The sequence below is a fragment of the Capsicum annuum genome, chromosome 7 (genome assembly GCF_002878395.1).
Source record: "Capsicum annuum cultivar UCD-10X-F1 chromosome 7, UCD10Xv1.1, whole genome shotgun sequence".
Classification (NCBI taxonomy): Eukaryota; Viridiplantae; Streptophyta; class Magnoliopsida; order Solanales; family Solanaceae; genus Capsicum; species Capsicum annuum.
This window is the reverse complement of record NC_061117.1, coordinates 134,855,020-134,927,108: the sequence shown is the minus strand read 5'-3', so window position 1 is coordinate 134,927,108 and position 72,089 is coordinate 134,855,020.

Below are 72,089 nucleotides of genomic sequence, written 5' to 3'. Positions count from 1 at the left end.
TGCTCATCCTTCTCCTACTAGCAATATATGCAATAAGCTATAAAATATGCCATACCTCTCTTCATACCACTCCCCCAATAATTTTGTCTAAAATGTCTATATATCTTGGTTGTGTTGGAATGAATGGAATATCTAGAGCTATGAGCCTCATGCAAAATAAATTCAATCAAGTCCTCAATCCTTAAAACACAGATGCAACAATTTAATCTCAAACAAAATTCAGAATCTATCATGTTCCTCTCTGACTCACCACTCAATACCTGGTCATGAAGGAAGCAAAACATACTATCCTCACACTGAAGACCTTGAATTTGCTCACATAGTAAGGATATCGCCTCTACACTAGCCAAACTATTTGTAGGATCTGAAGTTTGAAGGCAAACAATCAAGTTGGATAAGGACTAAATATCTCGTGCCAACGGCCTCTAAAAGACTAAAATACAAGCCAAGCTACCCATACTCACTACCTTTGGACTCAAGGCATCTTCTACCAAATTTTCCTTGCCAGATGATAAAATATTGAAATATCATAATCTTTAAGAAACTCCACCCATCTACGATGTCTAGAATTAAGCTCTCTCATGGTCATAAGATGCTGAAGACTGTGATGATCAGTGAAAATATCAAAATGTATGACATAAAGATGATGGCTCCAAATCTTATGTCCAAAAACTACTGCTGACAAATCCAAATCATAAGTGGGATAGTTTCACTCATGCACTGTATGGTGTCTAGAGCATAAGAAATAACAAGACCCTTTTACATCAATATAAAACCCAAAACAATACCAAAAGCAAAGTATGGTTAATCCATCACCCCCAATAGGAAGAGCTAAAATAGGAGCTAAAGTAAGGAAATCCTTGAGATTTCCAATGCTCAACTCACACTCCTTCAACTATCAGAAAGAAACCTACTTCCAAGTCAATCTATTCATAGGGGCTAAAATAGTTGCAAAACCCTCAATGAAGTATCTATAATAATAAGTCAAACAAATGTAGCTATGAACCTCGGAGACATAGGTCTAGCCCAATTACGAATTACGTAAATATTTTCTAGAATTACCATAATACCATCCTTAGACACCATATGTCAAAGGAATTTCACTAACTCAAAAGAAAAATCACACTTAGAGAGATTTCCATAAAGCACATGATCTTTAAATGTTTGGAGAATAATTCTTAAATGTTGTGCATGCTCCTCTCTACTCCTCGAAAACATAATGGTGTCATCGATGAACACAATTACACCAGAATACAAATAAGGCCTCAATACTCAGGTTATCAAATCCATGAATGCAACTGGGCATTAGTCAACTCAAATAACATCACTAAGAACCCATAATGACCGTAACGGGTCCTGAAAGCTTTATTTGGGATATCCCATCCCGAATACTGAACTAATGGTAACCATATCTCAAATAAATATTAGAAAAAAATACCACACCCTAAAGTTGGTCAAACAAATCATTAATGCGAGGCACAATATAATGGTTTTTCACAGTCACCTTATTAAGTTGCCTATAATCAATACACATACATATGGAGCCATCTTTATTCTTCACAAACAATACAAGAGCTCCCCATAAAGACACACTCGGTCTAATAAAACCCTAACCAAAAAGATCCTAATGCTAAGAAGTCATTTCCTTAATCTCGGCAAGAGCTATACAATACGGTACCATAGGAAATAGGTCAGGTGCCAGGCCCAAGGTTAATAGAAAACTCAATCTCACATACAAGGGGAATACTAAGTAGGTCATTAGAGAACATATTAGGGAACTCATAAACTATAGGAACAAAGACAAGCGACAGAATCTCCACACTAGTATCATAGGTATAAGCGAGATAAGACTTGCATCCCCTCGAAATAAGCCTCCTACACGAACATAAGTAATAATCCTCATTTTTTCGTGGTTAACCGCTCTCTTCCATAATAATTAGCATATATCAGGCATAGCTAAGGTAATGATCTTGGAAAAATGATCCACGACCGCATGATAGTGGGATAACTAGTCCATGCCTATAATCACATCAAAATCAACCATATAAAAAACAATAAGATCATCATAAGTATCAAGATCACTAAAAGTCACAACACAGGATTTACAAACTCTATCCACTACTAAAGAATCACCCACGAGTATTGATATACTTGAAGGCATAAACAATAAACTATAAGATAACTCTAACTGCGGTGCATAGTAAGAAGATATATAAGAATAAATGGATCCCAAATCAAACAAAGTAAGGGACGACTTGCATCACACAAATATTATATCTACAACTATAGTATCAAAAGTCTCAACCTCAACTCTATTAGGTACTGCATACAACCGACCACACCCGCCACCTGGTAGGGCAATTGACCGACCTCCTGTCTTGCTTTCCTTTAAACCTCCTCAAGTACCCTAGAAATCACCCATATGACCATGAGAACCACCTCTAGCTGAGGGATAAACTATACTAATGGGGGATGCACCCTGAGCTGAAATAACATTCACCCCATAACTAGGGCACTCTTGAGAATAATGACTAACAGATCCAAAATAATAATAGGATCCTTGAGCTAAACCAAAATCAACAAATTCGACTGACCCATAATAACCACCACGACTATAATAGGCATAAGATGAACACATCAAAGATCGACCAGCACCCTGACTAGGGCAATATTTAGCACTCGACTTACCTACATTAGTAATCTAAAGTGGTGCCTGAATAGGTCAACTAGGCTGACTCTAAGGCTTATAGGATGGACATAGAGAATATCCACCATGATTACTACTACCTTTAAATTTGGAATCACTATGGCTCGCACTGAAATTGCCCTAAAATCTAGGCCTCGTATCATTGCATCCTTAGGCCTCGTGATACATATCCTTTATCACTCGAGCGTGATCTGCAACCTCAGCAAAAGACCTACCCTCAGTAATAAAACTCTAAGTAGACATACAAATGAGGAATCCTAACCCTTTGACAAAGTAGTGAACTCTCTCTTACTAAGTATCTAGAATAGAACTCACATGCCTAGCCAACTCCTGAAAATAGGCCTTATACTCTACAACTGTCATAGAGCCCTATTCAAATCTAGAGAACTGATCCCTTAAACAATTTTTAAGGCTACGAGGTATGTACTTCTCAAAGAATAACTCAGAGAATTGAGTACATGACAAGGGAGAAGATCTAACTAGTCTAGAATTCATATAACCTCTCCACCAATGTCGATCAGTGAAGTCCATCTAAAATATGGTGGAATCCACAACAGGAGTCTCAACAAGGCAAAAATTACAAAGCTTATCATTACAAACAATTAGGAACTCATATGAATCCTCGCCCAAAGCATTAGATAACCTTGCCAAAGTTAATCTCAAGAATATAACCAATATCTTTTGCTTCTCAAAAAACATAGAAGGTTGACTAACCACTAGCTAAGCAACTATCGGCTAATAAATTACTAGTGCAGGAAGAAACTCAACTCTGGCCCGAAGTGACAAGTTATACCCCCGCCTCAATACCGCTTTAATCAATAGACTATACACCATATGAGGGCACACAACTAACTATATTAAAAAGCTAAACCAATACAACTCTGAGCACTGACGAAGAACTAAACCTTGGTAGGGCTAGTCCCTTGCCCACCACTTGTTAGTTTAGAAGAATCTCTTGATTAAGAGTGGGAATAGGACTCGAGGAAGGTGGCCTATCTTGGCCCCTATCTAAGGACACATCACGCGGTAATATATGACCTCTAGTTTATCAAAAAATAAAAGTAGGATCCTTAGGCTCAGTCTTAGGCCTTCATGTCATATAGCGATAGCACGTATCCTGGACTTCTACAAAATAGTGAAGTCAAAGGAATACTCTACAAACCAACTCAGACTCTTAGCGTGATATGAGTGAAAGAAGTGATGAATTCTTATGAATGTCCCATAGTGTCCCAAATATAGGAAACAAATATCATCATTTTGATCCACATGACTCTATTAGACACTTGCTCTAGTACAAATAATATAGGTGTAGTCTAGGATCTAATACAAATTTGTCATGGCTTGATTTATATAACATGATAACACCTTCTAAATCCTGCTTGTAAGCAAGACAAACCATAACATGGAGTTAACACAATGAGTTAATTTTGTAGGAAATGCCCAACATAAGTGAATTTTAAGAACACAATATATTAATAGGCCAAGTGTTCTAAATACATAAAAGCAGTCAATACAAGATACTATCCTATAACCTAGTAAAGCCCGTACTAGAGCATCTAATAAAAATATAACTCAAGGACTTAGAATCAGCTACAACATTTGTATCAATAACAAGAGACTGGATATCTAATAATAGAAGGAACCGGTGACTTCAACTTAAAGATCTTACCAAATCTTTGAAAAATCAACACAGTTGAATCAACAATCAACAGTGATAGCAATTACTCTAATCTACACCAAAAAGGTACAAAAGTGTAGTATGACTACCAAAATAATGGGTACTCAATAGGCATCATAGGACAACTTATATAAATCATGAGATAAGTATGATGAAATCCAAGATAACATAACTAAGTCATGGTATAGACAAACCTAAAGTAGCTCCAACATCATTGTGCATAGAAAGTAAATAAATTGGAATAATTATGGATCACAAGGAATCACAAAAGAAACCATAAACTACATAATTGGCTCCCATATGCCAATTGGAGTAGAAAATAAATAACTCATCACATACTTCCATACGTTTGGAGTGTACACAAAAAGCTCGAATAAAGCAACCATTTATTGCTTACACATATTCAAGTCGTTATTTAACCATCATTAGAAAATTTACCAACATATGACAAGGTAGACATATTCCAGCACTACCAACATATAGCAACCTTATCATAATTTGTACACTAGTCTGTTAATCAACTCTCCATCTCTTATCACGAATGCAATTATCGATTAGTCATCATATATCCACTAGTCATCATTTGTCAACAACTAATCATTTGCCAAATAGTCGTTTTACCACTATAGTCTATATATATCATTCCACATTATAACCATTTCCTCTTTTTCCCTACGTAGCCAAATAGCTACTTTCAATCTCACACCCTGATATCATTAATCATAAAAAGTATATGATCATAGAAGAATATGCATATCTGCACTCAAATTGATAAATATAATCAATAGCCAGAATTGAGCCAATAATAATCAATATTGGATGCAAATAAATAATTATAATTAATAGTCAGACTTGTACCAACACAAAATCATTAGCCATAATCATCCTCCGGAATCAAACCAGGTATATATATATAATAAATGACATTATTATCTTCTAAAATTAAACTATATATATATCCTCAACATCAAAAGGAGTATCATCTATAGCATAAATTATAATATAATAAATAGGTAAAAACCCTCACATTAACCAACATAACCATAACGTATCAAGATTTCTCAATATAGCCTCAATACACATTTTCAATAGTCTAATAAGCATAAAAGTTTCACAAAAACTAATCATATGTCATAGCCTATGGTGAGTTAAGAGTCTACTTCAAATCCTTGAGTTCCATTGTAGGAAATTTCTACCAAAAATAGGCTTAAGGTATCAATATTAACTTTTAGATATGTAGAAAGCCATAACTAGCCCTAAGGTATAGAACCTTCCTAAACACATTAACTCAGTCCAATGGGAACTAAGGAAACCTTTATTAGAGCAAGCAATTAAGACCAATCTTACCCTAACCATGAGTTACTAAATCATTTTTACCTAAATTAAGTCATTTAAGGTATTCTAATGCTAAATATGAGGAATGAATTTCAATTCACCTAAGGCACAAGAAAACAAGCTTAGTGTCTTAACGCTATGATTTCAAAATTGCCTAAATGATCCTTCTAACCCAACTCTTGCATTTCATCAATCCGAACCTAATATCCATCCAAAATATAACATAACATCATAGGAATACTATGAAATAACTCAATCTAACAAGGGATAAACATAACCTATCTCATTGCCAAGAAAGCTTGATAAACCACTAAACCACTAAACCACCATCTTTTTCTTCTTTGAAGCCCCTCAAGGTTCAAAGCTTTAAAAAACACATTCTACTCATAAATACGAGAATAAAAGTACCCATATTGCACCATTGTTCTTTGGGTCCCAAATTCACATCAAAACCTCTATATGGGTTTCACTTATTGAAATTGCATGTTCGAAATCAACCCAATATTCTCACATGCTCAAGGAATCATTATCCTTGAAAATGGGTGAAAACAAAGATAAATTAGGGATAAAATTAAGACCTTAAGGTTTTGGGGTTTTGAGCAAAAAATTAATGAATTTCACCAAGAAAAGAGTGAATTCTTAACTAAAACTAAAAGATAATAGCAGAAATAAATCTTAATCTAGCTTCACAATCACCAACAAGATTCAATTTCAAGCTCCCATACTATTTAGGCTTTTTATCTCTCATGAAAGTGATAAAGAATGGAAAAAATTATGGAAAAAGGTGCTTTTATAATCCAGGAACTCGAGTCCCACTATCGCAACCTAGACCTGCGATAGCGATATCTTGAGCCTGTCGGTGCTAGTTTTGATTGCATCACTATTATGCAATAGTAATATAGTTGACTGGCAAGGGTCATCAATGGTATCACGATCACGACCCTTGGCTCATGATAGCAATGCCCAGCTAATAGCGATGAACTTAGAACTTTTTAATTCCCCGCCAAGATTTCAAGATTCATCCAGAATCTTCTATACGCAAATGAACTATGTAACCGTAAAAAATTCAATGTTCAAGACTTAATAATGCACTTGGATTTTCTATTCAAGATCGTTTCATCAAAATATGGTTCCTATACCTACATTTTATTTCCTTAACTTTCCAACCAATAGGTTAAGATGAGCTCGGGTGTCTGGAGACTTGAACCAAAGTCCACTAGCCTAAAATCAATATCTTTGAGCTGCTGGCATTGTCAAAATAGTATACAAAATCATTTTACTAAATTTTTTGCCCGGTGGCCATTAGGAACAAGTGATGACTTCAAAATAGAAAAATGGCTCTTAAAATCAAATGAACTACCCGATAATAGAACTATCAGTCAAAGTAAGTCATAAATGACTTGGGGAAGCTATAGAGAATCTCTCATAGCAAAAATAAGAAGAAATATTGAAAATAACCTGAAGGGTCATTACAATCCTCTAGCTTCAAATTCTATAAAATTTCAGATAAAATCACTAATTTCTCATTTTTTGTCTTGCTCCATGTTTTTTAGCTTTACAATGTACAAAAATGGGGTTTTTGAGCTGAAAACCCCATATTAAGTCATAAACTTCACACTCCATAAAAATTATGAAACTTTCACTAGAATGGTGACCTACTAGAACTGGTGACTGGCATGTGCATACAAGTCACTAATACAGGTGTCACTATTTCTTTAATTTAGCCACCTACGTGTGCAGTTCCATCATGAGTGTGCACAGGTGTCTCCCACAAGCCCAAGTGAACTTTTAAGCACCTTTTTTTCTATCGTAGGCCTCCAATTGATTCATAGACTTTCTCAACTTCATTTTCAACCTATTCTCATCCAAAAATACATATGAAAAATGACCAAGTAATTCTTTGAGCTCCAATATTAGTGGTTGTTCTATTGATGGCTTTGTTGGATGAGTTGGCCAATTCTTTAAATCAATCATACTTGTATAATGAGAACAATCATACTTATACAATAAACTAGCCTTTATTATAGCCTCATTATATGTGATTAACACTTAGTATGTCATTTTACAATTACATTCCTTAAGTGTTCATTGCAAAAATAGAAAACCACCCAAACATATTCATTGTCAACTCATGTTTATCAGTTCATGTAAACAACAATCATACTTTAACATACTAAATTTCAAGTATATATGAATCATTATTTTCATCAACTATAGCATGTCTGAAAAGCAATCCGCAACTTATTCAAGTAAGCATTATTAAGCGATATTCATTAAATTCAAGTAGTCATTATAGGAGCTCACATTTAACCAAATAAAGCCTAATATCTAGTAATTCATTCATGAATCCAGTCACTCTTTATTTATAATGAAACATAAAATTCCTCTATTATCTAGAAACCCTTACATTCAAGTCATTGATCGGTTCAAGACCTACTACATTAACCAATCATTTAATTGTATTCAACTTACAATCTAGTTTTAATCAAACATTTTTATAGCATTTACTTCCTAACCCTTAGCTTAACTTGACTTTGGGTTCTTAAGTTACGTAACCACATCCTCATGCCACAATCAGTTCTCATCAGCCAAATAATATCAAATTCACCCTTCTTATAGTATATAGGCTGAATTCCTAGATTATAAACTTATACAATCTCCTTATCATAATCATGTATATGCACATAATTTACATTACAATACATGATGGAGTTATACTAACACACAACTCCAAACATGGATTTGTACACAACATAATAGTACACAATATAATTAAGCCTTTATTACATTGATTCCATGTATTATATCTCAAAACTCTATGTCCGCAGGCCTAAGAATGATTTCTCCTGTCAAATCTACATTATGAATATGATTACTAGCCATAACTGACTACACATAAACCATAACCTTCCTGGACACTAAGTTGCAGCAATAAGTAATTTATATCGTGGATAATCCTCATTGTTCTTCACATTTTCAAATGCTAACTATCTAAAAAATAGTTATACGAGAAATTGATAAACTACTCTTGAAACAAATACTTTTAGAATTCAAACCTGTTAGTTCTACTCTTATTTATGGTCTATAAATTTATCCAAGGATAAATTAACCATCAAATAGTTATTTAAAGCTCAACCAAACTCCATTCATGGATTTTTTTCAGCTAAAGGTTCTACCTTTATTAAGTTCAATATCCCCAACTATTAACCTTCATATTTTTGAACCTTAATTCCATACTAGAAGGAGTTAATTCATATTTTCCCATAAAGAGGAATGATAAATGTTAGTTGCATTGGAAAAAATACTCGAAAATCTTTAATTTGGAGGGTATCTAGACCCCTAAATCCTTATAATGTAGGAGAAGTGTTGGTTTGAAGTTATCTTAGTTTAAACTTACCCTAAAACTAAATCAGTAAGGTTACATTAAACTTAAGACCTTAGTACATATCAAATGTAGGCCCATACTAAATAAGTACACCTCACTTATAATAAATGTGAAGAACATGCCTTTACCACAAATATTTTCAGTAATAATAGAACCAGTCATTATAACAGATATCAATTTACCATGCATGTATTCGTGAATAGGAATTGGTGAAGAGAAACATGAGGAGGGAAATTAGAAAGACACTATTTATAGAGTTGCCTATACAGTGACCCTCTTATCCACTCGCTATCTCTTATTAACTAAACCATCCCAATTCATACTTGCCCTTCCCAAAATGGTTTTTTAATTAATAAAATATTATGGAAAATTTTTTGATAAAATAGTGATTTACCCCGCTATAGATACCTATGTCTCTATAATGACATTGATCCCGCTATAGTGGGACTTTTTCCGCTTAGGAGCACGTCCTTATAGAAACATGATATTCGACCTTGCTCGTGTCTCTATAGTGACATGCATATCACTATAGCAACATGAGCAAGGTTGAATGTCCTATCTTCTTTTAAACACCCACATTTCACAACACACCTTAAATCAAAGACATCCTAAACTATACCCTTTACGTCAAGATATCTATTGGGAAATTTACTCTCCTAAATACTATTATGAAAAGTCCTACAAGTTCCTTAACATCTTATTAACGTAAAATCAATATAAATTTTATCATATCTATGCAATCCATTCTTTGATTTCCCTAGACCATACCTCACTAAAATTTCATCGAAGACTATCCTAGCCTAAAAATTTTAATTACCAACCTCAGAAAAATCTTAATCAAATTTTTGTACGCGAGACTTATCTGTTATCACACAAGGACAACCATACTCTTTTGGCCCCACAATTAGCTTAAGATTAATCAAATTTCCAACTCGACATACATCAATTACATGGGAAGAAACAATAATCAAGTATTATCATGATCAACAAAAGGAACATGAATATTCAAGAATACAACAAACAACCCCAGTCCCTCAACCGACCTTACAACTAAGGATTATCGATTATAATCATGTCATCTCATTGCAATGATCCTAGAAATTCAATGATGTCATTCTTAAGGATTACTATTAAACAATAATTAATGTAACATATGAAGAATATGAGCAATGTCAAAACAAAACCAACCAATGACAAGTCATTTTATTAATAAATGCATGGGTCACTATTTTTAACAATAGAAAATTATATTACTATTTCACAATTATATAGGAGATTGATCCCACCATAATATCATTATTTTCATATAAACCACAGCTTTTCTTCAAAATGCAACTTGTTAATCAATAGTTAAAATCACCAAGTCAAAGAAAGTGTGATTTTTTAATATATATGTTACATCAATCATACAACATTACTTACATCAAACATTTAACATTCATGCCAAGGACTACCATATCGACCCTTTATTACTTAAAATAAAATAAAACCATCAATTAAAACTTCAAGTTATCTCAAGATTAGATGTGGCTGTCAACAAACCAATTCGCAAGACTTTACTTGATATTTGATCTTCTACACAGACCAGGACCTAGATCTGATACCAAATTATCATGATTCAAATCACTAGATCATGAGGCCACCTATTTTAATTCACATAGATTGGAGAAAACCTTACCACCCTTAAAGAATATATGCAAAAGTCTTAATTAAATAACGATAAACAAACTTTATTACAACTATTTTTACAAATATTAAATTGAAAAATAAAAACTACCCAATGACCAAGTCTAAACAAGAACAAGATCTTTTAGTGTAATAAAGGAATAAACAAGACACTGTTTCCACCATGAATTAGAGTAGAAGATGTTGGAGTTCAATATCCATGTCATTTGTGAAATACCAACTATTTTTGCAACCATACAATAACCCAAAAAGAGTGTAATAATAGTAGTATCAGTACATACGACACGTATTAGTAGGTATGTTAGTCGACCAGGGTTAGATCACATAAACATAATATAAAAATCCCAAAAAAATATGACAACTTATATAATATTTAATTCATGAAACTTTCATCAACATATGCAATATGTATCAATTATTTTAACTAAGATTATTTCCATTCTTATTCCCATTGACCATTCATACCACAACCCAATTTCTCAAGTCGGGATGGCACCTACTCTTACCAACTAGTAGGTAGGTCAAACCGTTGCCTAAAATACAGAGTAATGGGCTAGTTGGCAGAAAGTATAATATATATCAAAATATAAGCATTGCAAATAGGTTGTTGGCAATAAAACATATGTATTGCATACATATATATATAAAAGAGAAGAAGATAAAATATAAGTACGACATACATATATAGATAAAAGAGAAGAATATCCTACGACCAAGAAAGGTCGCTACAAGAGCCTTTAATAAAAAAAGCAAGAGTACTAATAGTATAAATATACAAATAGTATCAAATGTAAGGACTTTCCAAAACTAATGGAAGGAGAGAGAATTAGCTCCAACTCTACAAGCTTACCTTATCTTTGAGCTCTAGTAATCCTCTAGATAAAACATCAATGGCAACAACCAGTACTTAGATCTTCATCAGTAAAAGATAAAAAATCCTAGTATGAGTACCAAAAAAATAGATACTTAGTATGCATCATCTAAGCTAAATCATAATAAAAGCATAATAAGATGCAAGAATATAAGTTGATGTTAGGGAAAAGGGGAAAACCCAAAGTAATGCTCCAGTTGATAGATAATCAATGATAAAGTAGATAAAATGAAAATAATTCAAGCTAACAATCACCTTACTGGACCCCCATAACCACAAAATGCGCAAACAAGAGAAAATAACACAACTAATCCACCCATAGTTGATGTGCTATAGAAATATACCACTTTCGATGCTTAAAGCTATGAAAATATGTATGTTTTTTGGTTGTTGTTATGTTTTATAGGAAACTATGTTTTGGATGCTAAGTTCAAGAAAAATACAAAAATGGAGTTTTTTGCTACTTATTTAGGCATTTATGGCTTTTACCAATTATGTGTGACCAAAGCATGTACCATAAGTTGAAGTCCAAAAGATTGGTTTAAAGAATTTGAAAACCTTGAACTTAACTATGTCTACATTTTGACCACATGTAGCACTTCTGGTCCATATGTTTAAAAGATAAGTACCAGAATTGAAGATCCAGAGAGTGGAAGAGCTGAAGGAAAATTTTTGGCACTTACCTACGTATACATGTGACCACATATAGTACTTGCAGAACACATATGGGTAAGGTAAATACCAAAAGTCCAAAGTCCAAAGAGCATACAGTGTGAGAAATTTTTTTGGCATTCATTGGGGTCTACATACGGACCACATATGGTACTTGCGGACTACATGTGGCCCAAGTAAGTGTCCACCAACATATTTTCTTCTTTTTCATTGGATCTTTGATTTTTAGTGCTTTTTCATGTACTATAAATACCCGTTATGTGTTTTTAGTAGAAGTTACACATTTTTTATACACACAAGCATATATTTTCCTTTGAGATCCATCTTTGGTCGTGGAATTATTTTGTACTGATTTTGGTTGTTAATTAATTTAAAGTTCTAGATATTTTAGTTGTTAATTATTTTGTGATTGTTTAATGTATTAAAAAATGAATTATTTTAATCGTTACAAGAGAATGAGCGGCTAATTTCCCTTAGCTAGGGTTGTGGGAACCCTGGCTACATAACAAAGTATGGAAGTGTGCATACCTTCTAAAGTGTTGTTATATGTATTGGGGTTTCCTTAACTTTTATTGATTCCTTAATAGGTGCTCACGTTAGGATCCAACCTGTATTCACTATGAACTCGAGAGAGAGGTGGTGATTAGGAAAAGGAAATCATAACGGTGATTTGGGGTTAATTGTTGAAATAATCTTACTTGTATTATCTTCTTAATTTAGCGAAATACCATATAATCAACTTGAGACTGAGAGGAGATAGTTTTAACTGGGGTCCAAGGAAAGGTTAGAAATGTGAAACTCTAATAACGAGAGAAAATGAGTTAAATTTACCAAATAGTGCTCAGAGGTTGTTGGTGATACCCATTTTACCAGACTCTACATGTGCATCAGTTGTATAGTTGGATTGAGTATATGAAGATTACTAAGTTCGAAGCCATGGGAACACAGCCTTAGTGTTTGTCTATGACAAAATTACAACGAGAGTTAATATTAGTTACTGGCTCAATAATATCACTACCAAACCCCCATTTACTCCAGTTATGCCTATTAATTACAATCGTTAAGACCTTCTATTAAGCGTATTCCCATGGAATTCCATCCAAACCTTTGTTGGGTTACTATATTTAATAGTGACCACATAATCTTTAGATTGAAGGTATAGCTTGGGCATGATCAAATTTTGGCATCATTGTCGGTATACATGGTTATGTTTTGAATCAAAGTTGTTATAGCTTATGGGTCCTTTTTTTGTTCTTAGTTGGGTGTATGATAGTATATGCCTAGCTATCATAACTAGAACCAATGCCTGGCTATGACGAGTATCTCAAATCCACTATGGATCGGAGACCACCCCCACAATCTTAACCAAATACCACACTCAGCCCAACAATGACTAGATTTTGTAAATATAATAAAATAGTATAAGATGATTTCAAAAAATAAAAGATATGCCTATAACCAATAACAGTCAATCTACCCAAAAAAACAATCAATGCCACCCAAGTCCACAATAATCAAACAAAGCCTCTATGCAAAGAAAATTGAAACCAGTGTTGGTCCAGACAAGCCCCTGACTCTTGATAAATGACAATGACAATGACAATGATAATGTAAACACTAAATTTTAATCTATGAAAGGAACAAATGAAATATCTAATTCTTTTAAAGAACGAAAGCTCAGTAGTTCACCATAATGAACTGACGAACCTAGCTAATCGACCTAACCCAGCTGATCGACCTAACTCTATACAAGAAAAGTAGTAGTATCTCTGTTGTCTGCATCGCATGGGGATAGTAGGGATAAGAGACAGTTAGTGGGGTGAACACTAGCATATAACTCAGGGATAGGGTAAAAATTAATGCCAACTAAAACTATTTCTAATACCATATCAACCATATCATAATACATATATAAATAGTATATAGGGATAGGGAACAAGGTTTTGCATAAAGTAAAATGTTATTCCGGACTATGTAGCTCGACCGTCATAATATGCACCCATGGGCTATATGGGTTCAGCTCCGCCTGCTAAAAGGACCCCAATGCGTATTATCCAAACGAACCAGAGAAAATCCAAGGGAAATCCAAAGACATAAAAAAACTAGCCATCCAAAAAATATATAGATCAAGTTTGACGTATGCACCCAAGTCATCAAGACGAAACCGCATGTCAGCAAACACAAATTTCTAGTACATGTCATCCAAGACCTACACCTTCACGGCTTTGCTACATAATACCCATTTGGCCTAATTTAAAGAAAGTTTCATATAACCCATTTATTAATCAATAATCCAACCATGAAGGAACGCCATGGGTTTGATCATACCCAAATATTTGCAAGGTTATCTCTCTACTATAACAATTATATTAAAACTTGAGGGAACACCTCTCCCCCTTTGTTCAGTAATATGATAACCAACAAGGATTTTAAACCCAAGTTCATCAATTTACCAATTATTCAATGCTATTACATAGGTGAGTGAGTAAAACCAAGTGACAATTTCATAATTTAAAGCTATTTACACAAGTATATTGAGGGAACACCATTATTCAAAACAAATTCCAATTTCAAAACTTCAATTGGTGAAAACTATGACCCCTTTTTAATTCACCATACCCATGCACCCCAATTGTTCAAAATCATTAATAAAGCATCAACAAAGCATAATAAATCATGAGAAAATAATTCAAAGAGCAACCATGTCCAAAACCCTCAACCATTTTAAAAATCGACATTCAAAACCATTCAATTGAACCATGTAAATTCATTAATTTCTAAATATAATAATTGGGGAAGAGCAAATTCCTGAATTATACAAGTTTATTGAGACAAATCAACCCTTGAACCCTTAGATTACCTACTTTTTGGAAACCCTAAGTATTATGCTTGAGAGAATTTGCGAGTTTTTAATTATGTTATGAATGAGAAATGACCCTCTTGATTTCTTTATGAATGTGAGGTTTTAATTGGGAAGAAGGGAACTATCCAAAGTGCCCTTAAATTAACACCTAAAATTTAGTCGTCTATGACTACGGGTCACTATACGACTCATAGGGATTCATTATATCTCATCACCATGGGTCATAGGTAAGAATTTTTATAGGAAACAAACACATTTCTAACCCTACATCTCTACTAATACCACTCGTACTGGGACACTACAACTTGTAGGGTCTAATCGTAGTCAACAAAAAAATCATTTGGGTATATATCAAATATTTTACAATTTTCCCTCAATGAATCATAATGAGCCCTTATGACTCATATCGAGCCACTCATACTCAAAGAATAAGACTTATCCATACATACTACTAAGGATAAGATTTGGTTCTAATGACTCTTCAAGACTCCTTACAACTCGTAAGGTAAGTTGTAGTCATGACATTAACAGTAAAATTTTAGAAATTTCAAGGACCAAGAATCTGATGTGTTACACTAGAGCACGGAGTATAGGAAATCCCTTACTCCTACTAAATCTGAATCCAGAAAGGATCCTACAAACCCCTAGAAGGATGACAGAGCCAAAAAAAGATAAATATTCTTGAAGGGGTCTGGGATGATGTACACCAGGTGCCTCCCAATCCTTCTGAAGGAGTTTAGGACATCGTTGACTAGCAGATGGAGGTGCTGTTAGCAAAAAATTCTAATCAAGAGAGGGAAAAAATGCTCATTGCATAGCTCAAGAGGTAGATTTAGTTGTACAGATGCAGGAAGCAGACCGTCAAGTACCACTCGGTGGTAATCTAAAAATATTTATAGGTGGTTGTGCTTAAATGATCCCAGCGTACCAATATTTTCCACCCAATAAGGATGATAAAGAGGATCTGGGATTTATAGAATTGACTGAAATTAGCGCTATTATACCTCCATTTTTCCCCTAGGGATTAAGTTTAAAATCTCTAGTGCTATGATCAAGCTCTTAAACTTTGAGGGTATGCTTGTGAGGTTTCCTACAGATGATGTAAACAAACATTTGGCCAGTTTCATTTGTATCTATACTTTATACTCAAATCCAAGGGTGAAACAAAAGGTGGTTATATTGAGGTTGTTCCCTTTCTCTCTTATAGGAGAAGCATCTTTATGATTGAGGGAACAACCAAGAAAATCTATAACTACAGGAAATGAGTTACGCAGGCAATTCTTAAATTGGTTATTTCTTTCATCCAGGATGTTTCAGCTTATGGATAGTATCAATAATTTCATACAGCTGTAGTCAGAATCTATGTACGAGGCTTAGTTTAGGCTCAAGAAAAATTTTAGTATCGCTCCCAATCATCAAATCATAGGGACAAGCTTACTAGAGATATTTTATAGATCCTTGACAATTAGTTTTAGAGCCATGGCAGACAAAACTCTAGAGGAGATTTTATGAGATTGTGTTGGGTGTTAGCTTCTAGTAACATAAATCAGATTTCTCTAACTAACTAAGGGTGGCAAAGATGGGAGGTTGAGAGAGGTTCTGGCACTTATGCCATTGGAGTTGTAAATGACCAAAGAGTGGATAAGGATTTCGTAGCTTAAGAGATTTTTCTATTGAGGCCTAATATTTGGGCATTGACAAAGAATTTTGTAATAATAAATTATGAAAAGGTTAAGGCATTCAGAGCATAGGGTGAAGCCTCAAACGCTTCTGAGTCATAGTTAGAGGAGGAAGCAAAATATTTTGATTCTACGTTGGCATGTTTTTAATCCCAAGGGAAAGGAAATTGAGGTTGAAACAATTATGATAACAAATATAGAGACCATAGTACGAACAAAGACAGTGACTAAAGATGAAAAGAGGATTGCAAGGAGAAGGGAGATAGGTACATTATGCCTGGCAGATAAGATACAGAATAAAAAATGGAATAAATGTTGTCCACACTGCTGAAGAGTAAAGCAAGTCATAAAACATTCCTTAAAGAACTTAGGGATGGCATTTTATGGTTGACCCGAAAAGCAAAGTCACATCCAAATGCTATCAAGCAGTTGGAGCAACAGTTTGGGCAAATTTATGCCACTGTAAATCAAGGATAGCCAAGCACCTTTCCTAGTGACACAGTGCAAAATCCTCCAACCCTTGTTCATTTTCTTGCTATTAATACTAGGAGTGATAGCTTTTTTGATGATCACTTTGTACCTACTAATGATAAAACAAAGAATTATAACATTGTTTCCAATGAACCATCGAAGCAGAGTTTGAGAAGCTGAATTATAGTGATGATGAATATGAGAGCCATAATGGTGAGGAATGGGTCAGAGATGAGCCCAACGATAAGGTGCAACATTTATAGCATGGTTTCTCCTACACCAGTAGTAGAAAAAAGGGACACATGGGTAGTCACTATCCCATGTTTGATTAGGCTTCTTGATATCAAACTGGCTCTATATGATTTGGGAGAGAGTATTATTGTAATAAGACTGGTGATATACATGATGTTGGGGTTAGGATAACTCAAGCCTACATCTACAAAGCTGCCATTGGATGATTCATTTATAAAAGAGCCAGTGGGTATTTAACATGACATAGAAGTAAGTGTGGCATCCTTCACATACCCAGCAAATTTCATTATTTTTTACCGTGAAGTAGATTTCTAAGCTCCGATTATATTGGGCAGACCCATCTTATCTACTGTTCGGGTGTTGATTAATGTGGACTTAGAAGAGATCACCTTCAAACTACATAATGAGCAAATAGTTTTTTATGTGTGCATGACAATACAATAGTCAGATAATATACGAGTGTGGTAGTGATAGATTTTATGGATGATGATGTGGTTGTAGAAGATATGCATATTGAGGAAAGTTTGGTGTTGAATCATTAGTAGCTGTAATTATTTGAGAGTGATGGGAAAGAAAGATATGACAAGATATTTATTGCACTACAAGGCAAAGGTTTTTTCATATATGCCTCTAAATAGTTGGATCATGATCGAAAAAATAGAACCACAGTTCCTGTTAAAACATCTATTGAGGAGCCACTAATATTGGAATTAAAGTTCTCCAATCTCATATACAGAATGTATTCTTTGGGGCAAACAATACTTAATCACTCATTATGGTAATAGATTTGGTAGGATCAAAGGTGAAAGTGTTGATATTTCTTTTATAGAAATACAAGAAAGCTATTGGTTGGACTATTATAAACATTTTAGGGATTCCACCATGTGTAAACATAACATATAGCTTGAGCCAAACAACATTCCTATCATTGAGCATTAAAGGTGACTAAAACCTCATATGTAGGAGGTTGTGAAGCAATAAATAATCAAGTGGTTAGTTATTAGCATAGTCTTCCCTAGTGCATATAACAAATAGGTTAACCCGGTTCAATGCATGCCAAATAAGGGTGGAATCATAGCAATTCCCACTAAAAAATGAGATAGTTCCCATGAGACCAGTGACCGATTAGAGAGTGTGTATGGATTATAGAAAGCTAAACATATGGACATAAGTGATGCACTTCCCTATGCCTTTAATGGATACGTAATCGGCTAATAATCAAATCACTATTTCTTATAAGGACCAAGAAAAGACAACTTTCACCTGCCCCTATGGGACTGTTATATTCAAGAAAATACAATTTGGGTGATAAAACTCTCCTACCACCTTCTAAAGTGCATGATGTCTATATTGTCTATCATAGTATAGGATTTGATCAAGCTATTCATGGATGAATTTTCAGTGATTGGGGATTCATTTGATGACTGTTTGGCTGTATTGTAGCATTGCAAAGAATGCAACTTGGTGTTGAACTGGGAAAGATGCCACTTTATAGTGAAAAAAGAAATTGTTCTCAATTACAAGATCTCCAAACATGTTATTGAATTGGACAAAGATAAAATTGAGATAATTGAAAAATTACCATGACCAGTTTCATTTAGAGAAATATAGATCTTTCTTGTCCATGTAGTCTTTGATAGGCGATTCAGCATGGATTTCTCTAAAATTGCGAATCCTATATGCAAGTTTTTAGATAAAGAGGTGAAATTTGTGTTTGATAATGCGTGTCTCAAGGACTTCAAATGCCTTTAGAGGTAGTTTATTTCTGCGCCTATCATTGTGTATCCTGACAAGTTTGCACCTTTTAAGGTCATATGTGATACAAGTAGAGAAGCCTTGGGAGCTATCCTTGGACAAATAAGAGATAAGATCCATCATTCTATCTCTTATGGTAGAAATTCTTTAAACCCTATACAAGAAAAATATATAGTTATAGAGTAGGAGTTACTTGTGGTGGTCTTTGCCTTTGAAAAATTTTGATCTTATTTTATTAGGACAAAGTTCATAGTTCACACTGACCATGCAATATTGAGGTACTTGATGTCAAAAAAGATATAAAAATCGATATTGATTCATTAGGTTCTCTATCTCTAAGAGTTTGATTTTGAAGTGAAAGACAGAAAAGGCATAGTAAACCAAGTTACAGATCACTTTTCCAGGCTTTTGGATGAGACAATGTAGAAATTAGGGGATGATCTTAACATAGATGAAACTTTTCTTGAGGTGAGGGCCTTGGCAGCATCTCAAGACCTAATACCCTGGTTTGCTGATTTTGCAAAATATTTGGCAAGTGATCTTTTCCCAGAAGACCTATCCTTCCAGCAATGACAAAGATTTATACATAAAGTAAGGATATTCTTTTGGGATAGGACGTATCTATTTCGGGTTTGTGCCATTGTTATGATTCAATGATGTATCTCTGATATAGAGATGATAAGCATTCTGAAAGCTTGCCATTCCTCACCCGTTAGTGTAACGCCCAAAAAATGGGTCCCGAAGCGTCACATGGTGCTTGAGGCTACAAGTAGCCCCACGCTAACCCTTTGAGACATTTTCATTCAGTTCAACACAAATCAACGAGGTTTCCATAAATAACCCTCAATTATCAACAGAGTAATCATCATCCAAGAATAAAAGAATTTCAGAAAGCTAACAAAATACGACTTACTAGTCAACTCCCAACATCTATACTAGTCTGACAAGCCTCTAAGAAAATCAATAAAACCAGCGAACCATTGAGACATGCCCCAACTGACTCATACTCAGTTATAAAATGTAAACAATTCCGCAAAACCAACATCAAGAATCACATCCTCGGAACATGAGGAATCACCTACATAGAGAATGTAGAATACTGTGCCCGAAAAATCACTGTCGAACCTGGAACTGAGCACCTGAACCTACATTCTGAGAAAATGCAGCCCACACCCAAAGATGTGGGTCAGTACCATGGAAAGGAACCAAGTATATGGGGGTGTATGCAGTTGTATAAACATCATCATCATAAATATTTATAAGAAATATGCAGGATGTATGAAAGACTCACATAACCCGAAGAAAATCATCATAATCATGAGATGATGAAATAAGTATAATAACACATGTGAGTCATCATATAATTTGTCAATCACTTTCAGTTCATCAAGAATATCAATTCTCATAATGTAAATATCATTTAAATCTTTCGAAAGAATAACTTTCACAATTCCACTTTTAAATCACTTCACCGTTCACCATAGACATAAGGAAACACACACACACTGGGAGATCCTATAACCGACATAAACCATGTGAGCTGCGTGGAGTCCAACGTACAACCCACTTTGGGAAGAGCAATCATATCCTTCCCATCGGAGTAGGAATATCGATATCAAATCCACACAAACTAGTGATCACTATATAAATCAACCTCAGGCTTACTCCTATAGGGGCACATAGTTCTAGGGAAGTAAGGTCGCTTTATACCTCCCACTCGGTGCTAAATATTTCTCCCGGGCTTAGCTCAGATCATTTCAAAGCCAATCCACAACAAAATAATTTTAGTAATATATAAATATACATCGGTAGCCATCATGCTTCCCATCTATCAAAATCAACCACGTTGTCGATTTCTTTCACACTCGAGTTCAAAACAACTTTATGAAGACCAAAAGGTCAAATCATTCAAAATATCTCAAATATTCAACATTCAAAAACACAATTTCCAATGGGGATTCACAACCCAAATATCAAAATCATGATAAATTCGCTCACAATTCATGCTTTATATCACCACACATGTAAATTCATCTTTCAAAATCATAAACATCAAGATTTCATAATAATCATCATAAGATATGGGTTCACGCTTCAAATTCATAAAAATCAAATAAAAATCATGCCTTTGTAAAGAAAATTACTTTTGGGCACAAGAACGAAAGAGAGTTCTTGTTGATAAACCCCACATACCTAGAATGATGAACTTTAGATCGATACTCGTTTTTGAGATGTTAATCGTTCCTTTAAATAATGGTTATCGGATTACTTGAACTAGGAACTTGGAATCTTGAATAAATTTGCAAAAATAAATGGTGAACTTTGGAGGTTCTTAAAGTTGGATGTAGAAGCTTAGGGTTTTCTTTTTGAGGGAATTTGATGAAATATAACATATAATGCTTCTAATAGGCTTTAATATAGGATTTGAATGGATTTTTGGGGGGGAGATGACCAAAACGCCCCGAAAAATCAAATAATTCTCGAGTCTGTCCTTTGGTGGACTATTTTGATAGTCTGAAGTAGATTAACCATAACGTTTTACTCTAATAACCAAATTGGATGAAACCAATTTGATTAGAAAGAGGATTCTCATATATTTCTGTTGATATATAATATCTCACCCAGATCATTGTGTACGAGGTGTTATGATCGTTTGAAATTTACCCAAAAATTCACTTTTGATAGGCTGAAGTAGATGGACCATAACTTTTTGCTCTGATAGACAAATTGGATGAAACCAATTTCATCGGAAAGAGGAGTCACAGAGCTTTTCGTTGATGTATATTAGATCACCCAGACCATTATGTACAAGGAGTTATGATCATTTAAAGTTGGAGAAAAAATACGCCAGGCCTCAGTACTTTTTCCTGCACGTTTTATTGTTCACTACTATTCACGATTCGATTGAAATGTTCATAACTCGTCGCTCGTGTGTACGTTTTGGATGATCCACATATCGTTGGAAAGCTTATTCGATACTCTACGCAATGGTGGGTCAAAATTGAAGACATTCCTCACAGGAAATTTATAGTTCATTCTAGAAGATAGGACCCAACACGTTTACGCATAAAATTTTCAACAAAAAATTTCCCGAGGTATTACATCATCCCCCCTTGGAAACATTCATCCTAGAATGATGCTAGACATGCCAATATTATATAGGAAATAGAGAATATAGCTGAAACCATTTGTTAGACTCATCACCACATCGTTTCTCACTCCGAACGCAACATAGAATGCATAAATTCAAGAAACTACAGCTGAACACATAATAAATGACAGCTGAACTGCTGCAACTTTTATCAAAAGTGCATTATTTAGGAAAGAACGGTACCTTCGGCTTGATCGGAGTTCGCAGAAAATAGCTGCGGGTGCTTGGATCACATATCCTCCTCAGCTTCCCAAGTTGCACCCTCAACAGATTGGTTTCACCACAACACCTTGACCAAGGGAACTTCTTTCTTCCTTAGTCTTCGGACACTGAAATCAAGAATCTCAACAGGAATCTCATCAAAAGAAAGATTTTAGTGAATGTCAGAACTCACAGAGGAATCCACTACCATAGCATCGCTAATATGCTTTCTAAGCATAGAGACATGGAATATTGGATGAACAGAGGACAACTCAAAAGGCAACTCGACCTCATAAGCTACCTTACCAACAAGGCTAAGAATTTTGTAAGAACCAACATAACGGGGACTAAGCTTTCCCTTCTTTCTGAATCTCTTCACCCCCCTCATGGGTGAAACTTTCAGATACACTTGGTCACTAACTTCAAACTTAAGGTCTCTCCTTCTAACATCCGCATATGACTGCTGACGACTATACGTAGTTTTCAACCTTTCCCTAATCAACTTAACTTTTTCCATAGCCTCAAATACCAAATCAGGGTCATACGCATCCGCTTCACCTACCTCGAACCAACCTATGGGTGATCTACACTTCTTACCATATAAGGCTTCAAACGGAGCCATGCCAATACTAGAGTGGAAACTATTATTGTAAGCAAACTCTATCAACGGTAAGTGATCATCCCAACTTCCCTTAAAGTTAAGTGCACAAGCTCTCAACATATCCTTTAAGGTCTGGATGGTCCGCTCAGCTTAACCATCGGTCTGCGAATGTAAAGCAGAACTCAAAAGCACTTGGGTACCAAGACCCTTCTGAAAAGCTTTCCAAAATTGCGAAGTAAACTGAGTACCCCAATCCGAAATGATAGACAAGGGAACTCCATGCAGTCTGACTAGCTCTAGGATATACAGTCTAGCGTAATCCTCAGCACTATATGAAGTATGAACAGGCAAGAAATGAGAATACTTAGTCAATCTATCAACCAAAACCCAAATGGAATCATAATGGCATCGGGAAGGAGGTAAACCAATCACGAAGTCCATATTTATCTCTTCCCACTTCTAGGTGGGAATACTAAACTCTTGCATCATACCACCAGGTCTTTGGTGTTCAACCTTAACCTGTTGGCATATTGTACACTTAGCTACAAATGCTGTTATATCTTTCTTCATGCCAATCCACCAATAGTTTTCCCACAAATCTCGGTACATCTTGCTAGCACCAGGATGAATAGAATATCGCAGCCCATGCGGTTCAGCCATAATCCTCTGTCTCAGATCATGAACATTCGGGACACACAATCTACCCTGCAATCTCAACACACTATCTCCCCCTTGGGAGAAAACCTATACTTTTTGGTCCTTGACTGACTCCTTCAGTCTGACCAAACTACCATCTAAGTATTGATTTTCCTTCACTTCCAAAACCAAGGAGGATTAGGAACTACTCTGAACCCCTATACTATATTCAGCAGAATCAAACAACCTAACCCCCAATCTGGCCAAACGATGTACTTCACAAGCCGACTCTTTCTTACCTTCTACCACATGCGAAACACTACCTATGGACACTCTACTTAGGGCATCCGCCACAATATTGGCCTTGCCCAGATGGTACAGCACACTCATATCATAGTCCTTTAATAATTCTAACCATTGTCTCTGCCCAAGATTTGATTCTTTTTGGGTAAACACATACTGCAGACTCTTATGATCAATGAAAACATCAACATGGACACCATACAAATAGTGTCTCTAGATTTTCAAAGCAAACACAACAATAGCTAACTCAAGGTCATGGGTGGGGTAATTTTTCTCATGGGATTTTAACTGCCTAGAAGCATAAGATATCCCCTTACCCTTCTACATCAATGCGCAACCCAACCCAACTCTCGAAGCATTACAGTACACCACAAAACCATCAACACCATCTGGCAAAGTCAAAATAGGGGCTGAAGTGAGTCGAGTCTTCAACTCCTGAAAACTCTTCTAACAAGATTTGGACCACAAGAACTTCACTTTATTTTGGGTCAACCAAGTCATAGGAGATGCTATAGAGGAGAAACCCTCACCAAAATGGCAGTAATAGCCAGCTAAACCTAAGAAACTTTAAATATCAGTCAGAGAAATAGGTGTAGGCCAACTTTTAATAGCTTCTGTCTTTTAGGGATCAACTCTAATACCCTCGGAAGAAATGATATGACCCAGAAAAGAAACTGACCTTAGCCAAAACTCACACTTACTGAACTTGGCAAACAACTTGTGATCTCTAAGGGTTTGCAAGACAGTTCAAAGATGATCAAAATATTCATCCTCACTATGGGAGTACACCATTATTTCATTGATGAACACTATGACAAACATATATAGATATGGTCTGAACACTCGATTCATGAGGCCTTTGAAAGCTGCTGGGCTATTAGTTAACCCGAAAGACATAACAAGAAACTAAAAATGGCCATAACGAGTTTGAAAAGCAGTTTTTGGGATGTCGCACTCCTTACCTTTGAGTTGATGATAGCCGAAATGAAGGTCTATCCTTGAGAAATAACTTGCACCTTGCAATTGGTCAAAAAAATCATCTATTCTTAGAAGGGGGTACTTATTTTTTATGATGAATTTATTCAGTTGGTGGTAATCAATGCACATACGCAAAGAGCCATCTTTCTTTCTCACAAACAACACAGGAGCACCCCAAGGAGAAATACTGGGCCTTATGAAACCCTTATCTAGTAGATCTTTGAGGTTCTTTTTCAACTCCTTAAGTTCTGCAGGGGCCATACGGTAAAGAGGAATAGAAATGGGCTGAGTATCTAGAAGAAAATCAATCCTGAACTCTATCTCTCTATTAGGAGGTATCCCTGGGAGATCATCCCGAAAGACATCAGAAAACTCATTAACAATGTTAATAGACTGGAGAGTTGGAGCCTCAGACTTAGTGTCTTTGACTCTAACCAAATGGTAAATACACCCATTGGAAATAAGCTTTCTATCTTTGAGGTAAGAGATAAAATAACTCTTGGGTGACACAAAATTCCCAGACCACTCAAACACAGATGCACTCGAAAATTGAAACTTGACTATTTGGGTCTGACAATCAATAGAGGCATAAGAAGAATATAACCAGTCCATACCCATAATTACATCAAAATCTATCATGCCTAACTCAATCAAATCAGCCAACAAGACTTTATGAAGAACGGTAACAGGACATTTTTATACACTTTTTGGGCAACAATCGAATCACCTACTTGGGTAGAAACTAGGATAGGCTCAGGAATAATCTCAGGACTCATTTCAAAATTCACAGAAATCAAAGGTGTAACATATGAGAAACTAGATCCAGGATCCAACAAAGCATTCATATCAAACTAAAATATATGAATTATACCAGTAACAACTTCGGGAGAGTCCTCCTATTCCTGGCGGGACTGTAAAGCATAGAATCTATTCGGGCAGTGCTCGCCAGTATTGCTAGAAGAGGCGCCCTAAGCTGGGGCTGGGCGAGTCGCTGGAATTGGAGCACTAACAGTCTGAGTCTGGGTTTGAGGGTGATATTCACGACGCCCTTGTCCATCCTGTGGATAATCTCTAACTTTGTGACCTATGTCACCAAATTGGAAATAACCCCCTTTTAACCCCAACACTCACCCAAATGAGCCCTACCATACTTAGGACACAGGGGATGATTTAGCTTACTGCCAGCGCTGTATTGGGACCTGGATGCATATGACCTGCTACCTTGCTCCTACCTATCTCTAGGCATGGGAGCACTAGCAGATGATGGTGCTACCATATATAAATGATCCTAATACTGAGGGCGACTCCCTCTCTGCGATCTAGTTTGACCCTGTCCGTGCTGCTCGGACCTAGCTCTCTTATTCTTTCTCATTCTATTTGTCTCCTTAATCTTGTCTACTTCAATCTATTGGGCATGAGTTATCAGCCTAGAAAGATTGATCTCACTATTCAGTATAGCAGACCTAAACTATTTAACCACATAACTGGACACTCTAGTCATAAACTTACGTATACTAGCCCGATTATCCGCCACTAAGTCAGGGGCATACTTGGCCAACTGATTGAACTTTAAACAGTACTCCCTAATAATCATAGAGCCCTGTCGCAGGTTTATAAGCTCTTCCACCTTCACCTCTCTCATCTCTAAAGAGAAAAACTTATTCAGAAATGCATCCTAGAACTCTTGCCAAGTCGTAGGGATAGCTCTCTCACCTCTACCTTTCCTCCAAGAAACAACCCAGTCATAAGCAAAGTCTTTCAACCTATACGTAGCCAACTCCACACTATGTTCCTCAGATACATACATCACTAGAGTAATCTTCCGCTCCTCCTCTAAAAATAACCGTGGATCCTCATCGGACTTGGACCCATAAAATTCCAGCGAACTTATCCTTATGAAGTCACAGATCCTGGCAGCAGCTGAATCACCTCCCTAATGCTGTGAAGTCGGGGCCAGGTTGGCCTGAACATTTGCAGTAACAGCTTAGGCCAGCGCCTGAAAGGATTCCCAAAATTCAGCATGAGACATGTTTTCATTCAATGGGTCAGCGAGTTAAGGTTGCTGACCATCATTATTTCTTCTCGCTCGATGTGGAGGCATATTTCTGAAAGAGAAGAGCACGAATCAACAGAAGAGAGAGACACTTTAAGCACAATAGACTTCTAAAACAAAGAATCACACTTTTTCCTAAAATGTCTTATAGCCTCTTGCTCATAGATGTGGCACTCTATACACCAAAGATCAAGACTCTACTTAACATGGCTTGTCAGACACCCTAGGATACCTTAAAACCTTAGGCTCTGATACCAAGTTTGTAACGCCCCAAAAATGGGTCCTGGAGCGTCACACAGTTCTTGAGGCTACGAGTAGCCCCAAGTTAACCCTTTGAGCCATTTTTATTCAGTTCAACACAAATTAACAAAATTTCCATAAATAATCCTCAATTATCAACAGAGTAATCATCATCCAAGAATAAAAGAATTTCAGAAAGATAACAAAATATGACTTATTAGTCAACTCCAAACATCTATACTAGTCTGACAAGCCTCTAAGAAAATTAATAAAACCAGCGAGCCATTGAGACATGCTCCAACTGACTCATACTCAGTTATCAAATGTAAACAATTTTGTGAAACCAACATCAGACATCACGTCCTCGGAACATAAGGACTCACCACAACAGAGGATGTAGAACAACGTGTCTGAAGAATCATATCAAACCTAGAACTAAGCACCTAAACCTACATTCTGAGAAAATGCAGCCCATATCCAAAGATGTGGGTCAGTACCATGGAAAGGAATCGAGTATATGGGGGTGTATGCAGTTGGATAAATATCATCATCATAAATATTTAGAAAAAATATGCAGGATATATGAAAGACTCACATAGCTGGAAGAAAATCATCATAATCATGTGAGGATGAAATAAGTATAATAACACATGTGAGTCATCATATAATTTGTCAATCACTTTCAGTTCATCAAGAATATCAATTCTCATAATGTAAATATCATTTAAATCTTGTGAAAGAATAACTTTCACAATTCCACTTTCAAATCACTTCACCGTTCACCATAGACATAAGGAAACACACACACTGGGAGATCCAATGATCAACATAAACCATGTGAGCTACATGGAGTCCAACGTACAACCCACGTTGGGGAGAGCCATCATATCCTTTCCATCGGAGTAGGAATATCGATATCAAATCCACACAAACTAGTGATCACTATATAAATCAGCCTCAGGCTCACTCCTATGGGAGCACATAGTTCTGGGGAAGTAAGGTCGCTTTATTCCTCCCACTCGGTGCTAAATATTTCTCTCGGACTTAGCTCAAATCATTTCAAAGACAATCCACAACAAAACAATTTTAGTAATATATAAAAGTTCATCGTGAGCCATCATACTTCCCATCTATCAAAATCAACCACATTGTAAATTTCTTTTACACTTGTGTTCAAAACAACTCCATTAAGACCAAAAGGTTAAATCGTTCAAAATATCTCAAATATTCAACATCAACGTGCTTATAACACACACTTTCTAAAAAAACACAATTTTCAATGGGGATTCACGACTCAAATATCAAAATCATGATAAATATCGTTCAAAATTCATGCTTTATATCACCAAACATGTAAATTCATCTTTCCAAATCAGAAACACCAAGATTTTATAATAATCATCATAAGATATGAGTTCATGCTTCAAATTCATAAAAATCAAATAAAAATCATGCCTTTGTAAAGAAAATTACTTTTGGGCACAAGAACAAAAGAGAGTTCTTGTTGAAAAATCCCACATACCTAGAATGATGAACTTTAGATCGAAACTCATTTTTGAGATGTTAATCATGACTTTGAATGATGGTTCTTATTGTTCTTGAACTAGGAACTTGGAATCTTGAATAAATTTGCAGAAATAAATGGTGAACTTTAGAGGTTCTTAAAGTTGGATGTAGGAGCTTAGGGTTTTCTTTTTAAGGGAATTTGATGAAATATAACATATAATGCTTCTAATAGGCTTTAAAATAAGGTTTGGACGGATTTTATCTTAGGGGGGATAACCAAAACACCCCTAAAAATCAAACAATTCTCGAATCTATCCTTTGGTGGACTATTTTGATAGTTTGAAGTAGATCAACCATAACATTTTACTCTGATAATCAAATTGGATGAAACCAATTTCATTAGAAAGAGGACTCTCATATATTTCCATTGATATATAGTATCTCACCCAGATCATTGTGTACGAGGAGTTATGATCATTTGAAATTGACCCAAAAATTCACTTTTGATAGGCTGTAGTAGATCGACCATAACTTTTTGCTTCAATAGACAAATTGGATGAAAAAAATTTCATCGGAAAGATAACTCACATAGCTTTCCATTGATATATATTAGATCACCCATATTATTATGTATAAGAAGTTATGATCGTTTAAAGTTGGAGCAAAAGTACGCCAGGCCTCAGTACTTTTTCCTGCATGTCTTACTGTTCACTACTATTCATGGTTCGATCGAAATGTTCCCGTTTTGGATGATCCAAATATCTTTGGAAAGCTTATTCGACACTCTACGCAATGGTGGGTCATAATCTAAGACATTCTACATGGAGAATGTATAGTTCATTCTAGAAGATAGAACCTAACATGTTTACGCACAAAATTTCAATGAAAAATTTCTCGAGGTATTACAGTTAGGTGTCATGATAGTAGTACCCAAACAACCTACAAAATTCTGTAGTGTGGGTATTAATGGCCTATAATTTGTAAGAATGCTCATGATTTTGCATATTCCTATGACCAATATCAGCAATAAGGCAGCATTTTATGGTGCCATAAACTCTCCATGACATCTATTTTAGAGTTGGATTTATTTAATGTGTGAGAGATTGATTTCATGGGTCCATTCATGAGCTCCTATGCAATGCTGTCTATTTTGGTAGTAGTGGACTATGTGTCAAAATAGGTGGAGTCAGTTGCGCTCCCAGTAAATGAAAGTAGAAGTATCATCATTTTTTTTAAAAAAATATCTTTTATAGATTTGGCACTTCACGTTCAATAATTAGAGACGATGGGTCTCATATTTGCAACCATCCCACTAAAGCCCTCTTGATAAATATAGTGTAAGGCATAAAGTGGCAACACTTTGCCATGCTCATACAAGTGGGTAAGCTGAGGTTTATAATTTAGAGATCAAGTCCATATTCGTAAAAATTGTGAATGCCAACAGGACTGATTGGTCAAGGAAGTTAGATATGCATTATCGGCCTACCAGATAGCTTATAAAACCCTCATAGGTACCTTTCTATATTAGCTCATATATGGCAAGGTAATCCATTTTTTGATTGACCTTTAGAATAAGGAATCATAGGCATTGAAAAGGCTAAATTTTGAGTGGTGTGATTCAATGAAATTGAGGTTATACAAAGTGAATGACTTAGATAAATTCTGACTCGGTACTTATGAGAGCTCTGCCATATACAAAGAAATAATGAAATTGTATCATGACAGGAAGATTGAGAAAATATTAAACATACTGATTTGGTATTGTTGGATAATTCAAGACTTTATTTTTTTCCCAGGAAGCTAATGTCTTGGTGGTCTGTACTATTTACTATGGTTAGGGCAATACCTTATGGTGCTGTGAGCTAAAAAGGGATGGTGAAATACCATTCAATTTTAATGAGTAGCATGTGAAGCACTATTTTAGAAATTATAAAGAAGTGAAGGTAATTGATAAGATTATCCTTGGTGAAGTCTTAGTAACCAAGGCAGCTGAGTCGTACTATGACATCAAATCAGGTGCTGCTTGGGAGGAAACCCAAGGAAAATGAATGCATAGTGTATCCCACGTACATCCTCATTCCCTTTGTTTTATATTATCTTAGTACATTAGGGATAATGCATAGTATTTTAGTTGGGGTGGGGTATACCATAGCCACCATGGATTTTTGTTTGCCATGCTTATTTTTATTTCGGTCGCGATATGGTTGTAGAACTGGCATGTCTATAGTAAAATATGTGTCATATTATATTTTTTTTTTGTATAATTAGGAGGTTTTTTATATATTTAGGGTAGTTGTCATGTTTTTAGTTGATTTTTGAGAAAACAATACCCCTCTAAAATTTTTGTTTTTAGAACTTTATGAATGTATATATATGTGAATGTTGTGGATATTTGTATGACATTATGATTAGGGACATGATAATCACTTTCTCACAATTGCATGAATTGGATAGATAGTATCTTATAATATTGACTTTGTACAATGTGTGTGTGTGATGCTACTAAGTTCCCTTTGTGTGTTAATTTCAAAACTTGTCCGATTAGTTTTACCTTGGTTGTATGATAGTTGGTTAGGAAAGAATCATAGGTCATTTTTTATGTTAGTCCACTTTTAGCCTAAACAACATTCCATGTGTAAATTGTATCACTTGATCCCAAAGTTTGAACCTTATAGCCTATTTTTTCTTGTTATACCTTTCACCTTCCCATTTGTGTTTTAATAACATAATTTGGCCTATTTCTCTCTGGACATTATGCACCTTAACTCAGTCAAATTGCCTATGTTAAGGGAATTGCCTATGTTAAGGGTGGCTATCCTAGGGGTATGTAGTGTAAAATATGTATGTAGAAGGGTAAAATAAGAGAAAATGATAGTAGCGTTGGGTGTTGTAGAAAAAGAAAAAGAAAACAAAAATTGTTTAAAGGTGAAAAAGAAAGAATAAGAAAACTACTCCCAACCCAAATGTGTAACAAAATAAAAAGGGAGAAATAAGGGTGGAATAAAAAGAAGATGGTTAAGGAGTGGACCCCAAAGTTAGTGTAGCACCAAGGAGTCTTAGTCACTCGATGTCTATATGTACCATACCATCTCCCAAGACTACATTACAAGATGAGAAAAGTCCTACAGTGATCCTAACTTTAATGTCTGAAAGCTAAGGTAAATAAAATAAGGGCAATAACATGGTATTTGATGTGTATTAATTGGAATTTCTCTTTTCAGTGTGAGTGTATCTTGACCTTCCCTACATGGACATGTATATGAGTGTGTGGAAATTCTTTATCATGAGGGCACATGAGCCACATTTCTAGCTGCTTACTTGTTTTGGGTAGTGTAGCTTTTACATGCATGCATGATTGTTTGTTGATAATGTAACACCATACCTTGATCCCATTTTGTCACATTTTTGTGCTTCATGCTTATACATAGTTTTTTCTAAATGTTTGACAAAATATAGCGTATTGTGGTTTGAGCCTACAGTATTGATTGAATGCCTTGAATAGCTTAGATTCTCCTAGTTAAGCGTCGTGTTTTATTTTATTTTGTTGTATTTTGTTGTATTTCTTGAGGAAACACAAAAGTTTGAAGTAGAGGATGTTGATGTGCAATAGAAATATGACACTTTCGACGCTTAAAAATATAAACATAGCCAAGTTTCTTAGGTTATTTTGTTAGATATGATGTGTTTTGGGTATGTTTTGCAGGAAACTAAGTTTAAGAAAAATATGAACATTAGAGGTTTTGGCTACGCATTTGGGCATTTATGGATTTTACCGAGTGTGTTTTGACCAAAGCATGTACCATAAGTTGAAGTCCAGAAGTTTGGTTGCACGAATTTGAAGACCTGACAAATACCTATATCTATATGTGGACTACATGTAGCACTTGTGGTCCATATGTGACTAAGATATGTACTATAATTGAAGATCCAAAGTGTGAAAGAGTTGATGGAAAAATTCTAGCACATACCTATGTCTACATGTGGATTGCATGTAGCAATTGCAGGCCGCATGTGGGTAAGGTAAGTACCAGAAGTTAAAAGTCTAGAGAGTAGATAGTGTAGGAAAATTTCCTAGAACTTACCTGCGTCTACATGCGGACCGCATATCGCCCAATTAAGTGGACACAAACCCATTTTTCCTTTTTCATCTGGGATTTGATTTATAGCGTTTTCTCATGTACTATAAATACCCTTAATGTGTTTTAACTAGAAGTTATGCATTCCTTAAACTTACAAACATATATTTAATTTCGAGATCCATCTTTGGTCTTGGTATTATTTTGTATTGATTTTGGTTGTTAATTAAGTTAGAGTTTTGCGTTTTTAAGTGGTTAATTATTATGTGATTGTTGAATGTCTTCAAAAATGAATTCTTTTTATCTTACACAAGAATAAACGGTTAATATCCCTTAGCTGTTGTGGGAACCTGGTAATATAACGAAGTAGGGGAAGTGTTTAATACTTCTAGACTATTGTTGTTTCATGTATTGGGGTTTCCGTCGCTTTGATTGATTTCTAACGGATGTACATGTTAGGATCCAGCTTGTATTCACTACGAACCCAAGAGGGAGGTAAATATTGGGAAAAGGAACTCACAATGGTGATTTAGGATTAACTATTGAAATAAGCTTACGTGTATTTTTTTTCTTAAGCCGGTGAACTCCCATTTAATCAACTTTAAACCTATAAAAGATAGTTGTAACTAGGGTCCAAGGTAAGGGTTAATAATGCATCACTCTGAGACTGAGAGAAGATGAGTGAAATTTATGAAATGGTGCCGAGAGGCGGTTAGTGATGCCTATCATACTAGACTCTACATGCGCAACAGTTATATAGTTGGATTGAGCGCGAGATGCCTACTCAGTTAGAAGGCATGGGGAACACAGCCTTAGTGTTTGTCTATGACTGAATTACAACTAGCGTTAATATTAGTTACTTGTTCAATATTTTCACTACAAACACCCATTTACTTTTCCAGTTCTGCCCGATGATTACAACAATTATGAGCAAGAATTCCACGTATTCCCTTGGGATTCGACCCCAACCTTTATTGAGCAACTTTATTTCACAACGATCGCATAGTCTTCAGATTGAAGATGTAGCTTAGGAATGATCAACATTTCCATTGGATGCAATCAAGGGAGAACCACTAACTATAATAGTAATATTAAAATTACAAACAACTGAAACAAAATCTATGAACCCCTCTCGTACCATAAACATAGAGTTGAACCGGATCCTTCATCCTCATAAGTGAACCACAATTGTTAGAATCAAATCAGTTCATTCATCTTTATAACTGAACCATAATTTCCAAAATCAAATAGGACTCTTATATCATAATTGTATAGTAAATTTCTTACTCAAGCCGATCTTTAGGCAATATTACAAAATAGTAAGTGTCAAAATCAAACCGGTCATTAGTGTAAGAATAATGGAATTTAGTCAACCTACGAGTTGGATAGATGTCTACACATACTAATGATCAACAATATATACAAGGTGATAAAATAAGCCATACTTTTTCTACAAGCAGCTAATTAGGATGTTTGACCTAAAATGGGGCTCGCTACTAACCCCACAAGTCCATAATAAGGCAATTTCTACAAAAAACTAGATTAAGGCTTCCAAGTTCTACTACTAAGAATTAAATCAATCTAATAATGTCCTAACACAGTAGTCTATCTCAATAACAAGGGGAATGGGCCGATTTTATCTAACAACAGCTCTTTAACCTACTAAATATACTAAATTTCACTAAGTGTGCAACCAAATCCTAATTTCCAATCCGAATCTAGCATAACACCATATTGATACCATAATATAGCTCAATCTATGAGGAAAGAAATCCTAGCCTACCCCGATGCCGACAAATGCTTGAGAAAGTCCACTAAATAAGAACTTTACTCTTCTAAGAAGGCTCCTCATGATACCACGCTATCAAAATAAAGATTCACATAGTAATAAGAGATTAATAGTACCAATATAGTATATAAATGCTTCAAGTCTGGAATTAAGCTAAAAATCTTTCATGACCCAAACCAGGCTCTGGCCGTGACAGGTATCCTAAGTCCACTGATGACTAAAGACCACCCTCGTTGCCTAGTCAAATGAACACAACGCCCAACAAAGGCTGAATTTTTAACATATAACATGATAAGATATAAAAGTTCAAAGAAATCTTATATAACTGAATATCAAAAAACCAATAACAAAAACAACCCAAGTCTACAACAATATTCACAAGGCTTCTAACAAAACAGAAAACCAATCTAAGATGGGACATGCCCCCGACTCTGACAATGACAATGATAATGTTAATGATAATGTATTATTTTCAATTCTAGTTAATGAAAGAAATTGGTGAAATGACCATGTCTTTTGGTGAATCGAAGTACACCATTTCACGACCAAAAACCGATGAATCAAGGCGATCCACCCAATACTGCATAGGAAAAGTAGAGGTATTTGTGGTGCCTGCATTGAGTAAGGATACAATGTCTAAAGATGGTTAATTGGTTGAGCACTAGAACGTAACTCAATGGTAGGCGATAAAACAATGCCAAGTCAAATCCAATTCAAAAACATATGAATATCATCATATACATACAAAAATTGTATGACGGGATAGGCAATAGGTCTAAGCATGAAGTAAAACATTATCCTAGACTATGTAGCTCAATCATTATAAAAGGCTCCCATGGGCTATATAGTTTCAGCTCCCCCTGCTGAAAGGGCCCCACTGAATATTAGCCACACAAACCGAAAGTATACAGGAAGGCCATGGAATGACCCAACCCCATATCAATGATTTATACAAATAAATCAATAGTGTGAACGATGCACACAAGTCATCAAGACCAACCCTGATGTCGACAAACATATCTTTCTATTATATTTAATTCAAGACCGAAACTTTTACGACTTTTCTACATAACCCCTATTAAGCCTAATTTAAAATAAGTTTTGCATAACCTATTTATTAACCAATGAACCAAATGCTAAGCACACCATGGGTATCATCACACTCTTACACTTGAAGGCTTACCTCAATTCCATAACAATCATATTGACTTGGGGGAATACCTCAACCCCCTTTAGTTTATAAATTCATATTAAGGGAATGCCTCGACCCCCTTTGTTCAGTAAATCAAATCATAGCCAACAAGGCTTTCAAAATACATATTCATTGTTTAATATGCAATGCAGTAACAAAGATGAGTAAGTTAAACCAAGTGACAATTTCACAATTCAAAGTCACTAGCCCATATAGGTTGAGGGAACACAATCATTTATAACCAATTCTAATTTAAAACTTGAATTTGGGGAAAACCATGGCCCCTAAGTTTATTCACCATCACCATGCACCCCACAAGTACAAAACCATTAATAAAGCATAAACAATGTATAATTAATAATGGAAAAACAATTTAAGAATCAACCATGTCAAAACCCTCAACCACATCAAAACCTACATTAAAAGTCATCCCATTAAACCATTGACATACATGTTTTTCATAAAGTAATAATTAGGGAAGTGTAACATGCCTGAAATACAAAAATTTATGGAAATAAATCAACCCTTGAGCCCTTAGATTACCAACTTCTTTATAACCTTAACTATTTTGACCTTGGAGAGTTTAGAGAGAAGATAGTGAGTTTTGATTGTGTTATGAATGAGAAATAACACCCTCAATGCTTTATGGACGTAGGGCCTGAGTAAGGGAAAAGAGGCATTAACGAGAATACCCTTAATGAAAAGAGTGGAAATTGTTTGCCCAGTCACTATAGGTGATATTACGACTCATAGGGTCACCTTACGCCTTGTAAGGTCCCACTCATAGACTGGATAGTATCCATGATCACCAACACTGAATTGGCTATACGTCATGTCATACGACTCATACTCGGTTGCTACGACTCGAATGGTCCCATCGTTGTCAAAAGGAAACAAATGGGGTATCACACTGGTTAGTCTACAGAAGACACAATATGACTCGTTTTAAGTTAATATGAATCATTGGGAGACACTCGTACTCAGAATAGGAAACATAGCCACATACACTGGTCAGGCTACAATTAGGTGTCTACGACTCGTTATGACTCATAAGGAGAGACTTAGTCTAGGCAATAAGGATAACATTCCAAAAATTTTAAAGGACCAAAAACTTGGGGTGTTGCACTCTCCCCTCTTAGGATCATTCATCCTCGAATGATAGGACAAGGCATTTTTAGCACGATTCGACACCAAACACAAGAAAACTTATCTTTAACAAATTCAGAAAACAAAGTTATCAACGAAATCATAATTCCCTTTAACAATGTCAGAAAACAAAAGATGTTAAGGATTACAATACCTCAAGCACAATTATCCAAAGTAGAAAACAAGAATGAGTATTTGGACTTCATGTCCTCTTCGACTTTCCAAGTAACTTCTTCATTATTATTGTTCCTCCATAGAACCTTTACCTAATCCATGTCCTTTCCCCGCATCTGTTGGACTTGCTAATCCAAAATCTCAATTACGACCTCCTCATAAGAAAAGGAATTCAAGGCACACACATTATCTAAAGGAACAACAAACAAAAGATCACCCACACACTTCTTAAATATTGAAACATGGAAGAATGGATGGATGGAACCCATACGCGAAGGCAATTCCAACTCATAAGCCACATTGCCAACTCAACTCAAAATATGATATGAACCAACATAATGAGGACTGAGCTTCCCTTTCTTTAAAATCAGCATTATTCCCTTTATGGGAGACACCTTACAAAATAGCAAATCATACATATCAAACTCCAAGTCCCTTCACCTTACATTTGCATAGGACTTTTGGCGACACTGGGCAGTCTTAAGCATATATTTTATCGCCTTCACCTTCTCCATAGCTTAGTGAACCAAGTGGGAAACATAGAACCTATTCTCACTAGCCTTAAAATACCCAATAGAAGACCTACATCTCCTACCATAAACAGCCTCGAACGAAGCCATCCTAATATTAGAATGATAGCTATTATTATAAGTAAATTCTATGAGAAGTAGATGGTCAACCCAACTACCACCAAAATCAATCACACAAGGCATTAGCATATCATTCAAAGTTTATATCGTCCTTTCTGTTTATCCACCATCTAAGGGTAGAAATTAACGCTAAGGTGCACCTTAGTCTCGAAATCTCTCTAAAAATAATGCGAAAAGTGAGATGAGAACTTAGTACCAAGATTAGGTATGATGGAAACTAGAGCACTATGCAACATCACATTCTCTATGATAAAGATCTTAGCATAAACCTCCACCGAATAATTTCTCTTTATTGGCTATAGTCTGTATCGTCCTTTGCTATAGTCTGTATCGTCCTTTCTGTTTACCCACCATCTAAGGATGGAAAGTAGTGCTAAGGTTTACCTTCATCTCCAAATCTCTCTAAGAAAAATGCGAAAAGTGAGATGAGAACTTAGTACTTAGATTGAATATGATGGAAACTGGAGCTCTATGCAACATCACGATCTCTATGATGAAGAGCTTAGCATAATCCTCCACCTAATAATTTCTCTTTATTGGAAAAAACTGAGCAGACTTAGGCATACTATCCACGATAATCCAAAGAGAATAAAACTAATGACGTGAATATAGAAGACCAGTAACGAAATCCATATTAATCATTTCTCATTTCCATATGGGAAATTTAATCTTTTAAGACAACCCACCTGGCCTCAAGTTCTCCACCTTCACTTGCTTACACACTAAGCACTTATCTACAAAGTTGGCCGCATTCTTCTTCAGGTTACTCTACATATAAGTTTCTTTCAAATCATGATACATCTTTGTTGAACTTGGATGAACAGTGAACCATGACTCATGAGCCTCACTAAATATCCTCTTTTGCAGCCTATAAACTTCAGGGACACATAATCTACCTTTGTACCTTAAGACACGATCACTACCAATCTCAAAAGTCATCACCTTCTGGTGACCCACACCATCCTTGATCTGCATTAATATAGGGTCCAGACATGTTTCTCCTTCACCTCAGCACCAAGAGATGACTTTACCACTTCTTTCACAAACACACCACCATCCTCAGAGTCCAAGAGACGAACTAAAAGATTATCCATACAGTGAATATCCTTCACTAACTCTCGTTTATCCCCTTCAACATCAAACAAACTTCCCATAGACAACCTGCTAAGATTATCAACAACTATGGTAGCTAAATCTTGATAATAGTGGACACTCATGTCACAGTCCTTAAGAAACTTAAGGCATCTCCTCTGTCTGAGATTTAACTTTTTTTGAGTGAACACATACTGCAAATTCTTATGGTTTGAGAAGATGTCAACATGAATCCAATAAAAATAGTGATGCCAAATCTTTAAAGTAAAGAACACAGCCACCAAATCCAGGTCATGAGATGTATAGTTCTTCTTGTGCACCTTTAGCTTCCTAAAAACATAAGCAACCACCTTACTATGTTGCATCAGCACGCAACCCAAAGCTATATAGGATGGATCACAAAAACAACAAAACAATTGGTACTCTCGGGTAAGGTCAAAATCAAAGCCAAAGTTAACTTATCTGTCAACTTCTCAAAACTAACCTCTCAAGTATCAGGCCAAACAAACTTCACCTTTTTTTGAGTCAACTTAGTCAATGGGACAGCAATAGAAGAGAAACATTCCACAAACCTCTTATAATAATTGGCTAGACCCAAGAAGCTCTAAATATCAGTTTGAGTCAAGGTTTAGGTCACTTCTTGACCACCACAACTTTTTGTGGATCCACCATGATCCCTTCACTAGAAATAATATGAGCCCAATAAGTAACAGTATTCAACTAGAACTCGCACTTAGAGGATTTAGCATACGGTTGCAGTTCTATAAGGGTATGCAACACTATATGGAGGTGATCGACATAATCCACCTCACTCTTGGAATACACCAAAATATCATCATAAAATACAATCATGAACAAATCTAAGAACTAATGGAATATCTGGTTCATAAGATCCACGAATGCCACTACGACATTATTCAAACCAAAGGACATCACCAAAAGCTCAAAATGACCATACTGTGTTTTGAAGGTAGTCTCAGAGATATCCACTTAATCTTTAAATGGTGGTAACCTATCGAATATTAGTCTTAAAGAAGTACTTAGCACCCTAAAGTTGATCATAGAGATCATCAAATCTAGGAAGTGTATACTTTTTCAAGATCACCCTTTTTAGCTAACGGTAGTCTATACACATCTGAAGGGACCCATTTTTCTTACACAAAAAGAACTAGATCACCCAAGGAGAGACACTAGGGAGGATAAAACCTTTAGCAAAAAGATTTTTCCATTACTCATTAAGTTCTTTCAACTAAGTGAGAGATAAGATGAGTGTCCGAAAGAAGATCAATCCCAAAATTAATTTTTCTGTTCGAAGGAGCATTGGGAAGAGCATCAGGAAATACCTCGAGAGACTCACAGACCACAAGGATATCTTGCAATGAAGAACATTCAAATCTAGAATCCTTTTTATGCATTAAATTGTAAAGGCACACCTTCGAAATCAACTTTTGGGCTCTCATATAGAAAATGAACCTTCCCTTAGGCACTAAGGAACTACTTTTCAACTCAATTAATGATTCATTTGGAAATGGAAAATGACACTTTAGGTCTAACTATCAAGAGATACATGGCATGAGTGCAACTAATCCATCCCTAAAATCACATCAAAATCTAGCATGTCAAACACTATCAGATACACTAATGTTTAGCTACCACGAATAGATAGCACACAACCTCTATAGACTCTCCTAGCCACAATAGAGTCACCCACCAGTGTAGACATATAAAGGGGATCAAGAATACAATCAAGATCAAAACAAAAATGAATACAATTATAAGTGGTCACGTAAGATAGGGTAGATACGGGTTCAAGTAGATAATATACATCACAAGAAAAGAGTTTTATCATACCAGTAAAAATACAAGGAGACAACTTGGAATTTTTATAAGTGGCAAGAACATACAGATAATTCTGACTAGTGCTGGAGCTAGAAGTAGCACCCTTTGGTGCGGGAGCAGAGGATGTAGTAGCAGGAACCTTATTTTCTGCTGTTGAAACATCACCTAGAGGACAGTTCCTCCTAATATGGATAGGATGACCAGATCTAAAACACTTATTCCTTCTCTAAACATAAAAGTCACGATGCACCTATCGACCAAAATAACAACAGGGATAAGATGGAGTCGTCTGAGCCCCACTTGTCAGAGATTGGGCACCCTTTACCTTAAATCCACAGTTGCTCTTAAAATGGCTATCACCAAATGACTTGGGATATGGAACACTAGTCTTAGTATATGAACTAAAAGTCCACCAATTCTTCTAAGACCACTGCCTGCCATCTTTGCCTCTATTCTGTTGGCCACTACCCTCTTAAAAAAACTAGGACCTCTTACCTTGCCTCTCTCTTATTTTGGCTTATTTCTTCTTTTCTTCTTATACCTACTATATATACACCATAAGCCTAGAGATATCTATGTCACTGTTAAATAAGGTGGCCTAATAATCCAGCACTAAGTGTCGAGATAAAACCCGAGGCAAATTTCCTTATCTTAGTCCTTATATTAGATACTAGCTCAAGAACATAACGGGAGAGATGATAAAATTTCAAGGCATACTCTTTTACAATCATCTTGCCTTGCTTCAAATTTACAAACTCCTTAACCTTTACTTCCTTCAACTCTGGAGGAAAGAACTAATCAAGAAAGGTACCCAAAAAATCATCCCACAAAGTTGAGTCTATATCATCTCACCTAGACTGATCCCACTCCTTATACTACTAATATGCTATATCCTTGAACTATTAACATTAGTAGATATTAAAGGTTAGAGGATCCATCCTTATTACTATCCAACACTAGTGGCCTTAGAAGTACTCACAGCAGCACTAGCAGGACCAAACTGATGCGACTGAGATGTCACCACCTTGTTCAACAGATGAATAGAATGGCAGAACTCAGCATTGGTAATATCTCCAGGAGGTGACCGAGCAGGAGTGTTACCAGCGAGAGATAGATCAGTGAGGATCAGTGGAACTCAACTAGGGAAATTAGAAGTAGCAACCCTACACCAGGTCTAAACTCCTTGAGTAGGATGAGCCTGGTCCATACTGTTCTCATGTGGGACAGAAAAGTTTCCACGAGCATAAGATCTTCTAGGAGGCATGATCATAAAATCTAAAAAATGGGAATTAGAGAAGATTTTAAGACCTTAGAATCTACAGTGTGATAGTAGATCACAAGAGAAACAATCCTAAATGCCTCATAGCCTCTCCCTTATAAATATGGTGGGCTACACACCCATAAAAAAGACTCTACTTAAGAAGGATTTGTGGACACCCAATGACACAAAACCTAGGCTCTGATACCAACTTTGATGTGACACAAACGGGGCCAAAAATCGATCCAAATCAAGACGTGATCCCGACTCTAACAATGACAATGTTAACTTTTCAATTCAATGCTATGAAAGGAATCTTATGAAATGACCAAGTCTTTTAGAGAATTAAACCTTACTACTTCACCACCAATGACCGATAAACCAAGCTAATCTAGCTAACACTTGATAGAAATATCTAAAGTATCTGTGCTACCTGCAGTAAATGGGGTTACAGTGTCCGAAGATAGTTAGCTGGTTGAGCATTAGCATGTAACTCAAGGATAAGGGATAAAATAATGCCAAGATCCACATTTCAAAATCGGTCAAAAATGAATGCATAAAATCATATATATATATAAACTTGTCATGCTAGAAAAAGAACAAGGCTTAGTAAGAAGTAAAACTTTATCTTGGACTATATAGCTCAACCGTCATAACAGGCACACAAGAATTATTTGGGTTTAGCTCCCCTACTGAAGGGGCCTAGTGCGTGTTAGCCGTACGGACTGGAGATATCAAGAAAGACCAGGGAATACTCAGAAACTATGTCAATCAAAGATACAAATATATATCAATAGTGTAAACCATGCACACAGGTTATTAAAACCAAACCTCGCATCGACAAACCTAAATTTCTCGTATATGTTATCTAAGACACACACCTTTATGGCTTAGCTACATAACCCCTATTTAGAGCAAATTAAAACAAATTTTAGATAGCTCATTTATTATTAAATGAACCAACCGTTAAGGTAAACCATGGGTATCTTTATACCCTTACACTTGCAAGCTTATCTCAATGCCATAACAATCACATAAACTTGGGGGAATCCTTCGACCCCCTTTAGCTTATACATTCAAATTAGGAAAATGCCTTGACCCCTTTGGTTCATTAAATCAAATCATAGCCAACAAGGGTTTCAAAATCCATATTCATTGTTTAGTCATTTATGCAATGCAATAGCATAAGTAAGTAAGTCAAACCAACTAAATATTTCACAATTCAAAGCTATTTACTCTGGTAAGTTGTGGGAAAATAATTAATCAAACCCAATTCCAATTTCAAAACAACAATTTGGTGAAAACCATTGCCCTTTAGTTTATTCACCATACCCATACACCTTATAAGTTCAAAACTACATGAAGGTGATCGGCATAATCTGCCTCACTCTTAGAATACACCAAAATATCATCATAAAACACAATCATGAACAAATCTAAGAACTAATGAATCTAGTTCCTAAGATCCATATTTCGCTGCGACATTAGTCAAACCAAAGGACATCACCAAAAACTCAAAATGACCATACTGTGTTTTGAAGAAAGTTTTAGAGATATCCACCTAATCTTCAACTGGTGGTAACCCAGTCAAAAATCAATCTTAAAGAACTACTTAGCACCCTAAAGTTGATCAGAGAGATCAACAAATCGAGGAAGCATATACTTATTCTTTATTATCACCCTATTCTGTTGACGGCAATCTATACACATCTCAAGGGACCTATCTTTCTTAAACACAAAAAGAACTAGAGCACCCAGGGAGAAATAGTAGGGTGGATAAAAACTTTAGCTAAACGATCTTTCAACTACTAATTAAGGTCTTTTATCTCAGTCATAGATATGATGAGTGTTCGTAAGAAGATCAATCCCAAAATCAATTTTCCTATTAGGAGTAACACTGGGAAGATCATTAGGAAATACCTTGAGAGACTCCCAAACAATAGGAATAGCCTTCAATGAAGGACATTCAGATTTAGAATCCTTAATATTCATTAAATTGTAGAGTCACACCTTGGAAATCAAATTTTGGGCTCTTATATAGAAAATGAACCTTCCCTTAGGCACTAAGGAACTACCTTTCAACTCAATTAAAGATTCATTTGGAAATGGAAAATGACACTTTGGGTCCAACTATCAAGAGACGCATAGCACGAGTGCTACCAATCCATCCCTAGAATCATATCAAAATTTATCATGTCTGATACTATAAAATTCACTAACGTCTCCCTACCATGGATAGACAGCGCACAACCTCTATAGTCTTTCCTAGACATAATAGAGTCACCCACCGGAGTAGACATATAAAAAGGATCAGGAATACAATTAAGATCAAAACCAAAATGAATAGCCGTATAAGAGGTCACATAAGATGGAGTATACACGGGTTCAAGTACATAATATACATCACGAGAAAAGAGTTTTATCATACCAATACAAAAATCAGGAGACACCTTGGAATTTTTACAAGTGGCAAGAGCATACAGATAATTTTGACTAGTGCTGGAGCCAGAAGTTACACCCTTTAGTACAAGAGCAGAGGAGGTAGTAGTAGGAACCTTATTTTCCCCTGATTAAACATCACCTGAAGGATAGTTCATCTTAATGTAGCCAGGATAAGCAGATCTAAAACACTTATTCCTTCCCTCATCACAAAATCCACAATGCACCTATCCACTGAAATGATTACGGGAATAAGATGGAGTCGTCTAATCCCCACTTGTCAGAAATTGGGCACCCTTTTCTTTAAAACCACAATTGCTCTTAAAATAATAATAACCAAATTACTTATGATATAGAACACTAGTCATAGTATATGAACTATATGTCCACTAATTCTTCTTAGACCACTACTTGCCATCCTTACCACTATTCTGTTGGCCACCACCCTACTCAAAAAAACTGGGATCTTTTGTTTTGCCTCTCTCCTGTTTCATCCTATTTCTTTTTTTCTTCTTACACCTGCTTTATATACACCAAAAGAATAGAAATATATATGTCATTGTTCAATAAAGCACCGTTACATTCCAGCACTAAGTATCGAGATAAACCTCGAGGCAAATTTCCTCCTCTTAGTCCTAATATTTGATACTAGATTAAGAGCATAACGGGATAGGTAATGAAACTTCAAGGCATACTCCTACACAATCATCTTTCCTTGCTTCAAATTCATAAACTTCTTAACCTTTGGTTCCCTCAACTCTGAAGGAAATAATTAATCAAGAAAGGCACCCAAATATTCATCCTACAAAGTTTATGCTGCATCATATCACCTAGATATATCCCATTCCTCATGTTACTAATACACTACATCCTTCACCTATTAACCTTACTAGCCAGTAAAGGTCAGAGGATCCAGCCTCATAAATAGCAAACACTAGTCGCCTCAAAATTACTCATAGCAGCACTAGCAGGACCAGACTAATGTGAATGAGATGTAACCAACTAGGTCAACAGATAAATAGAATAGTGAAACTCAGTATTTGTAATATCTCTAAGAGGTGACCGAGCATAAGTTTTACCAGCGAGAAATGGATCAGTGAGGATCAATGGAAATCCACTAGGGAAATCAAATGTAGCAACCTCAGACTAGGTCTGAACTCCTTGAGTAGGATGACCAATATCTACATTGTCCTCAATGGGACAGAGGAGTTTCCACAAACATTAGAACTTCTGGGAGGCATGATCATAAAAGCAAAAAAATAGGAATTGAAGGAGATTTTAAGACCTTATAATCTATAGCGTGATAGTAGATCACAAGGGAAACAATCCTAAATGTCTCATAGCCTCTCCCTTATAAATATGGTGTGCTACATACCCATAAAAGAGACTCTACTTGACATGACTTTATGGACACGTAATAACACAAAAGCTAGGCTCTGATACCAACTTTGTCGTGATCCAAATGGGGCCTGTCCATGAGGAGAATCTTAAGTGTAACTAGAACCAAAAACCACCCCCTGCACCTAAAAAACAAAATATAATATCCCCAATAGTGAATGAATTCAAAACATAAAACAAGATAACATAAGATAAACTCAAAGAATTTAAGATATGTCTATAACTGATAACCAACCAAAATAACCAACCATACTAACCACCTATGTCTAAAGTAATGTCCACAAAGCCTCTAACAAAATTTAAAATCAATCTAACTCAGGACATGCTCCCGACTCTGACAATGGCAATGTTAACTTTTTAATTCTATGCTATGGAAGGAAACTTATGAAATGACCAAGTCTTCTAGAGAATTAAACCTCACCACTTAACCACTAATGACGTTAATCTACCTAACACTAGGTAGGAATAGTAGAAGTATCTCTAGTGCCTTCATCACTTAAGGTTACAGTATCCGAAGATGGTTAGTTGGTCGAGCACTAGCATATAACTCAAGGGTAGGGATAAAATAATTCCAAGATCCACATTTCAAAATCAGTCAAAAACCAATGCACAAAATCATATACATATAAGCATGTTATGCAATAAAAAGGAACAAGGCTTAGCATGAAGTAAAACTTTATCTTGGATTATATAGCTCAACCGTCATAACAGGCACACAAGAGTTACATGGGTTTAGCTCCCCCTATTGAAAGAGCCTAGTGCGTGTTAGCCACATGGACATGAGGTATCAATTACTACTAGGGAATACTCAGACCTTATATCAATCAAAGATACAAATATATATCAATAGTGTGAACGTGCATACAGGTTATTAAAACCAAGCCTCATGTCGACAAACCTAAATTTTCAGTACAAGCTATCCAAGACCCACATCTTTATGGTTTAGCTACATAACCCACATTAAGACCAAATTAAAAAAGTTTCAGATAGCCTATTTATTATCCAATGAACCAACCATTAAGGTACACCATGGGTATCTTCATACTCTTACACTTACAAACTTATCTCTACGCCATAACAATCACTTAAATTTGAAGGAATGCCTCGACCCCCTTTAGCATCTAAATTCAAATTGAGGGAATGCCTCATCCCTGTTTGTTCATAAAATCAAATCATAGCCAACAAGGCTTTCAAAATCCATGTTCATTCTTTAGTTATTTATGCAATGTAATAACATAGGTGATTAAGTCAATCCAACTAAAAATTTCACAATTCAAAGTCGTTTACTCAGGTAAGTTATGGGAACATAATTAATCAAACCAAATTACAATTTCAAAACATTAATTTGGTGGAAACCATAGTCCCTTAGTTTACTCACCATACTCATGCACCTTATAAGTTTAAAATTATAAATAAAGCATAAACAATGCATAACAAAATATGGAAATATAATTTAAGAATAAACCATGTCAAAACCCTCAGCCATGTTGGAACCCCATATTCAAAACTTTCTAATTAAACCAATTAAATACATATTTTTTATAAATTAATAATTAGGGAAAAGTAACATGCCTGAAATATTTTATATCTCTAAACTCCATGCCCATAGGCTGAAACATGATTTCTCAAGTCAAATATACATTATGAACATAATTACTAACCACAATCTACTGCTCATAAATAATAACCTACCTGGATGTCAAGCTAATACAATAAGTAATCTATACCATCGATGATCCCCTTTTTTCTTCATATTTTTGAAGGCTAGTTATCTGATAAACATCAATTGGAAGAGTAATTAATAAACTACTCTTCAAAAAAATACTTTGGGAATTAAAACCACTAATTCTACCATTATTTACTATCTATAAACTACCCAAGAGTCAATTGCCCATCAAATAGTTCCTTCGAGCTCAAACCAAACTCGATTAATGGAGTTTTAGGCTAAAAGTTTCATATTTATTGAACTTAAGATTCCCAACTATCAACTTTCAAATTTTTAAACCTTAATTTCATACAAGATGGAGTTAATTCATAAACTATATCAATTCTAGGTGAAAATAAATGCATCCATGTTTTTCCCTATAATTTTATAAGTTGAGCATTCTAAACCATAAGAGTTTCACCATAAATTCCCATTCTAATAATTCTAGAAGATGAACGGACTAAATGTTGTTAAAGAGGATTAAAAATCTTACCTTAATGAAGGATTTTCGCCCAAACCAAAAGAAAATTTCCTCTCTAGGGCTTAGGAATACAATTCTTGAGTTTGGGGAGTAAAACCTAACAAAAATAGGTTATAAACTATTATTGTGTTCCTACAGAAACATGGCGTCGCTAAAGCGACTTGATCCGCTACATCGCCCTTAGATTTTCAGCATAAACAGTCTTTAGTAAAATAGTCATAACTTCTTACTTAGGAAGCACATTGATGAACGGATAGTTGCGCTGGAAAGAAGACCCAAAGATCTTTATTTATTGGGTATTAGGACCCTTAAATCCTTTTATTCAAGTTGAAGTGGTCATTTAAAGTTGAATCTAGTTTAAACTTAGCCTAAAACTAAATCAACAAGGCTACTTTTAACCCAACTTTGTTCTAGGCATATTGTATGACCTTAGTGCATATCAAATGCACTCTCACACTATAGAATTACTCCTAAAACTTATGACAAATGATAAAAATTTGCCTTTACCACTGATATTTTCAGTAACAACAAAACTAGTTGTTATAGACTCCAAGGATGATGCCATAAAGGTTCAAGATATGGAACATCCTAAAGTATGATAGACATATTTACCATAAATATAATTTAGGATAATTACTCTAATTTTTTACATTAATTCTCTTGACTCTAGTAAGGTAAATATTTATTGGTAGAAACAAACTAATTTATTTTGTTTCAGTTCATATCATTTTTTCATTTGCAATATGCAATTGATCTTATTTTAGTTTCTTTAGTAGATAATCTATTTCTTTTGAAAACACTTCAAGAGTTGCAACTCAAGCCATCAATTTTAAGCTAAGGGTCTATCCGAACAACCTCTCTATCTCTACAGGGTACATGTAAGGTCTTGATAAATTCTATCCTTCCCAGATCCACTTGTAAGATTATACTAGGTATGTTGTTGTTGTTGCTATATCCATATAGTCTCCATATATAGAACTTGGAAACTAATCTAGCTAAACTAACTACTCTTATGATTTATGACAGTGAAGTAAGAATGGAGGGTGTTATGAACCAATTGTCCCACATTGTAAAAATAGAGAAATGCTAAAGGGATTATAAGCCAAATGGGTTCTCCCACCTATTAGACTAGTCCTTTGGGTTGGGGTCTTCCATTTTATTTATAACATTGGTTCTCTAATTCAGAGTCCCATGCGTTGGGCCGTGACTCGGAGTGGTGGCCTGTGCACTAGGAGTGGTGGCCTGGATCCAAGAGGGATTCCACACATGACCAATTAGGTATTATAGTGACCAACGAGGATCGATCCACGTGTAGGGAGCCACGCATCGGGCCATGAATCATAGTGGTGGCCTGTGTGCCATCAGTGGTGGCCTGGACCCAGGAGGGGTGCCAGTCGTGACCAACTGGGCATAGCCATGACCAACGAGGATCGATCAATGCGTGGAGACTCGAATCGTTGTGGTGGCCTGTGCGCCAGGAGTGGTGGCCTGGACCTAAGAGGGTGCCAGTTGTGACCAACTGGGCTCAGCTGTGACCAACAAGGCCGTTGATTCTCAAGCGGAGATGATTTTTATGAACCACTTATCCCATATTGGAAAAATAGAGAAATGCTATGGGGATTATAAGACAAATGGATTCTCCCACCTATTAGACTAGTCTTTTGAGTTGGGCTCTCTCATTTGGTTTATAACAGAGGGATTTGAGAACCTTTACTTACTACCTCGATAACTTGTGAAACAGAGAACGTTTCATAGAGAAAGAAGATGCCTAAAATTTAAATCCAAGGTACATAGAAATTATATACTATTTGATCACATGAGGAGGTAAATTTTATTATATATCCTATCAAACTAACATCCATAGTTTAATATGGTACTCTCAAAATAATTCAGATATTAGTCAGTCTAGACAGTATGTTGCTTTATGTTACTAATCCAGTACTAGGTGTGAGCCCCACATACTCCTCCCCCTTTCAATTTATTTTAGAGGATATATTAATAAGTTTCCTCTACCGATTCTCTATGTGTGAAGTGAGATGCTGATTATTTCTAAGATATTGATGTAGGTAATACTGAAGAGATTGCTACACCATTATGATAATATTTCAGCTTAAATTTTTTAACTGCCTCAAACTTTTATCTCTACTCTTAAACAAAAAATTGGCCGCCCCATATGGAATAAGTTGGACATCAAATGACCAAAGGTAGTAGAATTAGTATATGCCTTGTTTGGATACTCATTTGCTAAGCACAATATATATTGGAGTTACATATCAAATTGTTCACGTTTTGTATATTTGATTTATGACTTTGTAACTCCACCTTTTCCAACACCTCCTTTTGGTAGATGGATTGAGTTTTATCGAATTGGTTTATCTAATTTGATAACAATTTTTGGTCACAAGAAACATAGTATTTTTCTAATAAAAGATGGAAGGGCTTCCTGATGTTGGTGAGCTCGACTATACTTTTTCCTTTGTCTATGTGGAACAAAACCCAAATAAATTTCTTAGCAGTATGGTTTAGAGCGAGAAGTATATCTAAAGCATATGGTAATATTATGGACCATTGAATCGTTAGAAAGATTACCATTAATTACAAGTACAGGATGATTTTCATTTTAAGAACATCAATTTCATGTTTAAAACTAATAATGTAGCGAAACTAAGGTAACAGTGGTGAAGGTTTCCATTATACAGATACGGTCCTTGGGTGCTTTATTTCAAGAAACAATACTAGCTCTATATATTTAATCCCCTTGTAAAAGGAAAAACTACTAGTATGAACTCCAGGAGCGGCTCAAAAACATTGGTGGCCTAAGTCGAAAGTTAAATGGGAGGCCTCAAATTCAACAAAAACAAAAATTATATATGTTTTTATCTACAATTTATTTTTCTAGCCTTTTGACATAATAAATTCTAACAAATGGTTTAAACACAATGTGCACTATCAAATAGAAAAATATCAAATATAAAATATAAGAATAATATAAAAAGTTAGAATGATATTACCTAATTCAAGAAATATGAAGACTTGACCGACAATCTCAAATATCTTTTAGCCGCTTCAAAATGTTTTTAAAAATTTGAAATATGAACCATGTTCTGTTCAAAGCGAAAATTAATAAAGTAAAAATATTATCAACAACGTTTAGATTTTGATGTTAACTTTTTGAGTCTTTGAACTTGAATAAAGTGAATAAAGAAGAATAGAAGATAGAGAGAGGAGAGAACATGAGTAAGAGAGAAAAGGTGAGGAAAGTGGGTAAAAAAAAGTAACTAAAAGATCAAAAAGAAAGGAAAAGTTTTTTATGGAAAAAGTAAAAACAGATGCCAATTAAATAATAAATTACTTATCCGTTGATTGTAACAAAAATCACTTATCTTTAAGTTTTTAATTTTTTTTATCTAATTCTATTTTTTAACTATTACCGCCGTAAAAAAAACTTTTTATAATTTTGTTTACACTACTAATAAAAAAAGTGATAGAAAATGGGGCCCTCCATAAATGGAGGCCTTGATGAACTCTAGAGCCTGTTTTTTGTGTAGTTGATTGATAGCAACTAGTAAGCATCAACTATTAAAGTTAACTTTGTAAATAAGTAGTTATGTATTTGGATAAAAGTGTGCTACGCCTTGGCATTCAATATATACATTTAATTTGGTACTTTACTACAATTTTTCCATTGAAACTATTCATGTTTAGGAGATGCAGTGTTAGGAATACCACTAACAGTGATCAAGCATGTGCTACACATATCTTATTACTCTGTTGAATCTTACATAGAATAACACAAAACAAATAGAGCACCTGCAACATGAAAAGAAGGTTCAAACTTTTGTGTAGGTTATTTTATTTATGAAAAGAAGATTCAATTTTCTCATTTTTTTTCACTCGAGCATCAATGGGTTAACATATGCGCTCACAGGGGTGTTTTGACAAATGTATCATAATGCGTTATTTTTATTAATTGTAGAAGCATCTTACTATAATCTTTCAGGTGCCTCGACTAATTTATCCTTTGGTTACATAATTTGTCATCATTCGGCAACACCTCTTTCACTATCAATGACTCCTTCCCTGATTATAATGTTTTACGAAGAAAAAAATTACAAAAAATGATTGGCGATCCTTTTGTGCAACAAAGTTATACCATTACACTATTGATCTTGCTAGAAAGTGATAGTAGGTGATTCTACCAGTGGATAAAAATGAATTATTGCACCTAAAGTTGGCCGCACATGCTGCACCTGGTTATTCACTGGACAAGAGGAACAAGAATGAGAAGTTAGTTAATAGTTATAAACCACAATTAATATGATCTACAAAATTTCCATTGTCTTAGTATTTAAACATAGAACAATATATCCAACTTTCCAGAAAAAAACAAGAAAGCAAAATAATTTTGGACTACTAGCCACGAGCTACATAAACCTTAAATTTATGTGGTTCACACTTGATTCAACATAAAGAAGACATAGTTGGGATTACACATAAAACCTTCTTAATACAATTTTATGGATAGTTAGGATAGTCCTCATAAATACATAAATGAAGTGTCAAATAATACATACAAAAGACCTCCTTGTTATGCAAAAACATAATGTTTAGAATGAAGGCCCTAGAAAGAAGAATTAAAATGACACTATTGACCTAAAAATTAAACTACATAAAAAAAATTGAAACCAATTGATTAAAGGATGATTGAGAGTTCCTAATGTAATTGTAAGAGTCATAATTTTCACAGAGCAGATCGACAAGATAAAAAAGGTATAAGTTTAATTACCTTTATTTTTTGTTTGCATTTGTCTTTGGATCATCGAGTAGAAAAACAAATGATAAATCAAATACACGCCAATTATTCAAATTCATATTGTTGACACCTAATTTTTCTCTCCCCATGCTCCAAATTAATTTTGAGTTTCTACTATGAAAATACCTTCGAAAACTATTTGTTGAGTGAAAATCATTTTTAAATTGAAAATGCTTTAAGTTTACACAAAATCAGTTTAAAATTAGAAATTAATTATATTACTAATTTCATGACTTTAAATTAATTTATGGTGATTTATAAGTAATTATTTTCAACTTTTTCAAAATTAGGAGCTCATTTAACTAATTGGAGTTAAATTTATCTTTAATTACGAGCTCATTTAAGTAATTGGAGTTAAATTTATCTTTAATTTTGATTGCATGAATTTTGTACCGTTGATTTAACTTAGCCAAATATTAATTCTAATTGATTAAGAATCTTACTGGACTCTCCCTACTAATTCCTCTATAAATCAACCAATCTCTTTAGGCCAAATTTTTAATTCCTTGATCTGTCCCATATTTCATTTCCCTATATATTTTTCCTTTAGGGTGTGTTTGGTATGATGGAAAACATTTTCTTATTTTTCCTTGTTTGGTGGTAAGAAAATGTTGGGAAAACATTTTCTAAAGCAGCTCATTTTCCTCTATTTGAAGGAAAATGACTTCCCTAATCAGCCAAGGGAAGTCATTTTCTTGATTGAGGCACGCAGGTAATGCCCTCACCCCCACCCAAACAATATAAATCGCGCTCTCCCTTCATCGAAATCAAAAGCATATTTCATCATCTTCTCTTTAATTTTAGAGTTTTATTATCTCTTCTCTCGATTACAATATTTGCAAAAATCTCAAAAGTATGCTTCATAATTAATTTCTTGTGTGTTTGGATTGTATGGAACCATTCCCTCATAATTATTCTAGATTTTTTTATTAACATGGCTGCTCGTAGAAAAATCTTTGTTGTAGTTGTTCTCTAATTGCTGGTTCCCCCTATATTCTGTCGTAGAGCTACTCTGAGCAATATTTTTATTTTGGGATATATTTGAGCTATATTGATGCTGATTGTAATTACTAGAAGAGGCAGACCAGTTGTAATATCCTCCTCCGCTACTAAACCCTTGGAATCTTTTATTGTCATTGTGCCCGTATGCATCATAATTCTATTTTCCACTCCCTGACCAAACATGAGAAAATGAGTAAGATATTTTCCGTCATACCAAACACACCTTTAGTTCCTCTCTAATAGACATACCCAGACCTATACATATATTCCTCCCAACCTCATACACTCGTCTCACGCCCTTCTATATTTCTAAAAAAAGAGTGCATTTACTCTCCAAAGTGCCTCATCCATTACATGCACTCCACCCATTCTTCTTTCCTCTTTTTCTTTGTCCAACGAAAACACATATACACATAACCCAACAAACTCCAACACCAACGTGACACTCAAATCAAGCTCCTAACGACATCCAAAATTCAGTTTGACTGTGCCAGCTCTGTCAATTTCCTCTATATTCTGACGATTGTACCCGATGGATGAGCTACTCGATTCTAGAAGAACCTAGAAAGTGTCAAGGTTTCTCTCTCAATGGAATTATCACATGATCCATGGTTAATTCAGCTCACAATTGTCCAATTCGTACACTACATGGATGATTGATTTATCATTCTTGTTTGAATTTTGAAATTTTTCCTCAAAACATTATCCATTTGCCCCTCTTTTATCCATAAATTCCCCCTTCCCCTCTATAAAGGAGGGAGAATTTTCTTGAGAGAAAATTGAGAATTTGGTCGGAGTATTCCTTTAATCTTGCATAACCAATAAATTCACTTGGAAACCTACTTACATTAATTAAAATTAAAAAATTCTCCAAGAGGCATTTGAGTTTCAATGATGAATAATTTATTAAGATTCATAGAAGTTGTCCTTTACCCCGTAGATCTCATTCGCTTCCCTAAAAAAGTTGATTCTCTATCTGCTCTGTCCTGATTCTTCATTGCTATGTTCAATTTCTACTTGAATTAGGTCTTACTAGTTTGGGTGGAATCTTTTATATGAGTTATCTTTTAATTGTATTTGCTTGATAGTTGGAATTGTACAGTTAAAATCTCAATCTACAACCTCTATTGAGCTTATTTAGATATAATTGTTGTCGATTTTCTTTGTTGATTCTTGCCCGGATGCTTTATAAGATCATGAGATTTTTACTCTCTTCGATGATGGAAACTTTCCTTTAGATTGACAGATGATACTATTTTAAGTCAGGTTCTAAGACTCGAAGCTTGTTATGTTATGCAAGGTCTATGGGTCGGGATCTTGAAGTAACTCTTTAATTATCTTCAAAATACAGTATTGTAGATATTTTGGAAGTTATAAGTTGAGTGCTTCTTTGATACTGAACTAATTTTTTAACCTCACTTTCGCCTAGTATTTACTTTATTTTATTACTATATGTCAGCTGCTTAAATTTCAGATTTAGAATAATTAAATTTTTGGTTTATGTAGTTAAGTGTCATTTTTGTAGAAAGCTGAAATTTGATTGAGTGAACTTTACCTACATTTTTCCTAATATACTATTGAATAATATATTTTAAATCTTTTTTCTGCTTGTTCATGTACGAATAACAAGATTATGGCTAGTTACTGATTTTGTGCTTTGTTCTCTGATATAATTATCCCCTTTAGCTTAAGTGATCCTTAGTTTTCGTTTGGTACAGTTACAGGAAGGTTTATTTATCTTTACATGATGTCGTTTCTTATTTTTTTCCTTCTATGTTTTACAATGCAACCATAATTTCTTCTTTTTATTTCCCCAAACAAGTCTTGATTCGACAAGCCTAAGTCACGTTCTCTGTTCTTATGAATCAACCTCAAGGTTTAGGAGAAAAGTCCACTGAGAATATGCTAGATAGGAGTTAGATTTTGCTACATCACTATCTTTTGAGATCCCAATCTAGCTATTTTTTGTGTTTTGGCTGAAAACTTACATGAACAACTAGAAATAAGTACCATGCTATACAAAAGGATAGAAATTAGTTCAAAGTTGCAAATACTTTAACCTAGATTTCTTATCATGAGCACATTCTTTACTTCGCATATAAATTGGTGTCAATAAATTGCTTAAACTTTGTTTAAAAATCTTATAAATTACCTAGATGTTTGAGTGGTATGCTTAAATCATTGAAACTGTCTGGTGCTAGTATGAGACATATAAGGCTCAATTTGTGATAGTTACATGCCTTGGGTTCTGAGATTACTATGTTTTATATGTTTGAGTTTTAAACACTTTTGTTAAGTAATATGTTTGATTACAAATTATTGGGCAACGGCATCCTCGATACTCATCCTTATTGTAGTTTTATTTTTATGCATGAAACCCCCTTTGTTGAGTCTGTTTGGACTCCCTTGTATTTCATCGAGGCTAAGTCCTACCTCCCTCAAGTCAGGGCCTCAACCTAGACTAAGAACATACTGATAAACATTGGAATAAAATAAGATATACAAGGTCTTATAGTTGATATAAAATGGGATGAGAAGGGGAAGCTAACATAAAGGAGGAAGGCAAAAAATAAACGTATATTATTTTCACGCTGTTTGACTTACTGGTTTACTTTGATCTAAAAATTGAATTAAAAATGATTTCTTTTAATTACTTTCTTATAATTGTCTTTATAAACTATTTTTATGTAACTAGTAGTCAATTTAAGTTAAAGCAATTCTCTTCCGACTGAAAAACTAATTTTTTCTTTAAAAATCAAAGTGTTCATAATTAATTGAATACTTGTCTCAATTTGACATTTTCTTATAAATTTCTATTGTCCAAAAAATGTTATTTTCTATTATGACTGAAAGTGAATTTTTTCCCTCTTTATAAAATTATTTGTATTTCTCTTGAATTCCATAAAATTCAAAATTTGAGGTACGCTGACTTTCCTTTAATTTAGATCGATAATTTTTCATTTGAATAGATTCAATGTCATGTTATGAATGACATTAAGATTTTTACAAATCAAGTCGTGTTTTTAAAAGATGTTCATTTTTTTACAAAGCCGGTCAAATTATCTTTTGGACAATCATTTTGTCGGAAGATTCTTCAGTGCCTTGAAAACCTTCTCAAGGAATTACCAGAATTCTTACCCATTTTCTCTAAATTGATGCTTTGTCTCTATTTAGAAATCATTAAAATATTTTTTGAGTTTTTTTCTAGATATTTTTGACAAAAAAATCAAGCGGTGACTCTGTATTATCGTTAAATAATTTGAAAAGTTTCTTTAAGTCTAGTCATAATTTTTTATTTCAGAATCATATTTTTCTTTTAATTTTTAAAATTTTTCTTTTTAAAAAAAATTTAAAAAGAGATAAAATAGAAATGACGGCTCTGCTGGTGTCATGATTCATTTTCTCAAGTCATGATGACACCTACTCTAACCAACCAATAGGTAAATCAAACCTGTAACACCCCGATTTTCTGAACCGGAATGCTACATGCTGCTCATGACGTCAAAAGACCACAAGCTAACCCATGAATGGTATCTGTACTTTTATACTACATAATATACATAAAATGCGGAAACATGAACATGAAAGGCCATAAGGTTCTAACTGAATAAACATCTGATAACAAAATGTCTGAAAAAGGTAAAACAATACAAAAACAAGTTATAAATACTGAAAATAATGAGATTTGAATATCTAATCTGACATCTAGTCTAAAAGCCTCTAACTGAACTGAATAAGGAATTGAAAGAACATGTATCCAACTAACTTCATCTAGCAACTAAATAGTAAATGTAAAAATAATCATATCGTCCTCGAATGAGAATGACTCACTACAAACTCTGAACACTAGAATGCTACTGCTGATCTAGAGCTCGTGCCTCTGAACCTATGGTGTAACATAAGAGAAAACACCATAGCGGAAATGCTTCAATATGTCTGAATGTACTGAGTATATGAGTGAGGTAGGCTAAATGCAAAGGGTTATATGCATGAACAATGCTAACTAATATGAACGTGAGAATACATACATTCATAAACAAATATAATTTAACTCGTGATGATGCTGATTACTGAGTCTGAATGCTGACGACATAAATTTACCGTTACTGAGGTATTGAATAGATTATTGGCTATTTTTGACAATTCAAATTATGAAGAACTGGCTTGAATAACTGTGTCTAACAGTCCTGAAACTGAATAGTAGTAACGTGAGCTATGAAAACTGATATAGATGATACAACTGTAATGATCAGACTAATAGATATAACCGATACTGAGCGACTGTATCTGACAGTCTAAGTTCTGATAGAACTATCTGAGTCCCGTTCTACTTGGAGTAACTAAATCTGAGATCAGTCCTATCTAGTGGGTGATCATGAGTATACTGATAATAAGGATGATTTGACTTAGTCTGAGATCAGTCCTATCTAGCGGGTGATCTTTATATCTAATGATTCTTATACTGATTAATCATAGTTGAGATTAGTTCTAGCTAATAGGTGATCTTGAAGTCTATTTACAATGATAAGCATTGATTGTATCTAACAGTACTGAATCTGTACTACTAAGCTGAGATGACTGTGTCTGAAAGCCCTGATTCTGTAACTGAAACTGTAGGATTTGTTTATCTAACCGACATGCCCCAATCTAAGTTAACTGGGGTACAATATCTGCCCTGACTGGAAGGGTATCATACCGCACCACCAGTAAAGACATCTGCTGTGGAGTCAGTCCTAATCTAGTGGGTGACTCTTAGAATCAGTCCTATACATATAAGTGTGCTAACAGGTGAACCCTGAGTATGTCAGTCCTATCTCACGGGTGACATCTCATACCTATGCTGGCAACGAAGTTCTGGAACTTAGGAATTACTTCTAGGGATCTCAGTCCAATTCTATCAGGTGAGGCCCTATCCCTAGGTTCGCTCGGTGGTGAATCCTGCTCGTATTTGAAAGACACTGAACTGAATAACTAAGCTGAACTAAATAACTTAACTGAACTGATTTGCTGAAATTATACTGATTAATTGAACTGATACTAGTGGTATTATTTAGCGGATCTAAAACTAAGTTTACTAGATTTCGATGACGGACGAAATATAATTAGTTATGAGGACTGATTAAGTGTACTGAAGTTATTGAGATTTACTGTGATTATTGAGGTTTCTGAGCACTGAGATTACTGTGAATACTGAACTACTGAGATTACTAAGTTTTCCTGAGTCACATGAATGACTGATTTCTATAGATCATGGCTTGACTGAGAGTATCGTCAAAACATGATATGGCTATAAGCACACAACTATATTTTTCGGGTACAAGTACTTTCAGGACTCGATAGAAGAAAACTGACACACATGACTATCTTGATAATAAGAGTAGAGTCCATAATCCACAATATCATAAATAAGTGATTTCATACTAAGCATGGTTCTCAACAATCTATTTCATGGAAGAAAATTTCATACAACATGTATATACTTGCATAGCTTTCAATATCATGCTCATTACATATTACAACCACAATCTATAATATCATAACTTAGGGAATTTCATAAAGTACATGGGTATTCTAAATCTTGTGCATGAGTGGGTTTTGCAAGAAAGCATAGCATAATTCCATAAGACTAGTTCATGAGTAATCCAACAGTGTTCACAAGACACATTATCAATATGGATGACATTGAATCATAGAAGCCTATCATGAATCCTTCACTTAGTCATAATTTAGCTATAATGCATGATTTCTAGACTCTTAGGTATTTTATCAAATACCTTGCATGCACTCTTTAAGGCATAGGTGTATTCACAAACTTACACCACTTTAATCCACCCAAATTCATGGGTTCCAACTATATGATTACAATCTTCCTGGAAGTTCATCCAATTCCCACTCTATAACACAAACCACAAATAACAACATGAATACAACCATATCACCATAAAACATTCATGATTTTGTTATCAAAGATTGATTCTTGAACTCCATGAATGAAAGAAATCCATGGATGAACACTACGCATACCTTAATGGCGATAAAATTGTTGAAAGATTGGACCTTCAAGCTTGATTATGAAGCCCTAGTAGTGTTTATCCATCTTATGCTCTACGAAAATGAAATTAAGATGTTAATAGGATTGTAATGTGATTAGAAGCTATAAATTTCGTGATTTTAAGTATTGGGACATATAAGGAGTGTTAAAAGACTTAATTATCCTCAAAATAACTTAAAAACTAAGTGTTTTTCGTGGCTAAAATCATAAGTGTGCGTCGCACACCTTATTGCATATGCTAAGGTGTGCTCTTCACAGCTTATCGCATAAGCTAAGGTGTGCATCACACATGCTATCACATACTTGAGGGTGTGTACCACACAACCTATCTCTCACTTGTTCCAGTAGCCATGTGCGATTGTTTATGCGTCGCACTCCTACTTTGCAGGGCCATAACTTCTTGCTTGGATGTCAGATTTTTATAAAATTATAATTGTTAGCAATAAAAATTGATTCTCTACAATTTCGTGGGTCTAAATATGCCAAAATTTCACATATAAATCAAGTTAAGATCATTCAAAGGTTACACTTGTAGAATCACACACTAAAACATGATGGATCCAAAATTTACTAGCTTGCCTTACTCTGAGTGACTCACATGAGCATGCTTAACATATCATAAGCTATATTATCTCTAGGATACTCATTGTAAATCATTTACTTAAATATGAATCACAGGATATGAGGTTTCATACGTAGGAGAACTGATTCATTTTCTAGCTTGGAAATATACGGGGTATTACAATATCTCCCCCTTGGGAACATTCATCCTCAAATGATACTGCTAAGATAAGAGAAAAGACAACTTACACGAATATATAGCATGAATGACTGATCATGATTTCATGGATGACATGACTGAAAACTGAGCATACCATATTATACATGCGTATCTGATGTATCGGTAGCTGATTTATAAGTATAGGACTGAGTGTTCTGATAAATGGAGTTTCTCAAACTGAAAATGCATATCTAATGCTTAACTGATAAGTTGAATCCATGCATATATGATGCATAATTATATGACTGACATGATACGTGAATACATGATTGAAAGTACTGATAAGCTAACAATGCATATCAAATGCATGAATACATGACTGAACTGACTCAGGAACATGCGACTGAACATGCAATGGTAAAGGCACTAAGATTGAACTGAAACATGAGAACATGACTGATTCTGCTATATGACATATGGACTGAACAACATGAACTGAACTGAACCTCTGAATACTTGACTTACAGCTGAGGTCTAACTTGAAGGTCAACTTATGAGTAATCTCTATTCTAGACTGAATTCATTATGCAAGGAGAAATTGAAGGATCTAAGGTATGAGAGCGTTAAGAGAAAGTAGGGTATCTCCCCCTTGGGACGCTATCTCCCTCTAATAATGCTTACCTTACGGAGATACTGGGTGATGCACAAGGTATCTACAAACTAGATTATAACTAAACTTCAGGAGTCAGAAACTAATAAATGATGTATGAGATAAACTAAAATTGCAACTACTAGGAGGTTCTACCTTGAAATAGTTACATTCTCTGAGATTTTTGATAGCATGAATAGATGTAAGGATGAGAAAACAAGCTATACAAATCTGACTGCTTACTGGCATGACATGAATACTAAAAGAAGGGAAACTATTCCTAAAACATATCATAGCCTCCTACACATAAGTGTGGTGTACAACACACGCATGTACAAGACTCTACTAGATGTGGCTTTCTGACTTCCTAGGACTCTATTGAACCTTAAGCTCTGATACTAAGTTTGTAACACCCTGATTTTCTGAACCGGAATGCTACACGATGCTTATGACCCCAAATGACCACAAAATAACCCATGATTGATATTTGTACCTGTATATTGCATAATATACATAAAATGTGGAAACATGAACATGAAAGGCCATAAGGTTCGTACCAAATATACGTCTGATAACAAAATGTCTGAAAAAGGTATAACAATACCAAAATAAGTCATAAATATTGAAAATAATAAGATCTGAATATCTAATCTGACATCTAGTCTGAAAGCCTCTAATTGAACTGAATAAGGAGTTGAAGGAACATGTCTCCAAATAACTCCATCTAGTAACTGAATAGTAAATGTAGAAATAATCATTTCGTCCTCAAATGAGAAGGACTCACTACAAACTCTGAACACTGGAATGCTACTGCTGATCTGGAGCTCATGCCACTGAACCTATAGAGTAACATAAGAAAAGCACCGTAGCATAAATGCATCAGTACGTTTGAATGTACTGAGTATACGAGTGAGGTAGGCTAAATTCAAAGGGTTATATGCATGAACAATGCTAACTAATATGAACATGAGAATACATACATGCATAAACAACTATAACTAAACTCGTGATGATGCTGACTACTGAGTCTGAATGCTGATGACATGACTTTACTATTACTGAGGTACTGAATAGATTATTGACTATTTCTGACAGTTCAAATTATGAAGAACTGGTTTGAATGACTATGTCTAACAGTCCTGAAACTTAACACTGGTAATGTGAGCTATGACAACTGATATAGCTGATATAATTGTAACGATCAGACTAATTGATATAACAGATAATGAGCGACTGTATGTGACTGTCTAAGTTTTGATGGAACTATCTGAGTTCTATTCTACTTGGAGTAACTAAATATGAGATCAGTCCTATCTAGCGGGTGATCATGAGTATATTGATAAATAATTTGACTTAGTCTGAGATCAGTCCTATCTAGCGGGTGATCTTTAAATCTAATAATTCTTATACTGATTAATCATAGTTGAGATCAGTCCTAGCTAATGGGTGATCTTGAAGTCTAATTACAATGATGAGCATTGACTGTATATAATAGTACTGAATCTGTACTACTAAGCTGAGTTGACTGTGTCTGAAAGCCCTGGTTCTATAACTGAAACTGTGGGATGTGTTCATCTAACCAACATGCCCAAAGCTAAGTTTACTGGGGTCCAATCTCTGCCCTGACTAGAAGGGTGCCAGTACCACGCCACCAGTAAAGACATCTGCTGTGGAGTCAGTCCTAATCTAGCAGGTGACTCCTGGGATAAGTCCTATACATATAAATTTGCGAACGGGTGACCCCTGAATGTTAGTCCTATCTAACTGTTGACATCTCATACCTACGCTGGCAACGTGGTTCTGGAACTTAGGGATTATTTCTAGCGATCTCAGTCCTATTCTAGCTGGTGGGCCCCCATCCCTTGGTTCGCTCGGTGCTGATTCCTACTCTCATTTGTAAGACACTGAACTGAATAACTGGGCTGAACTAAATAACTTAACTGAACTGATTTGCTAAACTGTTACTGATTAACTGAACTGACACTAGTGGTATTGTTTAGCGGAGCTAAAACTAAGTTTACTAGATTCCGATGACGGACGGAATATAATGAGTTCGAAGGACTGATTAAGAGTACTGAAGTTACTGAGATTTATTGTGATTACTGAGGTTACTAGGAACTGAGATTACTGAGAATACTGAACTACTGAGATTATTGAGTTTTCCTGAGTCACATGACTGAGTGATTTCTATAGATCATGGCTTGACTGAGATTACCGTGAAAACATGACAAGGCTCTAGGCACATAGCTATATTTTTTGGGTACAAGTACCCCCAGGACTCGATGGAAGGAAACTGACACACATGACTATCTTGATAATAAGAGTAGAGTCCATAATCCACAATATCATAAATAAGTGATTTCATACTAAGCATGGTTCTCAACAATCTATTTCATGGAAGGAAATATCGTACAACATGTATATACGTGCATAGCTTTCAATATCATGCTCATTATATATTACAACCACAATACATAATATCGTAACTTGGGAAATTTTATGAAGTACATGCGTATTCTACATCTTTTACATGAGTGGGTTTTGCAAGTAATCATAGCATAATTCCATAAGACTAGTTCATGTGTAATCCAACAGTGTTCACAACACACATTATCAACATGGATGACATTGAATCATAGAGGCCTATCATGAATCCTTCACTTAGTCACAATTTATCTATGATGCATATTTCTAGTCTCTTAGGTATTTTATGAAACACCTTACATGCACTCTTTAAGGCATAGGTGTATTCATAAACTTACACCATTTTAATCTACCCAAATTCATGGGTTCCAACTATATGATCACAATCTTCCTGGAAGTTCATCAAATTCCCACTCTATAACACAAACCACAAACAACAACATGAATACAACCATATCACCACAAAACATTCATGATTTTTTTTTATCAAAGATTGATTCTTGAACTACACGAATGAAAGGGATCCATTGATGAACAATACGTATACCTTAATGGCGATGAAATTATTGAAAGATTGGACCTTCAAGCTTGATTATGCAATCCTAGTAGTTTTTCTCCTTCTTGTTATCTTGAATAATGAACTTAAGATGTTAATAGGGTTGTAATATGATTAGAAGTTATAAATTTTGTAAGGTTAAGTATTGGGACATGTAAGGAGTGTTAAAAGACTTAATTATCCTCAAAATAACTCAAAAACTAAGTGTTTTTTGTGGCTGAAATCATAAGTGTGCGTCGCACACCTCATCGCACATGCTAAGGTGTGCGCTACACATCCTATCGCATAAGCTAAGGTATGTGTCACATATGCTATGGCACACTTGAGGGTGTGCACCACACAACCTATCACTCACTTGTTCCAGTAGTCATGTGCGATTGTTTATGCATCACACTCCTACTTTTCAGGGCCATAATTTCTTGCTCGGGTGTTGGATTTTTATATAATTGGAATCGTTGGAAAGATAATTCAATTCTCTACAATTTGGAGGGTCTAAATTTGACAAAATGTCACATATAAATCAAGTTATCCTCATTCAAAAGTCACTCTTGCGGAATCACACACTAAAACTTGATGGATCCAAAAGCTATTAGCTTGCCTTACTCTAAGTGACTCACATGAGCATGCTTAACACATCATATTCTATATTATTGCTAGGATACTCATTTTAAATCATGTACTCAAATATGAATCACGGGATATGAAGTTTTATATGTAGGAGAACTGATTCATTTCCTAGCTTCGAAACATATGGGGTATTACAAAACCATAGACCGAAACAAAAAGTAATAGGCTTGCTGGTGGAAGGTATAATGAATATCATAATTAAGCATACAACTAGATTGTAAGTAATAAAATATGATTACTATGGCGTACATATAGATAAGAGAGAGAGAATATCAAAAGAGTATTCCACGACCTATTAAGGTCAGCAAAAGAGCTACTAATTAAAAGAATAGGAGTACTAATTGTATCAATATACAAATAATCTAGAAAGGAAAGATTATCCAAAAGTAGGAAAAAGAGAGAGAATCTGTCCCGACACTAAAAACACACCCTATATCTAAACACTAGAATGTGTAGGAAAGAACATCAGTGGTGGTACTATAGTATGAATACCAAATAATGGATACTCAGTAGCCATTATCAACGGATTAATCTAAATCATAAAAAAAGAATAATAAGATGCGAGAATGAAAACTAATATCAGGGATGAAAGGGAAAACTTGAAATATTGTTGTGGCTAACAATTAATAAATAACAAGGTAGATAATATCAGAAAGAATACAAACTAGCTATAGCCTAACTAGGCCCCCATAAGCCAGAAGGCACATACAAAGGGAAATAACCCAATCCATCTCTCATAAGCTAGATGGATGCAATCCAGGAAAAAATACAAACAATATTAATAATAAAGATAGGGACCACTGAATCTATATAGGTGTATCCTTTCATATCTTAAGCACTGGAATCGAACTGGATTCTTAATTTAATAAGTGAACCATAAATACCATACTTAAAATGAACTCTAATATAATAATTTAATAGTAAATATCAGACTTTAATTGCTCTTTTATGTAAATACACGTTATCAAGTCCATTCAAGAATTACAAATATATCCGAATTATCCTGTGGTGCAAGAATATATGTAAAATAATAAAAAGGAGCCTCCTAGACCTAAAAGGAGCTAATTAAGATATTTGATATCAAAGAGGGTTAGAGAGGCCCTCTACTAAATCCGAAAAGGTCATACGAAGGTGATTTCTACTCAAAAACCAGACTAATGATTTTAATTTTTACTAGTAGGTGTTAAATAGGTCTAAATCCTAAGGCAACAATTTAACTCAAGGGAAGGAGGAATGGATCAATTCTACCTAAAACGACTCTCTAACTTGCTAAATATTCTAAATTTTCATCAAACATTCAACTAAGCCATCATTTCCAATTCAAATCTAGCATAATACCATAATAATGTAACAATGAATTTCAATATATAAGGAATGTAACCCTAGCCTACATGGACGCCAATGTATGCCCTAGAAAGTTTGCTAAATTGGAGATTTTGTCTGCTAAATTGGAGATTTTCTCTTCAAAAAAGCCTCCATACAATTTTATGCTAGGAAAAGAAATATCTATAAATTAATACATGGATAATAATCTCCCTATTCTATATAAATTATTTGGATCTAAAATTGAGATAAATTCCCATGTAGGACCCATTTGCAGAATCACAATAATGAAACCTTCAAAATGTTCCTCTAAGCTCAAGAATCATTTATCCTAAAAAATGGATGAAATTCGAGAACAATTACACCCTCAAAATTAGCCTATATGGGATTAGGAATTTATGTTTAAAATAGAGAATCAATTATGAAATCAAGGGAACTTACAGATATTTTGATAATGAATGGACTCTCACAAACTCCCTAACTCACCCTGATCTCCCAAAGATCAAGATCCACAATCTCTTAGTTCTCTAGGGCTTTATGGGGTCTTGGGACTTATAAAATTAATCTTGGCCAAATAGGGAATGAATTATAAAAGGGGAGTACCAGTGATGACCACCTAAGCGGTAAAATAATCGCTTAAATGATCATTGTATAAGTAGGTGTCTATAAAGAGACCCTTACTGAAAAGTCATTCTTCGGTTAAGCGACCATGTGTCACTTAATCAACCACCACTTAAGCGTTGAGGCCTCTGCGTAAGCTATATGGCTGGCACCAATTCTAGTCGCTAAAGTGATCCTTGGTCACTAAAGTGACACATGCTTAAGCAACCAAACATCAGCAAAAGCGATTGCAACAGTTGAGTCCTGTAACAACACTTGTCAAACTATGCCAAGTTTCAATTAGACCTTCAGGTTTCGTTCTAAATTCTATGAATGCAAATGATCTATGCTATTTTTATCAAATTTGTTATTTCGAAGTCAATGATTCCATTAAAATTTCCATCTATGGTCATGTAGATGAAATATAAATCTCACTCCTAATGGTGCTTTTAATAAAAATCTATGCAATTGCCTAAAATAATATTGAAAGTCATGGGAACCTAACCATAGATTCCCTAGCATAACTTCGATGTTCCAAATCTATTCCAACTGTTAGAATTAGAATACGAGGCCGCTAACCAAATGTTTAAGCCCAATACCCAATTCTCAATAGTAAAGACTTTAAAATGGAAAATTCATTTTCAAAACCAAATGATATGCCCGGTAATTGAACCATCAGCTACAACAATTCATAAATGTCTTAAGGTAGCTATGGGAATGCTTTAAATAGTATAATATTGTGGCAATGTCAGAAATGACCTAGTGTGTTATTACAATATCCACTACTAAAATTACTGTTGTTCACGAAAGTAAAGGATCAAGGTGTACCTGAAGACTCAAATAGGTAGAGATTTTTGGCAGGCCCGCATCTACTCCCAATCTCGTAGGAAACCTTCTCTACTAGGCAGCATTTTTACCAAAACTTAATTACTTAAATCTATCTAGAGTGAAACCATATGATATTCCTCCCTCAGATTAGAATTGGCTCTTCTATGTAGGTCTACCTCTCATCTAACAGAACCAAGTCTTACTAAAGCACATGAGAATCATCTATGATATAAAAATGCAACATAGAGACCTGGAAAACTGGGAGAACAGTTGCAAAATTTAGGGGCGAGGTAAACTCATAAACTAGCTATCTAATTGTCTGAAGTATCTTAAATGGCCTAATATACCTAGGCCAAAGCTTTCCCCTTCTCCCAAACCTCATCACACCTTTCGTAGGCGATACTCTCAGGAAACCTGGGTTACCAACTCCAAGCTAAAGGCACAAAGTCTACAATCAAGATAATTTTTTTGTCTACTCTAAGCTACCCACAACCTATCTTGAATCACACGAACCATATCTAACGACCTAACCTTAGAGGTCTCAAACAAACCTATCATAGATCAACAATGCCTACCATATAATGCCTTGGATGGTTCCATCTTAACACTCGAACTACAATAATTATTATAAGCAATCTCCACCAAATCCAATTATTGCTCGTACTACCCTTCAAAGTTCATAACAATTGCATAGAACATATTCTCAAGATGTATAATAGTCTACTCTGACTACCTTTCGATCTGAGGGTGAAAGACGATGTTGAGGTCAATCGAAGTACCCAAATCCTTCTCAAAATTCCTCCAAAAGCAAGAAGTGAACACTAAGCTTATTTTTGAAATAATAGATATGGGTACCCATACATGCAAACTATCTCACGAACATAGATATGGTCAAACCTCTTGACACTAAAAGACCTTTGATTAAGAAGGATTGTGTTGAGTTGGTCAGTCGATCTATGATGACCCAAATGCCATTGTAACCATGAGAAGTGCAAGGCAACCAACTAATAAAGTCTTTAGTGATCCTTACCACTTCTACTGAAGAATGGATTCTCTATGAATTTTTCCACTAGGTCTCTGATGCTCGGCCTTTACCTACTAACAACACATACAATGAGCTATAGAATCTACTATATCACTCTTCATGCCACACAAATAGTAATGTTACCTCAAATATTTATATATTTAGCTATACTTGGGGTGAATAAAATATCTGGAGATATGTGCATTATAATACCAACTCAATCCAATTTTTAACCCTCCAAACACAAATACGACCATAATCTCTCAAAAAATGCTCTGAATCTATGAAAACCCTCATAGAATCATCCTGATCACAGATGTGACAAAGTCTAATATCTTGAAATTGGAGACTCTAAATGTACTCAAACAAGGTAGACCTAGCCTTAACACATGTAAGGATCATTTTGTAGTCTGAAATATGAAGTCGATCCATCAAGTTGGCTAAGGAATAAACATCCTAAGACAGCAACCACTTTGTAACTAAAATTAAGGACAAGCTACCCATACCAACCGCTTCCAGCTTAAGGTGTCTGCTACCACATTGTCCTTGCTCAGATGATATAAAATAGAGATATCAAAGTCCATTAACAATTCTATCCATCAATGCTATCTAGCATTAAGTTTCCCCTAAGTCATATGATGCTGAAGACTACGGTGCTCTGTGTAGATCCCATAATGAATGTCATACAAGTAACTACTCCAAATCTTAAGTGCATAAACTACCGCCGCTAACTCCCAAGAATTAGTAGGTTAGTTTCACTAGTGCAACTTCAGCTGCCTCAATACATAAACAATAACTCGATCCTACTGCATTAGAACATAATCTAAACAAACACTAGAAGTCTAACAATACATAGTAAACCCTGAACCTCAATAGAAAGAGTCTAAATAGGAGCTAAAGTGAGCAAGCCTTTGAGGTTCAGAAAGCTAAAACCTATTCTATTTGGACCACTGAAAAGGAACCTTCTTTTTTAGTCAACCGATTCATCAATTCTTCAATAGTAGAAAAACCTTCTAAGACTGCCTATAGTAACCTGGCAAACAAATAAAGCTATGAACCTCAACTAATGATGTATGTATTTTCTAATCGCGTATAGCCTCAATCTTTACTGGATCCACCATAATACCATCCTTATGCACCACATGCCCTAGGAACTAATGAATTTTAACCTAAACTCAGACCTTCACAATTTGGCATAAAGCTTATGATCTCTCAAAGTTTAGATCACAATCCTTAAATGTTTTTCATGATCCTTTCAACTCCTCTAATGACTGATAATGTAATCAATGAAAATAATAACAAAGGAATCCAAAAAATGTCGAAACATTTGATTCATCAAATCCTAAAACACAGTTGGGGCAATAGTCAACCCAAAAGACACCACCAGTAACTCATAATGGCCATAATGAGTCCTAGAGCTATCTTAGGGATGTCCTCACCCTGAATCCTCAATTTATTGTAATCAAATCTCCAGTTAATATTATTTTTCTCCCTGAAGCTTGTCAAATATGTCATCAAATAGGAGGTTTAAGATCCTTATTCTTTACTATCACCTTATTCAACTTCTTATAGTCAATACATATACATATAGAACCATCATTCATTTGCACAAAAAAGACAGGATCACCCTAAGTCGGTACACTTAGCCTAATAAAACCCTTACCTAGAAGACCCTAAAGTTGTGAATTTTATTTCTTAATTTTAGAAGAAGCCATATGATAAGGTTCCATGGAAGTAGTTCGGGTGCCTATCTCAAGATTAATAACAAACATAATATCATGCTCAAGAGAAAGATTCTTTCGATTGGTAGAAAAAATAGTAAAATTAAAGACTGTATGAGCAAAATCAAGTGATGGACTCTTCGCACTAACATCATAAATTTAAGCGAGTTTAGACTTGCAACCCCTAAATAGAATTCTCCTAGTCTTAACAGAAGAAATAATCACCATTAGTGCATAACTATAGAACTTTCCACATAATTGAGGGAATTCCAATCATGATTAAGTTATAGTCTTGAAAAAAAATCTAAGACCAAATGTTAAAGGGATAGACATTTCATGCCAGAATCACATCAAATTCCACCATATCTAAAATAATAAAATTAGCTTAAGTATCAAACTTTTGAACTATCACAAGACATGATTTATAAATCCGACCCTCTACTAAAAATCACCTATAAAAATAGATACACAATATGGCATAGATAAAAACTACAACACAACTCTAAACTTTGTGCATAATAAGTAGACACATATGAATAAGTGGATCCTAAATCAAATAACCAATAGTTGGCTGACGACACACTTAAATCATACTTGTAAGAATAGTATCTAACGACTTTGCCTTTGACCTGCCAAGTGCAACATATAATTGACATTGTCATCCACCTGGTTGGGTTCCTGATCGACAACCTACCATTACTACCTATGGAACTCCTCAAGAAGCTTGGGGACCACCTTGATGACCCTACATACCACCTCTAGTTGGGGCATCAATAGCCTAACCAACTAAATACTCTTAATGTCGCCTAAGATTATAACTACAAGAAAGTATAATACAGTAGTTGTCAAAGATATAATCAAACAAAAGATAGGGTCAAGCCCATGTGGAATTGGCCGAATATTTATCAAAAACTTCATGAAGCAGCAGAAAAAGTATAGAAAAGTAAATGGGGGATTTTGTGAGAATAGTAATAGTAGTAACACGTTTTCATCTCTTTAGGTTGAAATCAATATGAGATGAATACTAGGACTGTGTTCCCCCTAAAGTCCTAACTTGGTAGACCTATTGTGCTCCATCAATCTATCTCATTGCCTAAAATGCAGAATTTGATGAGATATGTATAACCAATTATCATGTGAACGCATTTGGTAAATTTCACTCATCTTCTTTTGAGTCTCAGAGTGTCTCCTTACTAACCTTTGTCCTATATTCAAGATTAACTATTAGCTTTTGAATCTCAAGTTAATTAGATGAAGGTTGATAACTTTAAATTTTTGTTATGATCTTTTTATCCTAATATCTAACTCCTTTCTGTAGTAAGTATTAAATACAAGCATGTTATCAACGTATGCAATTGTTAAGAAAGTAATCATACTGAAGAAGATAACAATACATGTAAAAATATTTATCAAGAACGACTTTGAACTTCATCCACTAGTTAGGTGGTTTAGCTGCTAATGTTTGCAAGAACATCCATCTAATTCAT